General features: G+C 38.7%; 3 protein-coding genes across 5 annotated transcripts; 2 read left to right on the forward strand and 1 right to left on the reverse strand.

The window, feature by feature from the left end:
- The first annotated feature begins 9712 nt into the window (after positions 1-9712).
- LOC147508066 (uncharacterized) lies at positions 9713-10285 on the forward strand. The gene has a single exon (XM_086596754.1). The coding sequence runs from the start codon at positions 9713-9715 to the stop codon at positions 10283-10285; it is 573 nt and encodes a 190-aa protein (XP_086452880.1).
- An 11799-nt stretch (positions 10286-22084) lies between these two features.
- On the forward strand, positions 22085-41809 carry LOC147508067 (coumarin 8-geranyltransferase 1b, chloroplastic-like). Of its 3 annotated transcripts, none has more exons than XM_086599100.1 (12): positions 22085-22214; positions 28601-28896; positions 29236-29319; positions 29405-29479; positions 34289-34372; positions 34535-34621; positions 34823-34924; positions 35302-35397; positions 38004-38075; positions 38231-38326; positions 38440-38544; positions 41532-41809. In XM_086599100.1, the coding sequence occupies exons 1-12, from the start codon at positions 22151-22153 to the stop codon at positions 41571-41573; spliced, it is 1203 nt and encodes a 400-aa protein (XP_086455226.1). In that variant the 5' UTR covers positions 22085-22150; the 3' UTR covers positions 41574-41809. The 3 variants fall into 3 exon arrangements, with proteins under 3 accessions (XP_086455226.1, XP_086455228.1, XP_086455227.1); XM_086599102.1 differs by having other exon boundaries at positions 41542-41809; XM_086599101.1 differs by having other exon boundaries at positions 38231-38308.
- Positions 41810-50963: 9154 nt separating this feature from the next.
- LOC147508068 (uncharacterized) lies at positions 50964-52451 on the reverse strand. The gene has a single exon (XM_086596755.1). The coding sequence runs from the start codon at positions 52449-52451 to the stop codon at positions 50964-50966; it is 1488 nt and encodes a 495-aa protein (XP_086452881.1).
- Positions 52452-72089: the final 19638 nt, after the last annotated feature.

The raw sequence follows: 72089 nt of genomic DNA on the forward strand, positions 1-72089 counted from the left end.
TGTGTTTTGCCGATCGTCTCTCTGACCAACCAACCGGTAGAAATGGAAGTGGATTGGTAGGAATGTCATAGGGAAGGAGAAAGTCAGCGATATCGGTCCGAATCGCCTTCCGCGTTTTATGGATACTCGGGGAGCGTATGAGTTCTATATTTTGGAGTTTTTGCGTAACATGATTATGGGAGTTGGAAAAAGTATTGCACCTCTCCCTGTTTTGATAACGAAGATCATGATAACCTTGAGAGCGACTCCGAGGTCTGATAGGATTTGCCTAAAGGAGCACCGAAATCATCATATTTATACAGAGTGTATCCAGAGAGTTTGGAGGTTGCCTGAAGAGAGGGTAGTCGAGGAGACTGACTCGGAGGATAAGGATGACACGGCATGTTTTGATGTCGATGCCTTGGAGAGGTGTAGGTCGGATGCAGAACGCATGGCTGTGATTCACCGTGGCATGTGTTCTCTCAATACTATTTGTGAAGACCTCCGAACTCGGCAGGCTACCATGCATCATAACTTCGAGACTCGTGCCCGGTGCGAGGATGAGAGATGGGAATAGACGAGGGCCGAGATGGAAGCTCAGCGCCAGTTCCGAGACGACATGCTTGCACACTTCCCGCCCCAGGGGGTTCTTCAGAGGAGGAGCAGTCTGTGAGGCACGAGCATCATTACCGCAAGACGGATGGCTCTGGCCCATCGGAAGCCCAAGGGCCGTCTGCTTCTCGAGCGCATTCCACTACTAGCAGCGAGTGGTTTAGGGATCTAATGAGTTGATTTGTTTTATTGTATTTGTTTTTATTTAGTACGGATGTAAAAAGATTAGTTCAGTAATTAAATTTGAATTTGGTTGTCGTATGTTATTTGAATTCAATTTTAATATAAGTTGGTTAATTTCAAATTATGCGTTGTTTTTATCATTAATCCCACCTTCCCGAATTGTTTGGGGGTGGTATTATTTAGCCTAGCATAATTCGTTATATGATCATCTATTTTAAGAAGTTGTTTTGGAGTGAGGGTTGAGAATATTGCCGATATGGGCATCGCTATAAATAGATATGGTGTTAGGATGAAATCTCGATAAATTAGGCAGTATCTAACCTAAATTCAACCTAAAAGATATTAGGTTTGTTTTGGAATAGAGAATATGGGTTGTTTCTGTTTTCGGTTTTGGAAATTTTATTATTTCCGGCAATTACTTTAAAACTTTTTGGTAACTTCCCGATTCATTTTAGCAACTTAAATCCTATAAAAACTGCATTCATTCAACACTCACAACCCCAACTACATCTCACATTCATCTCTCACCTTTCATTCCCACTTTACCTTATTTTTCCTTCAAGCTTACGCCTTAACAGCTCCCCAAAGCGCTGCGCTTGATGGAAGCGCCACCATCCCTTCAAGACTTGCCGAGAAAACTCTACCCTGAACCGCGACTGCGCCCTCTCCAGCCCAAACCCGAAGCCCACTGCGCCCAAAACACTGGAATTCCAGTTTTTCATCCCCGAGCGCTCCGCCCATCCCAAGCTAAAGTGAAGCACCACTGCCTCAAGTGCCTGAATTGAAATTCAATGGCCGCTCGCGCTTCAGCATCCTGAGCATATCTTGAGCTTTTGCGCCACGACCCATGTGGGCACCAAAAATTCCAATTTTAGAGGATTGTTCGGGATCCTTCGCGGCTATTCCAACAAGTTTATTGGGGATGACTTTCCTCAGTATCATACCGGAATAGTCTTTTGAAGACTTATTCCAAAGTGACACCTATGGTGCGTGGTTTTACCCTGAAGTGATCATTCTAGCAGGATGGGAGCCACTATTAGTAAGTCCTGATGAACTTTATTCTCCCGCACTTACATTTTATTTTTATGATAATTGTAAGTTCTTTGATAGACCAGATGGAGAACAAGTGTTCTCCATCACCATCGGGGATGAACCAATGGAAATTTCCAGGTTCTTGATAGACTTTGTGCTTGGACTTGCTATGCCGACCGAAATACAAGACTCATGGGCCTATTTGGTAGATAATATGTACATATATAACTATGATGATTTGCATGAGCATTACGGGGCAAGAATCTTTAGGATAGAGGACCAAGGTGATTATAACGTCGCCCTTGGTAGCCTGTCTATGAACGTGGGCACTGTTATATTTTGGATTATGCTAAACATTAGAGGGGAATGGCGTTATTCTTCTGTGAATGATGAAACTTGTGATATTTTCCTTGCTTTGGCTGGGGGGACTTACACTCTATGATATTCTCCATACCTTAATGTCTAGTTTAGCCCGAGCCCATGCCAAGAGGCATGAGTACCTTCTTATGCCTGTTTTAATTTGTCGTATAATGCTATGTTTCTTTCCTGTTTTTTGTGCCCATTTCACGGATTGGGTTGGGGTCGACATTGTGAGACCTACCAATTGTATTATACGATCGTTCCGTGCAATGACTTGGCAAGGGTGGAGGATACAACCTCATCAGGTTGCGCCTTACACCCCATCCGACCAAGTGGCGCTTGACAAGTTAGCTATAGTAGACGATAAGTGGTGTGAAGCTTGAAAAGTTATCATGGCATGGCAGGATGCGAATGAACCTCATTTCTTTATTAAGGATGAAGAGGGAAATGAGGAGGACAATGTTTAAACGGAAGCGCAGGTAAGTGTTAATTTCAGTTAGTGTCTGCTTATGTCCCAAGCAATCTATTTCTTATTAACCCCATAACGGGTGGAACTCTTATAGAGTTACGTCAGTTTTCTTTTCTATATTAGTATGTTATAACCTTATTTTGCAGATGTTCTGGAATTTCACGCGTTACAATGGTATTTTCCTACCCTCTTTATTTAAAATACTTTGAGGACAAAACATGCTTCTTGTTTGGGGGGGCATAGAAACACGTGTAATTAAGGCATCTATTAGGTTATAGATATGTATAATATGCACTTGTTTTCTAGCTAAACAAATTCAAAAAATTTAAAAATATAAATAAAAAGTATGTTATACACTTAGGAACATTGGTATTGTTTTCTTTCTCTATGCTCTCAATAATCTAGAAATCTCACGTAGCTTTTGCATTAGAATAGTTTTTAGAAACTTAGGCTAATATGTAGGTAATAATCCTTGCATCCATCTATAAATATGTTACATGAGTATCCATGATTGTTGGCGATAAAGTTTGAAATCTAGGCTAGAGTACTTATTCTACAAATCTGTGAGAATATAGCCTAAAGCCTTATATGAGTGAACATTTGAGAAATGACACAAGGGAGAAGTAAAATCCGGATAGAGAAATCACACGTCCACTTGCTTGATTACTATACCATATCTTAAGCGAGAATTTAGGCCCTCTTTGGATCGATATAGCCAGAAATTCAAACCTATGAATTATTTTCAGCTAGTCGCCCCTCTGAGCCTTTCTTTAGCCTTTTATAAACCACAAATCCTTACCCTGTTACAAAACAAAACAAAATAAAAAATCAACCTGCCCAATTCTTTGAATAAGTTTGAGAATAGAAATGAAGAATAGAAAAGAGAATAACCTTTGAAATCAAGAATTCATTAGTCGCTTCAGAAGAGAAAAGTAAGTTTCCATCCAAATAAAAAATAATAATAATAATAATAATAATAATAATAATAATAAATAAAGAGTTAGAACTCCAAAAATAGAATCAAGGAGTCAAAAGCCAAAGAAAAAGAAAAATATATATATGGCTAAGGATGAAAACAAAGTGTATAAGCAAAAGTAAAGAATAAGGTTTTCTCTAGTTACATAATATGAAGACTCTATTATCTCAGACTTGTTCTCTTTGAATATTCATTTCCTTCCTTCTTAAACCATCTCCTAATCCCCGCAACACCTAATAAAGACCTCTAGCTCAATTAGGAATAGGTTAGTGTGATAGTAAGTGGCTGATGTGTTTGATCGACTCCGGCTTCCTTGTGTGTCATTGAGTTTGTAAGGTAAAGTGTGCCCACTGCACACTGGAGTAGCGAAAATTGAGCGGAAAAATTAGAGTGGTTTTTGTCTTGACATTTATGTGAGGACCTACTTAAGGACGCTATTGCGATTTTTTAGAAACGGACCTGCTAGTTCATCTCATAGTATTACTCATTATATATATGTTTATTTGTAGATGATAGATTATTATGCATATATTAGCTTAGGTTTCGACTTGATTATTCTGGATTCATTTGCTAAGTGAGATGTATAGATAATTGAGACATAGATAAGGAAACAATAGTTTTATCTCTGAGTCATTGTAGTATAGATGAAGTTTGTGATCGAGTACCTTCACTGGAAAACTCTCACGAGGCTATAACTTGTCCACTAGGAAATTCCTATGGGTTTAAGGCCTTGTTGCATATGGTCAATGCAATCACACTCGGCGAAACGAGATTAGTTAGAACTCCATTTTTGGTCACTTATGCTAATTTCTCATATTTGCTTGAGGACAAGCAAAATGCTGTTTGGGGGTGGTTTGATAAGAGCCCAAAAATGTAGTTTTAACCCCTTAATAATACTACTTTTAGACCAATTATGCGAGTAATAAATAAGAGTTAATGCTAATTACGTGTTTTTATGTATTTCAGGCATGGAACTCAATTATGTGTAGAAATGTGCCACTTTGGCGATATAAAGGAGCAAAGGGTTGGTTGCTAAGAAGTTCTGTGATAAAGGCCAAGATTCAAGAAGACAAGGCCTTTATGAAGTCCGGTCAAAAGCTGAAAAGTCAACACGGGCAGAAATAGTGCACAAGTCCGCAGAACTTCCGAAGACCATATCTTTGGACTCAGGCCTCGGATTTGGGCCTACCTTACGTCAAAACGACCAACTCGGAAAGAGCTTTCCAATGGTCTAAGCCTTGACCTAATCAGAGGATCAGAAGTGGACAAAAAGTCTGCTGAAGTCAAAGCCAACTGAAACGGGCTCTGTGGACTGAAGAAAGTGGGCTTTAGGCTCAATTTTCCGGCCCAAAATATGGCTCCTCAGCCCATGCACGAAATTGTGGATCTGGTCTCCTGCTTTACATAAAACAAGACTTAGCTCTTAAGAAAAATATAGTTAGATAGCTTAGAATAGAAAGTAACAATTAAAATAGCTTGTAGATATAGTTTTTGGAATTTCAATTAGTTTCATACATTGTTTTAGATTAGTTATTGGAATGATTGTTCTTCATTGATTAGATAAATAAAATAGTAGTTCTTGATCATTTCGATTTTTGTCATTTAAATTTGTAGATCTAATTTCAATTCTTGTTGTTATTCAATTCTTAGTAATTAATTAGATTTGAAGTATTGTTAGTTAAAATTAGTAAAGTTCAAATCTTTATATTATGTCTAGCTTTAATTCAATGGGAAATGATAGTTTGATGAATCAAGGTTAAACCTCCATTAGAGGGGTTTGATGAAGCCTTGATGAAAACTTGATTGTGTAGTATAGAATCGTTGTAAGAATCTATTCTACTCTAAAAGGTCGTTGATTCGCCATGAGAATGGGTGGACGACCTCACATGCTAGTTATGAATTGGTAGAAATGCCATGTATAATTAGAGATTAGAACAATTTTATGCTAGTTTATTAAGTTGGATTCAAGGTGGAATCAAATTCCCCTAATTCTTTATCTAGATTCAACTCTTAGCATTTTGTCATTTCGTTATTTGTAGCTTGTTATTTGAATTCACATCGTAGTATAAATTCCACCATTACTCTCATTAGACTTTGGATAGACTCATCAATTGTAGAAAACTTGAATGCTAAAGGACTAGGAGTGGAACGAATCTTCTATTCCAACTCTATGTCAATAGATTCGAGAGTAGAAAACAAATATCTTTGATAAATCTAGTAACAGAATAGTTTATAGTTTTAATTGCGTCTAGAGTTTCATCGCTTTATTTGTGAGTAAGACTATCTTTTTAGGGTTATCAAAAATATACACACCATTTTCTCAAGCCCACGAAGCTGGTCACAAACAAGCCACCATGGAAGCACAATTACAAGCATTAGCAAATCAGATGAAGACGCTACAGGAGTCGTTCGTAGCACTTCAACAAGAAAACCAGACGATGTGCGAAAACACCACCTCCAACGCCAACAACGGCCCTCCAGACACAGTGGATAACAACACCGTTACATCTCACCAACACCACCAACCAAAGGCTGGAAGACTTCACGCAAAGATTGGAGAAGGCGAACGACAAGGATAGCGCACTCCAGATCGCCCAGAAAATACTCTAGACGTACAAGGCGTCACCATTCACAACAGAAATCAGTCACAAGCAGCCGCCTTCAGAGTTTTTCCAACCAACGTTCCCATTGTACGACGGTAGCTCGTGTCCAGGTCAGCACGTAGCTCGTTTCAGCCAGACTCTCGCACTCTACAGCGCGCCAGAATACGACTACCTTAAGTGCAAACTCTTTCCAGCCAGCCTAAAGGACAGAGCCATAGATTGGTTCTACACACTCCCCCGATTCCATCGGAACTTTGACAAAGGGGGCAAACATTCATGGCAGAATTAAATCCACAACAGGAATAAGCAGACCGACCTAGACTCGCTGTTCCAGCTAAGACAAGCGCATGGCGAGACAATTCGTGCGTTCCTAGGACGTTTTAAGAAGGACCTCCTATCGCTGGAAGCAGGACTCAAGGACAGTTTTGCAACTTCTGCGTTCACAAACGCTTTCTTAGACGATTCCGACCTAGCAAGGTCCCTCATGCGCAACAAGCTAGAGACCCTAGACGACCTGTATCATAGAGTCGACAAGTATATCAAATGCGAAGAATGGATGGCCCAGCGCAAAGGAAAAGAAGCCCTCGCAATAAGCGATAGGCGAGGATCCAAGGAAAGCCACCAATATTCAGGCAACAACAACAACAACAACAACAACAACAACAACAACGACAACAAGAGATCCAGCTCCAGCAAGCTTTCGTACACAAAGTGGGAATTCTCCAACTTTTCCAGGACGCCGAGTCAGATCCTGAAGAAGATATATACAGCACCATACTTCAAGCCCAACATCAACAAGGTGATCACCATACCAGAACGTCCATACTGCCATTACCACAAGCTCCACCACCATGACACCAATGATTGTTGGAGCCTCAAACACTACCTCCAAGACTTAGTGGAGGAAGGCATATTGAAAGAGTTTCTGCCATAAAGCAACCTAAGGCACAAGTTGGATGCCAAACGCCACAGAAGTAGGAGCCGCAGCAATGAACGACCTGCCAACAACAGAAGCCGGAGCAAAACAGCCCGACGATCTAAATCTCCAGGTCGGTCGAGGCATCAACTGAGAGACAAAGACCGACCCACGATGAGGAGAAAGTAATCAACATGATTACAGACACATCAAACGATGAAACCTCTGGTCAGGAGAAGCACAGAAGAGTAGGAGTGTTTCAAGAAATCTACCACCTCTCACACAAAGCCGAGGTGATTAATCCCACCAACCGTTAAATGACAACATCAATTTCATTCACCAAAGAGGATATAGACAAGGTGTGCTTACCCCACAATAATTCCCTGGTAGTGCACGTCAAAATCAACGGGTGGACGGTCAAAAGAATCCTCATCGATCTAGGTAGCTCGTGCGACATACTTTTCTATCAAACTTACAAAGACATGCACCTGCCAGACTCAGTAATGATAGAATCAAATGCACCATTCTATGGGTTCAACGGAGATCGCACAGATGCCATTGGAGATGTCATCCTGCCAGTCTCCATTAGAGAAAAGGAAGACATGGTCAAAACCTCAACCCGATTCAGCGTGATCGATGTCAAGTCGTCCTACATTGCCATTCTAGGATGCCGATGGATTCACAAGATCCAAGCAATTCCATCAACCCTCCACCAAGCCGAGGCATCATGGAGCTCAGAAGCAACAAACTAGAAGCTCACCAGTGCAATCACGTCAGCATAACGACCTCACCCAAGCCTCAGGTCGTCAAAGACAAAGACATCCCAAAGAAGCAAGATCCTCAATCGTCCAACCCTATAGCAACTATAGCAGAAAAGCTCAAAGGGAAACAAGCTCAAATAGAACTAGGAGAAAAAGTCAATATGGGCTCAGATGATGACCCAAAGTTTGTTTATGTAGGGGCAGATTTAGACCCCAAGTTCAAGGAGCAACTTGTCAAATTTTTATCTCTCAATAAAGATGTTTTTGCTTGGTCGTATATCGATATGCCAGGAATCGACCCTCAGGTCGCTTGCCACAAGTTAAATGTAGATCCAACTGTCAAGCCTATCAAACAGTGACCTAGAAACTAACACTCAAATTTCAAAAAGCCATCAATGAAGAGATAGAAAAGCTCAAAAATGTTGGATTCATCATAGAAGTCGAGTACCCGACCTAGCTAGCCAACATTGTGGCCGTTCCAAAGAAGAATGGTCAGGTACGATTTTGCATAGACTTCACCAACGTCAACAAGCACTGCCCAAGGATAGCTTCCCCCTACCAAGGATCGACATACTGGTAGATCAAATGTGCGGCCACGAGCTGTTATCATTTATGGACGCATACAGTGGATACAACCAAATACCGCTCGCAGGAGAAGACCAAGAAAAGACATCCTTCGTAACCAAGCAAGGAACGTTCTGTTTCAACGTCCTACCATTCAGCTTGAAGAACGCCGGTGCGACCTACCAAAGACTAGTCACCAAAATGTTCAAAGACTTACTAGGAGACACTATGGAGGTCTACATAGACGACATGGTGGTCAAAAGCGAAAAGGCGGGCGATCACATCTCCCACCTACAAGACGCCTTTGAACGACTTTGCCAAAACAAGATGAAGCTAAACCCAGCAAAATGCGTATTCGGAGTAGTCTCGAGAAAATTCTTAGGTAACCTCGTGTCACAAAGGCGCATCGAAGCAAATCCAGAACAAATACGAGCTCTCCTTTAAATGTCAGCACCAACCACAAAGCAACAAATTTACAAGTTATCAGGCATGGTTTCAGCACTCAACAGATTCATCTCATGAGCATCTGACAAATGCAGACCATTCCTGCAAATACTCAAAAAAGGTGCAACATTCACATGGACAGACGAGTGCCACAAAGCCTTCATCGACCTGAAAGCTTACTTATTAGCGCCGCCCGTCCTGTCTAAACCAGAGGAAGGAGAAACACTGGGGCTTTACCTTGCTACAACCGACTTTGAAATCAGCTCAGTTCTTTTTCGTGAACACGAAGGAGTAGAAAAGCCAGTCTACTTCACCAGCAAGACGTTGGCAGATTCAGAAAAGCACTATTCTCTGATGGAAAAAGCAATGCTCTTTTTACTCTACTCAACTCGGAAGTTCCGACCTTACTTCTAGTCTCACAGTATTAAGGTAATCACCAACATACCCCTCAAGCAAGTACTGAGTTCCAACAACAAAACCGCTCAAATGGCCAAGTAGGCTGAAGAACTCGGAGAGCACCACATAGAGTTCGTTCCCAGAACGTCTCGCAAAGGGCAGGTCGTTGTTGATTTCCTTGCAGACTTCCCCGTCGAAGACATCAACTAGGAACCCGAGCCCATCACTTCACTCCATCAACCAGCCACCCCTGACACATGGCACCTCTATGTAGATGGAGCGTGCAACAACAGCGGCAGTGGACTGGGGGCTGTGTTAACATCACCAGAAGGCACCCAGCTACAAAAATCAATCAAGATCGATTTCGTAACGTCCAACAACAAAGCGGAATACGAAGCATTGATCAGAGGCCTCCGCATGGCACAACAGCTACAAGTCCCAAAGCTTAAAGATTACAGCGACTCCAAGCTAATCATCAAGCAGATCACCAAAGAATATGTCACGAATGGAGCAAACCTGGCAAAATACTCTCAGGTCGTCAATGACCTCATCAAATCGTTCAAAACGTTCTCATTGGAGCACATTCCCAGGGAAGATAACAGAAATGCAGACAGTCTAGCTTTCTTAGCCACAAAAACACAAGAGGTTTGCCCCAGCACAGTCTATATTGACATCCTGGAAAGGCCCGCATACCAGAAAGAAAGTGTCAATAGCCTCACCGACTTTCAGCCCTCATCCGAAGAAGAAATTACTCAATCTTGGATAGGCCCATTCTTGAAATACATTTTACAGGGTGAGCTGCCGGCTGAGGCAAAGAATACTTGTGCAATACAATTTCGAGCCCCAAGATGCACAGCAATCAATAGACAATTATTCTGCAAATTCACAGGAGGGCCCCACCTAAGGTGCATAACTCCACGCGAAGGCCAACTCATTTTCGATGAATCCACAAAGGTGAATGAGGTAACCATGCAGAAGCAAGATCCCTAGCACATAAAGCAATAGCCCAAGGGTATTATTGGCTAGGCATGCATATCGAGGCAAAAAGGTACGTTCTTAAATGTCTCTAATGTCAAATATTTGGCCACAACCACCTAAGTCCAGCAAGGGAGTTGATAAATATTGCAAGACTATGGCCTTTCCACATGTGGGAGCTAGACATCATGGGACCATTCATCCCACAAAAGAAAATAGGGCTCAAATACGTCCTGGTAGCCACAGATTACTTCACCAAGTGGGTTGAAGCAATCCCACTAGTCCAAGTCAAGGAGGTCAATGTCATCAACTTCATATGGACCAATATCATCACAAGATTTGGTCTACCCTACACCCTTGTCATGGACAACGGAACCCAATTTGCTGGAACACAAGTCAAGGCCTTTCTACAAAAATGGTGCATCACTCAAGCATTTTCTACACCTAGATATGCACAAAGCAATGGCTAAGCAAAGGCCACAAACAAGGCCATCAAAGAAAACCTACAAAAGAAGTTAGAGAGCAAGAAAAGCCAATGGCCAGAGCAGCTCAAGAACATTCTATAGGCATACAGAACAACAGCCAGAGCCAGTACAAATGAGTCTCCTTTCACACTTTGCTTCGAAACAGAAGCAGTAATACCATCAAAACTCACACTCACAACCACACGTTATGACATTGTCGAGTCAAGAGACAATGACAGCATCTTGGCAAAAGAAGTTGATCTCCTAGAGGAACGAAGAGAAACAGCTGCAATATCCCTAGCTCGGTACCACCAAACAATCCAATGATCTTACAATAAGAAGGTCATCCCAAGATCTTTTCAAGCTGGGGACCTAGTCCTCAAAAAGACATTTGCTCCAGCCAAACTCGACCCAACATGGGAAGGTCCCTACATTATTAACAAAGTCGTTGGAAAAGGCGCATACTGGATCAAAACTCAACTCGGTGATATGCTTCCCCGACTTTGGAATACATCTCTCCTAAAGCGATTTTATCAATAAGTCTTTCTCCATATACATAATTCGATATGAATAAAATTTCATTAACATTTTGTGTACATATATCATTTTGTGCACCATACATCTTGCACTACGCAACCCGACTTAGGACATCACAATGTCAGGTCATACATCAAAGGCGGAGTCTACAACGACTCAACTACAACTATGCAGTGGTTAATCATCAATCAATTCAAATAAGGTCCCCCAAAAGGACCCTAAATTAACTTAATACCAACGCCAGGGTTAAGTATGATTCAATTGTAATTGCCACTCAAATGCCAATTATCAGACAAATACAATCCAGGGGACCCCCAAAAGGACCCCAAGTCAACTTACGACCTCGAAATGGTTTAAGTTAGACCCAACTACAATGGTCATTCAAAGGCTAATTATAAGAGCTTCCCCCAAAAAGAACGACTCGCATACACCTAAACATGGCAAAGCCTAGGTGTCAACTACGCAAATCTACCAGGTCGTACACAAAAGCACTACGACCTGATATAGTCAGACGACCTGATACAATCAGACAACCTACCTAAGTTCAGCAGTTCATCAATACTTCAGCTATACAACACAGGTCGTCAAACAACAATCAAAAGAACGAAAGCAATCATTGGCAGGCAAACATCAAAACACAATCTCAGCAAGTAAGTAATTTAACTATTCCTACTTAAATACAATTTTGGTTAGATACAAGAGGCCCCCAGGTCATCCTGAGAAAACGACCTCAGTACCCCCATCAGAAATCAAAAGTTATCAGTATCAGTATCAGTATCAACAACATCAAGAAAGAGAACATTGTTCAAACATTTCATCCATCATCAAAACAACTGACAAGCACAAGAAATCAATTAACACAAGAAAGATTCTCCACATTCAAAGGCTCCAATGGTCCACCCTCTTCTCCAACTGGGCCACTAACTAGATCACATCTTGCATTTACAACTTTTGGGGAGACCTCTTCAGTTCGCAGAATGGCTGGAGCAGCACCTAGATCGATTGGTAGGTCAGATCGTCTACTAACATCTGCACCAGTATCTTCAACAGACACTGTTGCAGCCCCACTATAAGACCCTATTTTATTTTTACATTATTTTCGTAACAATATTTAGTATATTTCTGTATTTGATTTTTTTTTTTTCTAGTCAACGTGCTAGTATGTGGGTTTGACTTTTAATAGAAAGAGAAAGGAGGGAATACCAAATAGTAATTTCAAATAATGTTACTATAGGAAACTAGTATTTGAATTTTGAATGTTGGGTATAGATTATTCTTAATATTTGAAAGTTTTACATAAAAAGGAAACATGATATTAACATAAGGAACTTAATAGATATAGTACTTTTAATAGAAAATAAGATTTCCATAGTTAAGAATAAGGATATTTAGTAAAATTGGAAGTTAAGCATAATAGATGGTGTCTCCGGAGAAAGTAGGTTTTTCTCAAGAAAACTCAAACATCACACATAAAGCAAAAATGAAGAAGAACGACGGATTGTGCGAGCTAGCTGGGATTGGTTCTCGCGTACTTTTATTCGATATTTCTTTTTCACGATAACATAGAGGTGAGTAGTTTAGTTTTTATTTTTCTCGTCTATACACAGAGATAACTTTACTGTAGTACCATGTTTCCATTCATTTTCATTTTCTGCTCATTTCTCTTCAGCATTTATTCCTCTCCTTAGTGTTTAAAACTTGTTAAAATGTAGGACTGTCGAAACTCTGAGGTGGTTGTAAATGGAGGCGCGAGCTGATAAGTGCTCAAAAAGTGCTATTTAACCCTCGATTATGCCTTTTGTTTAGCCATCTTAGTGGACTAATAGTGTTTATAAGTTGTGTTTTAAGATTCTACAGGTGAAAAAGAGAGTTTTGTAGAATATTAGAGAAAATGGGGTAAAACGAAGCAATTCGGAGCATTAAGGATCACATGGGAGGCCCGTGGACAATCATGGAGAAGGCCAAGGAATTAGAGCTGTTAAAGATGCGACTTGGACCTATTTTAAAGTCTATTTGGAAGCCCAAGGCTAAAGGATTCGTTGTTTAGACCAAAGCCCGCAAAAGAGGATAGAAGGATAGAGCAGAAGAGAGAAAATCGGCTTATGCGTCTGGGACGCATGTATCGAGCGTCCAGACGCATTGATTGCATCTGGGACGCATAAATCGAGCGTCCAGACGCATTGATTAAGTCTGGGATGCATGAATAATGCGTCCAGACGCATAAATCGACACTGTAGCCAATTCCTTCCACCGGTTTGAAGGCGAAGTCGGACTCTGGAAGAAGTCTATTTGTATTAGGAAATAAATGACGGTTTGGAATGCTTCTAGAGCTCATTGTAACCCCTATAAATAGAGGACCTAAGTGCCTCATGTAATTTGCCAATTCACTTAATATGTCTCCAGAACTTGAGGCAAAGAGAGATTAATAATAAAATATCGGTTTTAACTAGCTGAGTCTTAATAAATTAGTCTTTCTAGTCTTATGTTCTTCGACTCTTCTTCTTCTCATTCTTTGTGTTCTTCCTTCTTTATGGAAGGCTAATCTTCTCCTTCAAGGGAGGAGATGAAGCCGGTGCTTAAGGTTTAATGATTCTTCTGGTTTATGGTGTTCTTCAATCAGGTTAGTTCTTTATGTTTTTAGTTATTAGTTCCATTGCCCACACCAGGGGATGGAAGTATAGATTAAGGTTTTTATTTATTACAATTGAATATCATGCTAGTTTAGGGTTTTATTTATTGCAATTGAATATAATGCTAGAATAGAGTTTTATTTATTGTAATTGAATATTATACTATTATTCTCTACTTTTCTTCTAATTGTGTAGTGTTTTAGAGTAAGGGAAGTATTCCTTGTGTTTGCCTTAGATGGTGATTCATTGAATAGCTGCCCAAGCTCACATAAAAGGAAAGAAGATACTAGTAACATGAACATAGGAACAACCTTGAGTAGAGTTAATTGTTAACGATGTTTCATCCAAGAGGGCATCGGCACTCGCTCGATTGCCCGATGGTAGTCTACTTGGAGAACAACATAAAGCAAAAAGTCATTGAATCAAAAGCATTGGTGGATTTGAATCTCTTGAATCTATCTCTCTCATATTCTCTCCCTATTTCCAATTCTTAGCTTTAGTATAAGTTTAGTTAGTTTAGTTTAGTTTAGCATTAGAATCTACAATATCTATAATCATAGTTTTTAATCCCTCAAACCCCTTTCCAAATTCCACGTCCTTCATATAAACATACACTTAAAAGTGGAACGATACCCTACTCATCCTTTACTTATTGAGGGATAATTAGGTTTTGATACGCTTCTTTTTGTTCAACGACCATCATACATCTACATCATCCATACACATCTACACACACAAAAGGAGCGCGTGTCACGAGCCCCAAACCTCCTCCCCTGTAAATGTTTGAACTGTGATACTGTGGTGGTGTGGATATTGTATTTTGAACTGTTTTTTTTTTTTTGTATTGCGGATTGGTTGTTTGATGAATGGTGGTAGTGGGGAGTTTGAGTGTGGTTGAAAGCTTCAAGGAAACGTTAATGGCGGTCAGATCCATGATTAGAGAGGTGTTTTCAAAACTGAGAATTTGGGGTTTCTTGGTGAAGTAAAGTTGTGGGGTTTTTCACCCACACAAATTTCGGTTGGTTATTTTTGGGTGGTGTGTGAAGGCTTGGGGTGGCTAGAAACTAGCTGCTGGTGCTGGGAAGGAGATGACCGTGAGAGAGATCTAGTGCTCCCGGTCGGTGGTTAAAGAATATTAGATCTGTAGGTAATTAGTTGGGCTTAGGCCTAATTTATCTTTCGCTTTGGGCCAGTTTAAAATGTTTATATGGACTGGTCCATAGAATTTTAAGTGGATCGCATGAGATCTGTTTAGTTTAGATAATTTCAAGTTGGGCCAAATCAGTTTATGGGCCGGGTTAAGGCTTAAGTTATTGAACCGGGTCAGTTTAGCCCAGTCGATTAGGACCAGGGTTTGAACTCTTTTTAAATATGGGTTTGGGTGAGGACCGGTTGGGATGACCACCGACTAGGACTGTTGACTGTTAGGTTTGCCTGTTGACCCGTTGACTGTTGACCTTTTTCCCAAAATGTTATAGATTGAATTTTATGGACCAATCTGATGATAGGATGTTGGTGACACTTGTATAAACTTGTTTGTCAGTATCTAATATAGATTTGATGTTGATCTTATGTGAATATTGACACGTGAAGATAGGGAAATTTTAAGATGCACAGATGCATACATTTGAATAAATTACGTAACGAAAATCCTATAACCTAGCTACCACAACTCATGTAATTAACCCCTGTGTAGGGCGTGTGTAATTTGATTGGCCCTTCTGGCGTTTCAGTGAATCTGAATGGCCCTTCTGGCGTAGCTGAATAGTAGCTTAATTATCTCGTTAAGAAACTTTAGAGCGAGGCCGCATTATTTTATACCGAATAGTGGCATTACTCACATAATGGCTTCGTGAGGGGTTACCCGAAGATCGCGATATCCCGCTTAGGGTAATTACGCACGGAGTGGTCCAGTATGTGAGGGGAGGCATGTGGATGTATATGTTCGGCGTTGGGTAGAGATTGTGGTAGCCAGGAAAACTAGGTAAAACATAGAGATGGCGTGTTATTAAGGACACTTGATAAATGTTACTGATATGACACTTACCTCCGGTGTGGTTATTGATTTAAGACTTTCAAGTTAAGTTTCGTTTTATGCTATGATTATTACAAATTGATTTGCACGAGAGTGGGTTAAACTAATTATTCTTGCAGAGAGAACCCACTCTGCGATAGAGCATGCATAAAGGTAAGTACTAGGATACCATACATTTTATTTACTCTTAGTTAGAAGCTAAGGTGCCTTTATGAAGGAACTGACTACCTTAAGCTAAGGCGCCTCGTTGGAGGAACTACCTGCCATATAAAGAACGAAATATTATGTATATCTAAATGGTTTTTCTAAGGCTATTCATACCAGCATTATTTATAATGCTGACCCGATTTGCATGTTTGCTAATCGGGTATGTTCTTATATGAATATAGTCATTCAGCCTGGACAGGGTTAGCTGATGTTCGAGAAGGTGGCGTGCTGCTCGTGGTTGATGTTAGCATTTATTTTTAATAAGATATCGGTTCATTTTTCCTCAGAGATGTAGTGGAATTTGTTGGGGACATATGTTTTAATTTATTTTCTGAATTCTTAAGTGAAGAAGTTTGTAATTTAATTTTGATTGCAAATTTTCATAATGATGAGTTATTGTTAACAATATTTTATTATTTAGATTTTTCCACATGTGTTATTATTTTCTTAGGGGTTATGAAATAGATTGGGTTTTGAGGTTGTTGTCACATCTCGGATATCGAGGAGTTGGATATTATTTATATTATCTGAATTATCGAAATTCGGGGTGTGACACCCACGTTCAACTGACATCTTCAGGAGCTCATACTTACGATATAGCTCCAGATAATCATCTACTAGAACGTAAGTATCACCACCCTCCACCAAATCAACCAGGTTGTTATACTCAGTCTCAGCTCGTTTAGCAACGGCCCGCGCCTTCTTGCACTCGGCGACCCACTGCTGAACCTCCAGCTTTGCAGAGTCAAGAAATGGTTGCAACATAGCCACTTTCCCACCCAGCTCTTGCACCTGAGTCCTCAGCCCGGCGACCTCAGCCCTCTCCACCTGTTGCTCGGCCACCAGCTTGCCATAAGCCTCCTTGCTGGCATCCAACTCCTTCTTGTATAGATCGGAGATAGATGTCATCTCTTTCAACTTACTATACATGGCCAGAACCTGACAAATATCAAATTAAGATTAGATCGGATCAATATTGACAAAGCCCAAAGACAACAAGCTCAAAACGGAAGAACACTCACATATCACAGCGACCGATCTATCTCCTTCAGGTTCACCTCCAAACTCTTACCATCTAGCTTACGCCTATCTCCATCAAGAATAATGCTCTCCAACAGCCTTCCAGCAACCAATGTGGACTTGAAACTGCAGTCCCTATTCTTCACAAACTTCCTCAGCCTACTACAAGGGTCCTCATACATGACGAGCCTACTCAGAACGTCATCTCCACTCTTGTCGCTTGGGGCCGCACTCCCTGACCCCTTGCACTGCTGAGCAGTAGGCTCATCATCACTGACCTTCTTCTTACCATGGGCCTCAGCTACCCCAGCGTCAACAGCTAAATCAATCAGGTTCATCTTCTTCAAAGGTACCCGACCTGAAGAAGTACGACCTTCCACAGTACTAGGTCGTTCCTTAGACTCAGTTTGGGACCTCTTAGCCCCCTCCGACTCAACCATTTCTGAGCGCCTCTTCAGAATAGGCCTCTGGAACAAAGTGGGAGCATCACCCTCTCCACCAGCAGCAACACCACCAGTACTTCCAGCACCCGCATCTCCAGAGGAGAAGCAGTTGGATGCAAAACGATATGCATCACCAGAAGAGAAGCGGTTGGATGCAGAGCATCCTCCATCCCCCAGCTCAGAACATTGGGATGTCAAACGATTCACATCACCCTCCTCAGAGTGTCTGGATGCAGAACGGCTTTCAGCAGCTCCGCTAGCCATCCTAGCTGCTCTAGAACGGCTATCACTAGCCCCTCCAGCCCTTTTCCCTCCAGAAATAGGTGCTTTCTCTTGGCTCTCCCTCTCCATAACAGAATCTGAGCTAGAATCAGAAAGAGCAACCACAGCCTTGCGAGCCCTCGCCTTTTGCTCCAGCTTATTACGGTTGATCTTCTCTCCTCCACGCCTCTTAAAATAATGAGCTACCTCCCCCAACAAAGCTCGTTTCTCCTCTAAACTTAAACAAGCAAACATTTCAATAACACCGGCCTTAGTACGAAAATGAATAGAAATCTCTGCAAAAACAAAACAAATAAATCAGAACGTCCAAATTATAATATACCATACACACATTACGACCTAAAACCAACGACCTACCAGCCAACTGTACAACACGATTTTCAATCTCTAAACGAGGAGGACAATATCTACCCACAACCAACAATGGCCTACGCCCCCAATCCTCCTTACTCACCCCCACGATAACAGGAGATTTCCCCTTACCGACCTGAAAACTAAAATTCAGAGCACCCGATCTCCTCACAACAAAATGCTCCAACACATCTGATAAACAGATGTTATAGCCCCTGTCATTTAACAAATCCAACACATGGAAAATCCTCTAACTATTCCCTACGAACTAACAAGGAGCTTTTCCCAAAAAATTCAAAACTTCCACAATAAGAAGGGAAAAAGGCAACCTCATCCTAGCCTTCAACTGTCCATAACAAATAACTACTCCTCCACCCCAAAGAACGTAGTCATTACCATACAAATTCCTCTCCTCACGCAGGTCATACATGGCCAGGTCGGCCTCCACCCAACCAAACCCCTCCTTCAGAGAAGCATAACAATCTTCCGACCTGGGCCTCCTCGCATCCTCAGCCCTCATCTCCAACGATGAAGCCTCAGCACTGCTACAAATCCTATCATCAACCTCTTCACCACTCAAGCTATTACTGGTAGCAGACATTACGAGTTCTAGAATAAACAAAAGATCAAAGTTTGCTAGATCAAAAGACGCACCTAATACCGAAGATGAGAAAAGTTTTTTTTCTTTCTTTTCTTTTTTCTTTCGCTCTGTTTTTTTTTTCCCCTTCTTTTCCTAGATGGAGAAATGAGAAAGAGAAACCCTTAGCAAGTCAAAACCCTTCAGCTGCCAAAACCTCGAGAGACTACAAAAATGTTTCGTGTTCCCAAATGCCTAAATCATTACTCGCCCACAAATCGCCGTAATTTTGGGCCCACGAATCCAGCCCAACAGTTCTCGCACATTTTCTGAAACCTAATTTCAAAACAAACAGCTGTGAGACACATTAATTCAAACTTTACTTTTTAACTGTTATTTTTCCATGCAACAACTGTCCAAAGAACAAATAAAAAATAAAGGGGGCTATGTAAGTACCCTCCGTTCCACACTATAGTGCACGTGTCCACATACCAGGTCGCCTACCTTCAACTCGTCCCACACAATCAGATCGTACCCCACGGCCCAATACCCAGGTCGTCCAACAGCATCAGTTATAGCCATTTATGGAAGCAAACCAACTAGCGCAATCTTGGAGCTCAATCAACACCATAATCATGGAGACATTAACTTTGTAATAGTCGAGTAATAGTGAATCATCAAGATAGCACACAAGATGGATCTACACTTCATAACGGTCTAGAGTAGATATAGAAGGTCAGCTCAAACATCTATAAATAGAGAGAGAGAGATGAACTACGTAAGGCTTGATTCAAGTTGACCCTAAGAAACTTGATACGTAGGCAACTCTTATACCAAAAAGAGTGCAGTCATTCCCTACCACACGAATCATCAGGTCATTGTCCAGTAAATACAACATCTACAAACACCATTTTATAAGATGATTTAATTGGGCACTCATCAAATTGCATTGGGCAACCCCAAAAAAAAAAGAATTATTATAAGTTTGTTATATTACAAGTTTGTCATGAAAGCCCAAGCCCAACAACCAATTCAATCGGTCTCGCCATGTTGAAACCCTCGAGTCGTTTGAGTGTACACTCAAATGGTCTCGCCATGTCGTTTCAGTATACACTTAAGCGGTCTGCGCGTGTCATTTGAGACAAAACTCTCAAATTTTTAGCTAGACAATATGGCGGGGTCGTTTGGACAGTCTCCAGGACGACATGGCTATGTCGTTTGGGGATTCTCTTAGGCGACATAACTGAGTTGTTTGGACTAAAAAAATTGAAAAGTTCATTTTGTTTTTTTTTTTGTCACTTTCATATCTTGTAGTCTTCTATTTTATTTATTTATTTATTTATTTTTTGTCCTAGAATCATTATATGGACATACTATTACGTGCTCCTTAGTTGGAAACTCTCCTTTATCGAGATAAAGAACACAATTCATTTCTTTTTATTAGTACAAATTTTTTTTATCAGTACAAATTCATCATGGAACAACTTCATTAATTTAAATCCAAATTGGTCTTGCCCAGCTTCGTATGCCCCCAAAATCAAATCTGCACCTCCTTCATCCAAGTTGGATACAATCTACATTTTGAACTTATCCAGACCCTTCAATGCTTCAACGAAGAATGGAATGGAATAGAACATACTAATGTGGTGAGTAAAATCGTTTCTTTCTGATATATAAAGGGTTTTTTCCGATTAAGGCAACAAGACAGTGAAAAAAAAAATGGATTTTTTTCCTTCAAAACTCGCAAGAGAGATGATACCGGTTAGAACAGTTGCAAAAATTAGTAACTATACGTTGAGGTGAGAGTAGGGCAGGGAATCGGGTCGGGTTTGACCCGAACCCGACCCGACCCGAATCCGAATAGTTCGGGTTCGGGTTGATTTTTGTATCCGTTTATTTATTCGGTTCGGGTTCGGGTTGGTGCAGATCCGATTCAATTGGATTCGGATATATTTTTTGGGCTTTTTTTGAATTTTTAGTGTTATCCGATCGGGTTAGTCGGATATAATCGGGTTCGGGTCGGGTTCGGATATTAAATTTCGAATATAATCGGGTTCGGATTCGGTTTCGGATATTATAAAACTATTCGGATTCGGATATAGCCATATCCGACCCGAACCCGACCCGATCCCTGCCCTAGGTGAGAGGGGTGTATTGGGCTATGGCTATTGGGGTTCGTGTTGGGCTTCAGCTGGAGGCTGTAAAATCGAATTCGGTGGTTGCACAATAATACAGGACCCTTTAAGAACGACGTCAAACACTGCATCACCTAGAGCTTGATGCAGTCTGCTAGCACTTTAAGATACGAGCAGGTGTTAAACACCTCGAAACAGTCAAAGTCAAGGGTCGTGACGTCGGATATATATTTATTTTAAAGTCAGCAGTACGTCTCGACACAAGACATCCAATAGAATTTTCTCCAGCAATGCTTTAACGGTGAATTATATTTGTTTGCTAACCGTGCATCACATGCAAAGTTAACGTCGTATTATATCATTGATTCATTGACCAAATATATTGACAAAAGAACAAAACAAAAACAATATATTTTTACTATATAGAAAAATGTGGGGTTGAGGAATAGTATTTTGGTGTACTCCCAAGAGCAGTTTTGTTATTTTGCATTTTTTGTGTATGTGTTTTTTTTTACTTTTGTAGGAGTAAAATTGTACTTTCAATTTTTGTTAAATTATTTTTTTTTAAAATAAGCCTTACATATTTGCAAAAAGTGGATGGTATAAAAGTAATTATGTGATTTCAAAGTTTTAAAAAAATAAAACTGGTGGCATAACAGTAAATATTTGAATTTTAAATTCTTAAAAATAAAAATGGTAGGACCTGACGTTCGAAAAACGTGCTTTTAGCTAGTATATAAAAAAGAGGGAGATTTATTGCAACTAGTCAATGAAATAACCAAGATAGCAACGAGACATTTCAGGTTTCATGTGCAAGATTATTAATTAAAATTATTAAAGTATGAAAGCTTCAAGATCATGAATAGAGATCGATGTTTCTATAATAATGATAATGCACGAACAATTATAATATTAATGATGAGTGTCATGCAATATAGTTTTTCTTGTTTTATAAATGTAGAACATGGGCAGCATTCCTCACTCAATTCAATAAGGTATATATAAGTGTCATACGTTATGAACAACGTGAGCAGCATTCCTCACTCAAAATGATATTTATATATATTTATGTCAGCACATTAATTAAAATGAAACTCAAACACATATACTTCGTTAAATACTTCTCATTGTTAGGAAAATCTAATAGTGCTAAGCAACAATAGAGAGAAGAGACAGAGGAAAAAGAAGACAAAGAAATCATGCTTTCCAGCCTCGCTTGTTCATCATCTCTTACTTCCACAATGTGTTCTACTCAAAAACAAGGTATATAAAATTCAATTTTTGTTCTTCTCTTTAGACTACTCATGAGTGGTAGTTTTTTTTTCCTGCAAATTTAGAATTGAAATTAAGCTGCCATTTGTTTATTTTAAGCCTCTAGATGGTGAATGTAGCCACTCTCTGAACGTTGAATAATGCTGCTTTTATTTTTCTGATCTCTCTTTTCCAAACTTTCAATACGGTAAATTCATTTTATTTTCCTTTTTTGAAAGTTAAACTATGGTTAGGCCAACCCTCATGTTTTTTGTTTTTGTTTTTCTGTTTTTTTAAATAATAAAATTCCAAGGGTACAATCTGCCAATTTTCTCCTTTTTAATTACAAGTTTATTCAATTCTTTGCATGTACAAAGAACACCACATTCTCGTCAAGAGAACTACAAAATGAAGCTAAGTGATCAACTACTCTATTAGCTAGTTTCCATATGAACCTAGGCAAATGATAATTGCAAAAATTCAGTATTTCTAGACCGTTATATTTATTTTTTAAAAATGACAATAATTTTTATCTAGGTTAGAGGTTTCCAAATAAAATGAAATTTTGTGGAGATAATTTTTATGGTGAGCACATCAAATCCACAAAAAATAAGGTTTGAATTTATTTTCTAAGTGAAGTTTTATGTACGTACTTATTTTCTAAGTAAAATAAGTGCATATTTCTAAGAGTGGTTTTCATACCATGGTTTATACCATCCCCCACAACTTCACCCACAAAACAAACTAGAACTTAATTTTTTGTGGATATGTCCAACAAACTATGAATATCACTTCCACAAAATTTCAACTCATTTGATGGTGTTTAACAATGCTAAAAGATGATTGCAAAATCGAAGAATCTGGGTTGTTAAAAATAATTCAAAGTTGTCAACAATTTTTAATTAGATTAAAGGTTTCCAAATGAGCCGAATTTTGGTGGAGTAGCTGAATATATGAGGAGGGATCAATATTCCATGGTTTTCATACAATGTCTATACTATGCCCCACAACTTCACCTACAAGATAAACTATAACCTAGTTTTTTGTGGATATGTCCAACTAACTATGAAGATCGCCTTTACAAAATTTCAGCACATTTGATGGTGTTTAACAATGCTAAAAAATGATTACAAAATCGAAGTTTCTGGACCGAGGGATCCGTTTACCATAGTTTATATACCATGCCCCTTTACAAGACAAGTTAAGAGCTAATATTTTGTAGATACGATCTACGTACTAATCATAGATATTGATCCCTATATATATACAATGTGGGGGTGGAGATAGATCCATATACAACAGTTTATACAATGGCCTATATCTCACTCTACAAATTTCCTTACGACTTGATTTTTTGTGGATGTCATCTTTCCATCATGGATGACAACCCTGCAAAAAATGGGATCATTTGAAAATTTCTAAAGATGTCAAAAGAAGGTTGTAACATTTTAAATCCTGACCGTTAAAACAATTACCATTTGAAAGGGGTAGAGATTTCAAAATGAACTCAAATTTTGTGGATATGAACTTTATGGTGATAATACCATACCCATAAAGTATTAGCTCTTAGTTCAATTTAGAAAAGAGTGTTAGATAAAATGTTGTACAAAAAGTGTTATATATGGATCCCTCCCCAATATACTTAACACTCTTTTGACTAGACTAGACACTTTCGATTGAGCTGATTTTTTGTCGAGATACTATTCATGGTAGGGAGGTAATATCTACTAAAAATCTATTAGAAAAATGAATTTGCACAAATCCATTAAAATATGAATGAGCAGTTTGTCTCCTAAGTTACCCCACTTGAGATGAAATGGGTTTTTCTTGAAACAGTACGTACAGTGAGAAAAACCTTTTCAAAAGGATGCACTTGTTCGAAACAGTGCATTATGCCGAAAATGTGCGACCTTTCAAAATGTGCACTGGTTCGAAACAGTGCATAATGCCGAAAAGGTGTGATCTTTCGAAATAGGCACTAGTTCGAAACAGTGCTTTATGTAGAAATGGTGTGTCCTTTCGAAACATATGACTTTTCAAAGAGTTGCTTACTTTTTCCCAAGAGTCATTGTGTTGTTTCGGAAAGGCATCACTCACCTATAAATAGTGACTGAATTTGGAGAGAAAGACAAACCAGATCACACAGAGTTCTGATATTTCTCTTCTCACTCTGTTCTTAGTCAAATACTATGTTGTGTTTGATGAGTCTACAGAATTGAAATGCTAGCTTTCTATAGAAGAAAATCCGTTTTATCTTGGGAGACAATTTCTCATCAACCTTCAAGCACCGTGAGGGGTAAAATCTGTCTTAATGACATAGTGATCATCATTAGGCTCGGATTTAATAATTGGTAAATTAAGTTCATTCGTTGAACTAAAAGGTTTGTTTGTTTGTTGAAATTAAAGGTTTGTTCATAATATATTTGTTATATCAATTTGATTTCTTATTTACTTAACAATAAGTATATTTTGGAATAAGTTTCCTACAAACTTAAGACAGATCTCTTGCCTTGAATTAATTTTGGTTATACTTATTGTAAATGGACTAACAATCTTGAAGTGGGTTTTGTTAACGTGTCGTTGAGAAGCGATGGTCAAAAGATTGATATATGGCAAAAACGTTTTCTTGCCATAGTTCCTCACTATGATGGTTCCATGCACTGGGACAGGTATGTATTTCAAGTTAATTACACACTCAGAAATTATATATTTTGGTAGTTCTTTAGTAGTGAACGCTAAGGTGACCTTCGAAATTCCTTCAATCCGGTTGAAAAGATGTGAAAAAAGGAAATGGTTCACGTACTGATTGAATGGAAAGTCGATTTGTGTCGATGAAGTGCTTGAAGCACACTAGTTTGTATCAAATTTAATGGGCATCCATCCAATAACTTAAATAACCACCATGGTATTTGTAATAGTCTTGGTGCCATATGGTTTGGGTTTAAACAAAGATGGTTCATTGAACATGGATTGAATTAAAGTGAACTTGACAAAAAGGTGCGACTGTTTGAAAAGGCAAACACTTGGAAAGCGAAACCAAGATATTTCGAACAAGACACCGGCCTGTTGGTAATATAAGGTTCAAAATTTAGAGTTTTTGTGACTCTTTGTGAACATAACCAATAACCAACAGAAGTACTAAATGGTTGACTATTTAGTCTTGTGAATGTCAACATACTTGTAAGCAAATTGAGGTCTTAGAAGTGTTTAGATACTATATGAATGATATGTGACATTTTTTAACAAGACGTCTCACTTGAAAAATATATATCTAAATGGTTTCCAATTTTGAATTGATTAATTCGAGAAGATACATAATTTTGCTTTCCAAGAAAGAGATATGCTATTGGTTTTCCAATTAATTGACTTTGTCATGAGAAATTGGAAAATGTAGGGGATTATGTATCTTCTTGAATTAATCAATTCAAAATTGGAAATTTGTTGAAGCATTACTCAAAAGACATCAAATGTGGTGTTTTACTCTATGAGAGATGCATAAATTTCAAGAAAATTCTCAAAGCAAACGTGCATAGCAATGTCCACTATTGAATCAAAATTCATAGCATTAGACAAGGCCGGAGAAGAAGTATAGTGGCTTCAAAATTTCTTAGAGGATATTCCAAACTGGGCTAAACCTATGCCAGCAGTGTGTATACACTGTGACAGGCAATCTGCTATTGGTAGAGCACATAGTATCATGTATAACAGGAAATCTCGACACATACGTCGTAGACATAACACCGTTAGACAATTGCTTTCAAATGGAGTTATCTCAATCGACTATGTAAGGTCAAAAGATAACATTGCGGATCCGCTTACAAAAGGTTTAACAAGAGAGCAAGTGGAAAGATTATCAAGGGGAATGGGCTTAAAGCCTTTGAGATAATCAACCAAGAGTCCTCATAATGGAAAAACCAACCTAGTTGACTGGAGATCCTAAGATCTAGGTTCAATGGGCCAACTGAATTATGTTTGTGACTCAGTTAGCACTGGAGAGTAATATTATACCCATTCCTATATAAGACAGTGCATATCTGCCACAAGAACCAGGATAAGTCAAGCTTTTAATGATTTACTATATCTTGGAAAGTTACGTTATCCAAGTGGAGTATTGTAGGATACTTTTTATAGAAATCACCTATGTTAGTGCGAAGTAGGGTCACTTCTATGAGAATTTTAAGGTAAATGTCTCAAAAGCACTATCTGAAACCAAGAAGTGTTCAAGGCCAAAATGAACACAAACGTGAGAACCAACAGTATTTGAGAAGGTACTGCGTGAAGATGATTGTCTAGGTTTATACAAACGGCTGACAGTTCAAGGACATTAATTTAAGTCTACTGATCATCCAATTAAATCCGATCGTCTTTCATTATGGCAAGTTCAAGGCCTCCCATGCTACTTGACTTGATGTGGTATCTTTTCATTTGTAAAAGAACAGAAATTCGATGTTTATGATAGAAGAAGCCAAATTTTCATTCATGTGGGGGATTGTTAGAAAAATGAATTTGCACAAATCCATTAAAATATGAATGAGTAGTTTGTCTCCCAAGTTACCCCACTTGAGATGAAATGGGTTTTTCTTGAAATAGTACATAAAGTGAGAAAAACCTTTTCAAAAGGATGCACTTGTTTGAAACAATGCATTATGTCGAAAAGGTGTGACATTTCGAAATGTGTACTGGTTCGAAACAGTGCATCATGCCGAAAAGGTGTGATCTTTCGAAATAGGCACTGGTTCGAAACAGTGATTTATGCCGAAATGGTGTGTCCTTTCGAAACATGTGACTTTTCAAAGAGTTGCTTATTTTTTTCCAAAAGTCATTGTGTTGTTTCGAAAAGACACCACTCACCTATAAATAGTTGATGAATTTGGAGAGAAAGACAGCCCAGATCACACAGAGTTCTGATATTTCTCTTCTCACTCTGTTCTTAGTCAAATACTATGTTGTGTTCGATGAGTCTACAGAATTGAAGTGCTAACTTTCTATAGAAAGAAATCCGTTTTATCTTGAGAGACAGTTTCCCATCAACCTTCAAGCACCGTGAGGGGGAAAATCTGTCTTAATAACATAGTGATCATCACTAGGTTCAGATTTAATAATTGGTAAATTAAATTCATTCGTTAAACTAAAAGGTTTGTTTGTTTGTTGAAATTAAAGGTTTGTTCATGATATATTTGTTATATCAATTTGATTTCTTGTTTACTTAACAATAAGTATATTTTTGGAATAAGTAAGTTTCCTACAAAATCAGCCCTTAGAGCAATGTGCAAGTCCACTTTTGGATTGCGTATATAAATTTCGTATGTCATTTTTGTATGTCGACGTAGCCAGCCAATATATACAACCCGGCTCCTAAACGGACCTTAAAATAAGTACTAAATCTAAAACAACTTACAAATTCACCTACAAAATGAATTAAATCCCAATTTTTTGTGGATATGATATACTGACCATAAATATCATCTCTACAAAATTTCAGCTCGTTTGATATTCTCTAACCTAGATAAAAATTGTTGTCCACTTTTGAAAAAATATATAACGCTCCAGAAATATCGAGTTTTTGCAATCATCTTTTGCCGATGTTAAAAATTGTCAAACGAATTGAATTATTGTAGAGATGATCTTTATGGTCAGTAGATCATATCCACAAAATATTAAGATTTAATTCATTTTGTAGGTAAACTTGAATTGCTCGTTTAAAACTACACTAGTACACTGGCACTTGCAGTCGCACGTGGTGAACAAAAGCAGAGATACCATGTACGCCTAATCCCATGACGACACGATTTTTCTAAAGCCTAGTGGCAATCTCGCAATTGTTTGTAAAATTGTGGGCAATGTGCTAATTCAAGAGAGAGCTGTCAGAATTTCACTGTACAAATTGACAATTTTACCCCTCCCTTACCTATGTTATTATTACATAATGTCATTTTGACCATGATCCTAATAATTAAAACCGTATAGGGGTATAATTGGATTTGTTCACCGAACCATTCTCTTTAAAATATTAAGATTTGTAAAGAGTAGAGATGTTGAAATGATATGGAATTTTGTAGATATGATCTATATAGTGGTGAGATTGCTACGAAGTATCTGGCGTGTCATTCAACTAGTTTGTAAATGGGCATTGTATTAAATGTTGTGAAAAAAAGGTATTGTATACTGATTTTCATCCCCCATATATAGATCTTGGACAATATGTATTAATTCATTCGGATCACTTGTGCCCAATATAATAAAATAGAGTAAGGCACTATCTAATACTTTTTTTTGATAAATAACACTACCTACTACTCACTACAAGAATTCGTTGCATAATTTATAAAACATGGTCTTAGCCTCAAAGTCTAGCTTACTGTTTTTCTCTAAATATTGTATCTTTGCATTTCTAATAGGCAGGCTGTCTATACAAGGAAGTAGAGTTCCAATAAAGAGTCTGTATCATATCGTTTACCAACGGAACACTGAGAAGCTTTTCAAGTGTCCTAAGCAAAGATTCTTGGCAAAAACCAGTGATCGTGAAAACATTGTGGAGCCACTACTCAACCAAGCTAGACAACCAAATAGACCTATACAAGATGTCCAATACGCATCTCATTCCGAGGCTGATTTCACGTCGAAAAATGATAGTCTTTCTCAACGACTAAATGAATTGCATAAGTTTGCACGCCCCGAGACTCTCAATGCCACTGTGAGTTTTACATACTAAAAACACTTCTAAGAAACTTCATGGCCATCAGGGTAGTAGCGCAGTTGGCCTGACGCTTGACGAAAACTTGATGAGATGCAGGTTTGAGTCCCCTCACCTGGAATGCTACCGAAAGTGACTAATTAAGAGTTGGGACCACTACGCTACTCCCTGGCTTACCTTGAGAAATGCTTGGTGGGCAGGCAGATCGACACTGTGGTGACTAGAACCACTGGAAGAGCGGTGACACACCACATCAGCGGCCAAAAAAAAAGAATCATCACGATTGATAAATATAAAATAAAAATTAAATTTAAGTAACTTCTTCAATTCTCTAATCAGATTGTTGCAGTTATATCGGTGTGTGTTCTTCCAGTTGAAACATTGACCGATCTCACTCCCAAATTTTTCATGGAAGTATTGAAGGTAAATGAGAAACAATGTCTATAAGTTTGTTTTTTTATTTATTTTTTTGAAAGTGGATTTTTCTGTCATTTAATTGTTATTTCAGGTAATGATACCGACGGTTTTGATGAACACTTACGTTATGGGACTGAATCAGGTGAATGATGTCGAATCTGATAAGGTATACCTCTTATGATTACGGGTCGTTTTTGCTACGGATAATTGTACTAATAAATGGCAAATGTGAAAAGGTTACAAGAAAATAAAGAATGGTTCAAGATATGGCTTAGTTAGTATGCAGTATGGCATGCATTACATCAATTCAAAAAAACAAATAGTAGGTTAATTCTTTATGCTCAATGCTTTTAAGGAAGGTAGGTCTGTTGCTGTAACGCCCCGACTCAATGTAACTAACCTACATGTCAACTATGTAATTACTAGTACAGAATCAGGAAGTCCAATATGTACTGTATAGACTATATATCTACTGTGGCCATACGTGAGATGCCATATACATACACTGATACACCTAAATGCTTACGCATGTATAACCACCATCACGTAGAAATGAATTACAGCAAAAGTAATTATATACATAACAGCACAGCACAGACCATAAAATTTAGCAACCTAAATACCAAGTCGCACCATAAAAAAGTGAACTGATACAGTTAAGTTAGGCACTAGTTTTGTTTTTTTTTTGATAAACTTGGGCACTAGATGCTAACACGAACTAATTAGCTAATAAATGACAATTATTTTCGAACCAAAAATCTTACTTGGCATCCAAAACAACAATATATCGAATATTTAAGTGTAGACATAGGTTGCCAACAAAACACCATGCCTTAGAGTTAAAATTAGTACACACTATTTAAGCTAGTTGAATTTTTTTGAAAAAAGGTATTAGATAATGATATACTTGCCTTCGCAGAAATGAATCTATTGGTATTTGATTCAACGGCCAATCTTTGGTTGGCTGTTGTTTGAATTAGGGCCGGAAATATTGAAAATATTGGTGATATATCTCGGAATTTAGGGTACACGATATAGAAATATTCTGATATATCGGATGGATATATTAACATAATTTTGGACTGATATATATCGGATTTTTCGAGATATCAATATATATCAACCGATATATATATCATTGACTTTGTTGACTTTGACCGATCTTTGTCCTATTTTTTTATTAATATTTCAGATATGTATCAGTATATATCAACAATATAAATGATATTTTTCTATATATCAACATACACAAAATAATTTTGACTAGTCAACAAAAAGATATATATATATATGATATTTCCAATATTTCTAAAATATATCGGTTTTTGGGTACAGTAAATATTATCTGACTCGGAAATTTTAAGCCTTGGTTTGAATCCCCAAGTTGATATTCACTTACTAAAATAAAATTAAACAAGAAACAATTATAGATTTTAGAAAAGACAAATAATATTGCAGATTTGTAGGACATAATCGATTGATGGAGAAAGAATTCTCTTAAAACGTATCTTCACCAAGCTTGGGTTCGCCACTTGATTAAGCACTGTCGGAGGAATTGGGCAGCCGTATTGGCACCCCTTTGTAAAAGTATACCTTAAATAATGGTTATTCTATTTGTGTCTTAGTGGATAATTAGTTGAAGACTTGCAAAAATAAATTTTCGTGAAAATCAAAATCGACGAAAAGTTGTAAATTAGTTGCCACAGAAAATATGTATATATTTTTTACAAATACCTTTCGCTACCGAAAAGGAAATTTTTTTAGTACGTCACAATAACATCTTTCCCCAAAAATTGAAAATGCAAGAAAAGTTTTTACCGTGAAAAGTTGATTTTCACGAAAATCTACTGCAGAATAAATTAAGTTGGCATTCATATTCATGAAAATCTATTACTGAGTAATGTAGGAGTACATCTACTCAATTAATTAATGGAGGGGTGCCAATATCAAAGTATTCATGAAAAGGGTGCCAATCTCACAAGTTAGGGCACTAATACCGCCGCCCATCTATATTTATATTTTAATATTAAAGTTCACACCGAAAGTATTTTTCAAGCTCTATTAAGATTCTACATCATTTCTTATTGAAACGGGAATTCTTCCTCTTATTGAAAAGAAAAATTCTACCAATTCTAAACTAAAACGGGAGTCTTTATCCTACTAAAATGAGAATCACAATTAAAACAAAATAGGAATTATTTTCTTACTAAACCTACACTTCTAAATTAAGTCAACTATTAAAATGGGATCTCTTGCGCAATTAAAAACGGAGTTTTAAAGCTCAATTGAAATGATTTGTTAAGAAATTAAAACGGGGTTTCAACTAAAACATAAATATATTTTTTTTTTCACGAAATTTGTAGTTTTCAAAAGAGTCGGTGCGTATGTACAGGATTAATTTATAGTATTATATAATCTCTAGGAAAAAAAACGTGTAGTTTCTACTTGAGTACGGATGTATTACTTTGGTCCATCGGGTCACCTTGAACCCAACAATTTGGGCCGTTACCATGGACTCCATATTTAATAGGACTTTTCCCGATAAACCAAATCAAAGCCCATTCATAATCCATGACCCAAAATAATCCCAAATTTAGGTTTTACACCTGTCCCACCAAGAAGTTCTTTTAATCTCCAAAGTTTCTTTTCTTCATGTTGTTGATAATTTGATATATGCAACCATTCAACACTTCCTTTTCCTTTGTACCTGTTCTATAGTGCTCTAGTCTTCCAATGCATATGCTTTGGCTTTTTGGTTGGCACCCGTAATAACTTCAACTCAAAAAAAAATTCAGTGAAAATTAAACTTAATTAGAAAAAAAAAAGAGTCCGGCTACACAGTAACCGGTTACTGGGATCAAATCCCAGCAACCATTATAAGTTGCCATTGGATTGTCTCGGTTACGGATCTCGGCACACACACACAAATCTTGACGCACACACACGGATCTCGGATCTAAATCAACGGTGACTTGTAACGGTTGCTGGGATTTGATCCCAGTAACCAGTTACTGAAAAGTCGAATCCAAAAAAAAAATTGTGTAGACATCATGCATATTAGGGTGTGTTTGATTTGTGGGAATAATTCCAATCGAAACCTTTATTTTAATATGCTATTTTGGAGCTTTCCGTAACTCTAGTACCCACTCGGCACATGCAAACTTGCATTATGACAATTTTTTTTTTTTTTTTTTTGTTGAAAGCTAAATTCATTATTTACTTATAAGTCTATATTTACAAAAGCCCCAAGCATCAAAAGCTAGGACTGAAGCAACAAAAATAGGTGAATGATGCAACCATACAGAAGAGAATGGTGGTAAAAAACTTAAGTCATCTAAAGACCATGAAGTGTTTTCTGCATCTGGGTGTTCCCTCCACGTATCTGATGATGCCAAACTAGTAGCATGAGAAGCAAAGCAGTCAACACATGAATTCCCCTCCCTGTAGCACCATTGAATTCTGAACTCCTCAAAATTTTGTAACAACGAAAAGATTTCCCTCTTTATTTTCTCCAACATCCAATTTGTATCAACTGTTATAGCCGTCATGTATTTGTACAACAATTGAGAATCAGTTTCCAATTCGATCTTGCGGATGCGAAGTCTTACAGCCAATTGGACACCATATAACATAGCCAAAAACTCAACCAAATTGTTGGAGGTGTGAAGTATTGGGATCACAGCACCCATGATAAACTGCCCATTAGCCATTCGTAAAACACATCCAGCACCTCCGAATCCTAGATTCACAAGGGCCGCTCCATCTGTGTTGAGTTTTGCCCATCCTTAAATAGGTGGATGCCACTTAATATATATATTGATGAGCTCTTTTTGTTCTCTTTCATCTAGGATGTCCTTAAGAATTTGCAGCTGTCCATCTAGGATGTCCTTAAGAATTTGCAGCATTATGACAATTTCATATTGTACATATTTAGACATTTTGACAGTACTATTTTTTTCTTGAAAATATTTGATAAGAAAAAAAAGAGGGGGGGGGGGGATTAACGTTAAGAAATACTTATCTATTTTCTTTTCTTTTTCCATTTTGTGGAATGAGATTTAAAGAAATAAAGGAAATGAAATATCTTAAATTTACCTAAATTTTTTTTTGCTTAATAACCCTATAATTGTTTAAATATTTTCATTTATAGAATCAAGTTTTTGGCCAACACCCTTTCTAAAGAAGGTGTTAGACTTCAAGACCAACATTCTCGTTTATGAGAAGGTAAACCAGATTATGTAAAACGGTGGGAAGTCCCTTATGGTACTTTCTATAGATTTACTTGAGAGTTTGTAGTGAGTATATGAGCGTTGAAACTTAGGGAAGGCATCATTGATCATTTCCGAAACCCCTGTAATTTTTCAATCTTTAATTAAATTCTAACTTACCTAGCAAAAAAAAAAGAGTTTTGGCATTGATAAAAGGTCATATGATATTATTTTTGCCTTTCGGCTTAAAAACAATTTCTTTGTTTGGGTTCTGAAAGAATAAATCATTACTTTCCTTGGGCCAGGTCTTTTAAGCCTTCTTTGGCATGATATAGGGCATATTAGTATCTAAATCGCAATTACTATTCATTAACGTATAGATTCTTTTACAGTAAAACCTCGTTAAATTGATACAATATAAATTAATTATCGTAGTTACATAATAGATTTTGCCCGTCTCGACTCCTAATGTACTAAATTAATTATTTCGCTAAATTCGTCAGATAATAGATTTTAAAATATTACCTATATATCGATTTGAATATGTCGTCCCACTTATTACATGAACTAATAATAAGTATATATTGTACCCCTCCAAAAACAATGTACTACTGCCCCGGCCTTCACATACCCTCGCCCCCTCAAACTTTGATTCCTGATTCTGTCCCTGCCGACTAATCAACGTACCCTTACTGTAGCATCGGACATTCTTCATATATTTGTCTTTTAACGTTTCTTTACTTTTTGCCGTACTTGTACTTGCTAAGGTAAACAAGCCTGACCTTCCACTCGCTTCTGGAGCAATTTCTATGAAAGTTGGGAAAATGATTGTGGCCGTCTGTGCCTTCCTGGTGACTTTCTAATCACAGAAATACTTCCATATTGCAAGTTTGCAACTGAATATGTAGAACATCTACAATGAGTAGGATCCCTTCAGAAGGGATTTAATTTGCTCTTGAATAAGAGCTGCTTTAGAAATGGAGTGCTGAAATTTTAAGTGTTCTATTTTACAGTGCCTTGCTATGGGATACTTTTATACCCCACCACTGCGATACGCTCTCCTCATTTTCTTTTTGCTTGGAACTGCATATTCGGTTGATGTAAGTATCTGACGTTCGTAACAGTTTTTTCCACTTGACAATTAGAAACAATTTGGCACGAGACTGGAGCGCCCCTAGGATTATTTATATATATATTTCAAATTTGCCAGGTTCACATTCTGATGTGGGCTTAAAAAGTAGCATATTAAGTTAAACATGAGGAGGTCTAAGTTTTCGTCTAATGGATGATTTTCAATGTAGCTTCCCTTTTTCTATTGGAAAAAGAACCCATTTCTTGCTAGTGGGTGCATTGTGGCTGTGAGGGCTCTGGTTATCCCAGTCGCTTTCTTTGTACACATTCAGGTATGAGATGTAATTTAATCTGTTCTAAAACAGGTTTTGTATAATCAATATCTTATTAAATCAGTTCATCCCGTATGAATTATGAAATGTGCTCGAGATCTCTATAACCGGGTACAAAGATCATCTCTGTAACTGTGTTATCTCACCGTTGATTTGAATTCGAGATGTGTGTGTGTGCCTCGATACCTGTGTGTGTGCTTTGAGATGTGTGTGTGTGCGTCGAGATACGAGATGTGTGTGTGTGGTACAGAAATTAATCTTTGTACCCGGTTATAGAGGAACCGGACTCTTATGAAATTATCCCTATGACTGGTATTTTATTATTATTATTATTATTATTTTTTCTGATGTCAATGTTATTGGTTAATAAATTGCAGAAATATGCATTTGGAAGGCCTTTAGTATTTACAAGGTCTCTGGTGTTTGGAGTATCTGTCATGTTCGTCTTTTCGGCTTTAATGGCTTTGCTAAAGGTAAAGTGTCTCAAACAAATAAAGGCAAAAGCCATAAATAAATACCCCAACACTAGTTAAAGAGCATCTTCAATGATACCCTTCATTGAAGATGGTGTCATAAAGTTAAAAGATGGTGTTAGTTGAAGTCTTGAAAATTATTCACACCAATCCACACACTCTATATTATTGTTTTTATAATAAAACTTATCTTATAAACTCATTGGACACACATGCTAAAATATTTTGACCACTCATCTCAACTTGCCAACACCGCACATCTTTCTTCCATATTTGACCCCTAAAATGGAGTGTAGTGATACAAAAGTAATAAAATTGGTTATTTACACATATGGCAAATTGGGGCAGCTTGGGCAGTTAGTATGGAGTGACACTTGATAAAACAAATCAAACTCTATATTTGATCTCCAAAATAGAGTGTGGTGAGTTGTGCACTTGATATAGAACATGGATTGGTGTCGAAAATTTGAGTTGCCCACTCAACAGATAGGACTACTGAGTAGCATTGAAAATGCTTTATGCTGACTAAATATGAAGTTTTATCACATGTCGTTATCAATGTAAGTTTTAGTGGGACATAGAACTGATAGAAGACAGTAAACTGATTGATTTGGCACTTGGCATAAATTGGTTGAAATAGGTATGATTTAATAATTGTGATGTCTGACAAATCTTACTAGATTAGAAAAATATGGGGTAGGAGGAATAGTGTTTTGGTGTCACATTTGTGTCCGTCACAGGGACAAAATGGTAATTATTTGATTTTCAAAGACTTAAAAAAACCAAAATTGATGGCATAACGGTAAATATTTGAATGTTTAAGTCTTAAAGATAAAAACAGTGGGCCAAAAATAATAGTGTCCACACATTATTATTATTTTTTTTGTCATTTTTGGTTTTTTTTTTATCTCTTTTGTAGACTCTATTAGAATAAAATAATTAAAAAATATAAAAAGAGAGAGAGAGAGACTATTTTTTTTTCTTTGTCCAGCTGTGGGCCTTACGTATTCTAAATATATTTTTTGCTCACGTGCGTAGCACGTGCTGTTTGCTAGTAAAATTAAGACTGTCAGGGCCCTTGGCGTATGCTTTTGAACTCCAATCCGGCTACATAGTAACCAGGTACTGGGATGGGATCCCAATAACCATTTTGAATCTTAGCCGCGTGTCAAAATAGCGAACCCAAACCCATAGTACAAAATATCGCGATATATCAGGATATATATCGAGATTTCAGCAAAAGATAAGAAAATATTGTGATATGTTTAGAGATATTTACAGTTGTAAATATCGGTGATATTTTGACGATATTATCGATATTTTAGGATATATTGTGATATTTGTAGATATTTAGTGATATTTTGTATATATAACAATTTTATTTAATATTTACCATTATATTTATATATGTGCATATATTTGTGTTCCTTATTTTTTGATTCTTTAGACATGATAAATTTACAACTTTTCTTGATAGTAGGAAGGATTGAATATTGTGTTAAGAATGGAGGCTACTGAAAATCATATAGGAGTTCTTGAATCAAGATTTTCCAACACTCCATAAATGTTAAAGGGAATTTTAGTGGGAGGGAGTAAGTTTGGATTTCGAAGTGTATTTGGGTTTTTTCTCCTATAAAATGGGAAACTTATTAAAGAAGAAAAACAATTTTCGAAGGAAACGGATGTAGGTTTGGGTTCACTACTTTGGCACAGCTAGATTCGAAACGGTTATCGAGATCCCATCCCAGTATCGATTATTGTGTAGCCGGACTCTTAATTTGAACTCTCTAAACTAGGAGTGCAACTTTTTTCAGAAAACCCAATTTTTTTTGAATTCCGATCTGATTTTTTTTTTTAATTTGGCAATGATATTTGTGTTCCGATATATGAAATTATGATATCCGATTTTTCTGAAAAATAATTGGATCGGAATTGGATGTGTTTTCAAAATCCAATCTTGATCCGATTTCTGATTAATTTCTGAATTTTTAACAATATAACCGTCTATTTCATATAGTTACTAAATTAAAACTACATATAGTTTACAAACCAAATAAAAAACCTAAAGAAATATAACATTGTCTCTCTCTTTCTCACAACTTCAGGAATCAATATTGTTATTCTAGTACATATCTCTCTTTCTCCCATCTTTCTATTTACTGAATTAATGCATTAATATGAAAAAATTGCTGAATGAACATGTTAAAAGGTCTAAATTGTTTAATGAATTAATACATTTCAAAATGATCAACTAGATAAAAAATAGTTATCCTATAAAAGAGAATCCGATTATACAATTCACATTTCCAATTTATTTATGAATTTTGCCGATTTTGAATTTCTGAAAATTTTATTATTTTCGAACTTTTCGAATTAAGAAAAGAAATTGTCATCCGAAAAAGAATTGGATCGGATTTGGAAAGGATATTGCCAAAAAAAATTGGAATTTTTTTGGAAAACCCTTTATCCGATCCGATTATTACCTTTTATCTTTATCGAAAAAAAGTATCTCTTCACCAAAAAAAATTACCTTTTATTCTTTCGTGGCATGCTGCATTTAGGGCGTATGGTAAGTTTTGACTTCTAGATATATTGCCACTGAACAGGATGTACCAGATGTGGAGGGGGACTTAAAATCTGGCTATCACTCCATATCTGTGAAAATAGGTGCAGAAAAAGTAAGTAAAATATCTATATACTCCACCATCAATTTTTTTTTTTACAAGGTTGAAAGGCATCGCGCATATGTTCAATGCCTTGCAATATGTATTCAAGGATATTCTCTAATGGAAATTGAATTATCTGCCTCGATTATCTGTATTGCTTGGAGCAGGTATTTAGGTTGTGCATTAATGTGTTGTTGATGACCTATGGTATTTCTGCGGTGCTGGGAGCTTTTTCAACAGGCACAGTAAGCAAGTTTGTCACTGTATGTGATGCATCTCTCTAGCGTGTATATACGTGTCTAAAATACATATCTACTTTCTGCATTTATATGTATGCATCTTTGTCACTTGTTAATTTTATGTTTTTTCGTTGCAGGTTTTATGCCACTGTACGTTTGCTTATATGCTTTGGCTCCGTGCTCGATCTGTTGATTTTACGAATAAAGCATCTGTAACGTCTATGTTCAAGTTTCTCAGTCATGTAAGTTAGTCTTCTGGCCATATTTGCTTACTTACTGAAGAAAGCAAAAGTAAACAAAATGTTCTTCGCTGGATATGCTAATTGAGAAATGTACTAGAAATAAGGGGATTGATTGCTTCTTCCCGGCCCACCCACACGTCCAAATCAAATTGGGTTGAGCCAATCTTGTGGCAACTAGCAAGCGATTCAAAACGACCACCACTACCCTCTGTAAAAAGAACAAAAAAACAAAAAACAAAACAAGTCTGACTCCCTAAATATCCTAATTTCCGGTCTATAGTTTGGGGGTTCCTATAGTTTGTGATTTCGAAAAATATCATAATTTAGTTTTTGTAAAACATGAAACGGTATTAAAATCAATAAATATACGGTAGAAAAATGTAATGTCCGAATTTTAGATAGAACTAGAAAGTAGACCCGTGCATACGCACCGACTCTTTTAAAAACTTGTTCAACAATCATAACTATACATATAGAAATTTTCTAACAAATCGTGATTCATATTTTCGTCGCTAACCCGTTTTAATTTCTCAACAAATTGTTTTAATTAAGCTTTAAAAACCAGTTTTTTAATTAGAGGAAGGATTCTGTTTTAATTTAGAAGTGTGATTCCCGTTTTTAATAGGAGAAAGATTCACGTTTTAATTAGAAATGCTAGATTTTCCTTTTTTAATAGGAGATGAATTCCCATTATAATAGGAGAATGATTCTATTTTTTTAATTGGAGGGAATCGACTTTTTTAATTTAGAAGTGTGATCCCCATTTTTAATAGGAGAAGGATTCCCGTTATAATAGATTTTTCTTTTTCAATAGGAGAGGAAGCCTATTATAATAGGAGAATGATTCCCGTTTTTTAATTAAATGGATCTCGTTATAATTTAGAAGTGTGATTTTCGTTTTAATTAGAAGTGTTAGATTTTTCTTTTTCAATAGGAGTGGAATTCCCATTATAATAAGATAATGATTTCCGTTTTAATTAGAAATGCTATAATTTTTCTTTTTAATAGGAGAAGATCGAATTCCCGTTTTAATTGGAGTTGATAACGTGAAATTTTAAGAGAGCTAGAAAAATATCCATTGTGGAAGCTTTAATATATATATATATATATATATATATATATATATATATATATATATATATATATATATATATATATGTCGAATTACTTTTTTTTTAACTGTTGAAATTCCTGACAATTCTAAAATCACGAACCTTGCTTATATATTCAAAAGTAACACTATGCTGGGCCATAACATCGAAGAGTTTTTTTTTTTGATTGACAAGCCTGTTTTAAATAAGATCAGTAACTCTTTAATCGATGCTAGCGGGGTTCGAGCCCCAGAGCTTTGGTATCATCACCCAAAGGTTTTATAGACTTTGCTAGTTGGCAACTCTATCTTGTTGAGTCAAACTCAATCCAGAATTGATGTCAACTTCTTTGAACTATAATTTCCACTCTTTCCACTAATTGCCCTTGCATTCAATTATGGATGAAGGTGTTTCCACTCCAATACTTCTACTAAAAGTCAACGAGACTTCATTAGTCGAGTATCAGAATACCCTAATATGCATGTTGGTCTTGGGTTCCCTAAACAAGATAAGTATGTATTAAGATTGATTGTGTTGCCATCAGGATCGAGGGTGACATTTATGCTATACTCTTTGAGTTTTAGGGCTCTTCTTGAACTTGTTTTAATCTGCCATGTGCATCAGACTACATTTAGGGTGGAATTTGAGCTTATCGAGTCGAGCTCCACTACGTTAAAGGTTGGCTCATTTATTAAATAAGCTTTAGTATAGGCTTAAGCTTGGCTCATACATTACATGAATGAGCCCGAGCTGACTTTAAATAAGTCGAGCCCAAGTAACTCAACTATTTTACACTGTAATTTAATGATGGTATCTGAGCTTATATATCAAGTCGAGCTTCACCTTGCTTGTTTATTAAGCGAGCTATAATATATGCTCAAGCTTGGCTCATTTATAAATAAACGAGCTTGAGCCAACCTTAAAAGAGAGCCAAGCCTGTGTTGTTCTGCTCAAATTCCACCCCTAACTACATTTGTAAGGACTAGTGTGTACATTAGCACTCAACTCTGAGCCTCCGACAATCTTTTTTTGTAGAAAACAATGTTGATGTGGCATCTTCAAACACTACACTATTTATACTATTCTATAAAGTCGTCATGCCACCTATTAAAATAGTTACGATACACACATATATCATGTAAGGGTGTCGATGGGTACCCGTTTAATCGGAACTGAAATCGGAACCATAGAAAAAATCATAGTTCCCATTCCTATTTTTAGGAACCGTTTAAAAATGGGTACTAAAAAAGTCGGACCATATAGAACCGGAGACGAATGGTTTTTTAAACAAAAAAATCGGACCAGAATCGGAACCAAACGTTATTATACTTTTAACATAAAAAATATCGAAATAAAGAATATAAAAACTCAACGTTTATTTATATATTACTAAATTTTATTTATTAGTATAATATATAGTTTTCATTGTATTTAATGTTATAAATAATATAAAAATATAGCTTACAACTTTAAATATATGGTTTTATTTAACTTAGTATTGAATGATATAATGATTTATATCAATATTTAAAAAGTGACTCATTCGTGTGGTATTTTTGTGTTTTTAGTACACATTTTTTAATAAAACCAATAAAAAAATGTGTGTAAATAGTGAATATCTTAAGAATCAAAATGAAGAACCAGAACTGGGACTACCCGCTAAGAACTGATGGATATGGATATAGTTCTACAATTTTAAGAATCGTAAAGAACTGGAATTGTAAAATTAAATAGTTCCTGATTCTTACAGTACTAAGAACCAGACCATAACCGGACCATTGACACCCACCCTTAATATCATGAGATCTATAGCAATTGAATAGATGATAAAAAAGAAAAAAATCATTGACTTGAATGTATGCTGATAGTTCACTAATTGTTGTTATTTATGCATAGCTTTTCTCAGCTGAGTACCTTATAATCCCATTTGTTCGTTGAGAAGAGCTGTGGAGTAATGATATTCAACTTGAGAGACGGCAACTCAATACTACAATAAAATAAAATCTCGAGGTTGATTTTGAGGGTGTGCATTTGAAATTCCTTTGTTAACCCTTAACGTGTTGTCTGAGTGTTGAAGAAAATTAAATGTTGAAGCTTAGAATTGGAAAAATGTAATTGTTATTATCTGATTGTGTTTGCAATATATATTAACTTCGGAATCTTTGTAATCTTTATTACTGTCTTAGATGGTCATTAATTTACTTTACGTAGTTTTAGAAAAAAGTTGTAGATTAATTTGGTATTAATTCAGAATTCAAGAAACCCTAAAGATAATTGCACCATAAGGAGATGTGGCAAATCATGTTAAAAAAAATGCATTGCCACGTAATGATAAAATTCTGGGAGGTTTTGAAAACTGAACCGGTAATCGAACTGATTTTTTGTTGAAATGGTTCAACCAGGTAACTAATGCTTATTTAGGAATTTTTTTAATACTTACAATAATAAAATGAATAAATACACATTTCAATTCAATATTAAGTGGTATTATAAATCAAAATGAATTTTTTGTACAAGAAAGTATAATAGCATGTTGGTTTGGAGTTTGGACTATATTGTTTAGGTGTTAGGTTCAACTCCTCACATTATGGCCATGACACCAAAACAAAGAAACTCTCCACATTATAAATTTTTTTTAAAAAAAATTATAATAAGAGTGGTCCAGTTTTTTTTTTTTTTGTTTAATTTAGAACTCAACTGGTTCAACCACGGTTTAGCTTAGATCGAGGATCCAATAAAAAACTCTAGTTTTCACCAACCCAAACCGAAAATTACCATTTCCGATTGGACCCGGTTCAACCACCAGTTTGGTCTGATTTTCTAAACACTGATCCTTAATCTTCTAATTCAACTTGGACATCTTTTTAGAAACCTTCTATATTGTGAGCGAAAATTCTAAAATCACTAATATTGCCTTTTCGTCAGTTACGGACACAACTCTTGTAATGATAGAACATCTACAATTGGAAAGATATTTTCAAACGAGTCATTTTGACATCTTGCGAGCCTCCCGAAGGGCTTCTGAGAATTGGAAACAGTTGCCGGGCTCCTATGCCTGAATTTGGAGGGTTGTTCAGCAGTATCCGATGTAGGAGTGAAGGATGTCGTTGGGAAATGCAAGAGATTGAGGTTAACTTAAAAGCCTGTGTCGGTGTTAGTGTTGGTGTCGTCTCTTGGATGGTGTTTTCAAGGCCAACATTGAGGAAGATAATTCCACCTCATGGTTTTGTCGCCACTGAGACAGAAAGGGATCTGTTCATGCTGCATGGTTTATAACGGCTAAGTTTTTCTGGAAGTGTTTGTTTCGAAATTGGTAATACCGTTTTGGTTTCTTTCTTAGAGAAGCAATTGGATTAGAGTGACTGAAGCTGTTGTGCTTCAGCTAGGTGTTCTGAGATGTTTTGCATCAAGTATTTCTTTATCGGTTTCGCATAAGCTGCTGGAACCTGTATAAAATTATTATTTATCTTTTTTGAGTATATAATATAATATAAGTATATAAGTGTAATATAATATAAGTGTAATCAGATAAAATTGGAATAATTGCAGTGGTCATATTGCAACAGTAATTAGAACGACGAATTAAACAGGTTACATACCCTAACAACATTTAGACATAGGTGCAATATACCAAATTCCTTCTTATACTTCAGTTCTATGTGGTCCATGGGTCATTAACTTGTGATGTGTATGAATCTAAAATCTCACAACTGCTACAGTTCTCTTCTTCTCTCTTTTTTTCCTCTTCTCCCTCTATTTTTTCCGCCCCCTTTTTTCTCTCATGCGGCCTCCCCTTTTCTCTGCCCATCTTTTTTTCTTTATACCCCTTCCCCCTTCTTTCTGGATCGTCCACCTGTCTTCCCATCTGACGGCTCTCTCTTGTGCCGTACCTGTGCCACGTCCGCGATCTAGGATTCTGCGGCTATGTTCCCATACTCCCCGGTTTATATCGCTATGCTGCTCAATGCCCCGCTGACCCGGTCTCTTTCATGGCTATGTTCCCATACCCTCAAGCTATCGTATTATGCTGCCTTCCCCACGATGTCCGCTGACCTGGCATCCTTTTTCTGATTGAGCCCCCCCAAATGCCCCTTCTCGACTCCGCGGTCCTCGTGCATCCTTTTTCTGATTGAGCCCCCACAAATGCCCCTTCTCGACTCCGCGGTCCTCGTTATGGACCCGGGGTCGAGAACCCTCTTCACCTCGTTCTCTGTGCAATTTAATATCCACTTCTTGGATTGCGTGTGATGTTGATTGCAATCATTATCTGCGCCGTTTTTAGGCCGCCTCTGTGACCTTGTGTTGCCACGCCGCCTCTTTTTTTCGGCTTCTTCGTCTGTCCCGCCCCGGTTTCCCAACTTTATGCAATTACGTTTTTACCCCCCGTCCCTTCGATTTTCCCAACTCTTTGAAAGTACCCTTTTACCCCTCCTCTATATAACCTCTTCTCCTTCTCCTTCCTTTCCCATTTCACCTTCTACATTTCTCTTTAGCTCATTCTACTGTTTTGCCCCTTTTCTCTCCTCCGGCCAACTTCCAGTTTGCGGGTACGTCCTCTCTTCCTTCGGTGAACCTCTTCCCTTTCGAGCATTCTCTTTGGGCTACTCACTTCCCTCCTAGCCTCCCTTGGTAAGTTTTCTATGCCTAAATCTCTTTAGTTTTCACTTTTATTTGAAAGTATTCAACTTCTCGCGCCGGTTCATCCCTTCACTCGATGTCGGGTTCTGACTCCGGTGGCTCTTCGTCTTCCTAGTCCGGTGGGGTAGCGTCTCCGCCCCCTCCGGTCCCTACGGCGGTCCCCTCTACTTCTAGCCGCCCAGTCTCATTATTGCCGCCCCTTCCCGGTGCCGAAAACCTAATTTGACCGCAATTAGGGCTGCTTACGGCATTCCGACTGACATAGTTTTAGAACACGTGCCATCTATCACTAACTGCCCCCACTTGATCTCCCGACGTCCGGGGTACCTTGTAGTCACGGTGGGTCAAATTGTCACCGGTTTGCGGCTACCTCTTACTTTATTGGACGTCGAGGTATGTAATCATTTCAACATTCCCCCTTGCCAAGGCATAGGGATTTTTTGGAGAATTATGTATGCTGCGAACTCATACAATAAGACCGGAGACCCTAAGATCACGAGCCGCGACATCTTTTCTCAATATTATATCAAGAAAAGTACCAAAGATATGATGTCGGTGCTGGGTACCAGTCTTTTTGTGTGCGCCCTCGCAAGAAGACCTTCCTACTTCACGTCACCACCTCAGATAAAGTGTGGCATCACTACCCATTGTATGTATCGGGCCAATTTCTGTCCGCGGACCTTCCTTCTGATTTATCTCTTAACCACCTTGCCTTCATTCCCCGTGGTGCGTATCTCTGTTCTTTCCTTCTCTCTTGATATCTTATCCCTGTTATCCCTGACCGTGGTTTCTCTTTATTTTGCAGGTTGGCGGTCAGATTCCAAGTCTCAAATCTACTCTGGCATTTCGAGTCCTATCTTTCAAAGGCTTCGAGACCTCGGCCACGACCAAGCCGCCCGCCTGGGTATCCACCCTACTACTGTGACCCCACTGTTACCAGTCCCCGACCTACACAACATAGGTGATTTTTCAGCTCCTTTTTACCGCCCTCCCCCTCCCAAAGAAAGCAAACCCCGAGCATCCCCTCCTCCAAAGAAAAGGTCCCACTCCTACACATCTCGCTGCCAATACCCTAGAACCTCCACCTCTTTCCCCGTCTCCCGTGGATCTCAAGACCCTCCTACCTCCTCCGTTCCAGAAGGCGTCCCTTCATTCCGATCTATCTCCGACTAGGACAATCAATACGCCTCTCCTACTGAAGACATGGATGTTCGTATACAAAAGCTGTTTGACAGTGATACTGATGATGAAGATGTGAGAGAGGTTCCATCCACTGAGGTCCGGGCACCCGTTGAATAGCCACCTTCCAAGAGGCTGCGGATCTCAACCTCCGAAGAGCCCGCCCTTGCCGCACACCAAGCCACTACATCGGAAGAACCATACCTAACTCTTCACCCCAAAGACACGTCGGTGGCAAGGAGTCGGCTTACTTCCTGCCCCAAAGATCCGCCTTTTGTAATCTAGAGGACTTCTGTCCCATCTTCAAGGTGCGCAATCGTAGAGTAAATACGGCGGACTCCGCTCTGGACAATGCCGTTGTTGCCTCTTCCCTGTTTTACAACGCTCACTTGCCCAAAGACATAGCATATGCAGATGGAGGCTCGTTCGACCAGCACCGTACTTCGTTGTACAACAACTGGGAAAGGGTACATCTCTCTCTCTCTCTCTCTCTCTATCTTTTTTATTTTTTATTTTTTTTTGGTCTCAAGTGATCCTGGACATCTCTTTTATGATCGGTGGTCCGTTCGCAAAAAAATAAGGTGATGACAACTTGGGCGAGGGCTAAACGGCCCCGGCGAGAGGCGGCTTATACTGGCCTCCAATCATATCTGGTAGTTGCCAATTTGGCCAAAATCAAGGCCCAGGATGAGCTCCAGTCCGCGAAGAGATCTCATCAATGGTACATGGACTAGGTCAATGATCGTCTGAGCCAGCAACGGGAGTCTCTCCTCCATCACCATCAGCTCGACTTGGACGCATTCGTCCAACAACATCAAGATGCTATGTAAGCACTCAAGCAGAAGCACCAGGAGGACTCTGCCGCTTTGTCGCAACAGATACTGGCTGACATGAACACACTCCGCCACCGCTTCAAACTCCTGGCCGACAAGAGGGTGGCCAAGAAACTCCAAGAAGAGCTGGAGAGGCTCACTCGAGAAGGCCGCCTTCTCCCTGAAAGGCCTGCTACTCTTGTGATCGATTCCCCCGAAGCCACCGGGGAAGCTTCGTCGGCTCAAGAGGTCCTTACTAAACATCTGTCGACTGTGGCGCCCTCTACCCTTGAGACAACCGCGGCATTACCCGAGGAAACTACAAAAGGTATCACCGTTGCCGCTACCTAACAAGTTGCTGATGTGTTGCCCGCCAATGATTCTGCTTCTGAAATGATTTAGTGATCTTTGTTTTGTAATCTGATATTTTACTTTCCTGGACCTGTTGTTTGCCATACTTCTTCTACCGCCATTATTTCCTTTAATATGATATTTGATTTTGTATGCTATGTTGTTGCCTCTTTATCTTTTGATTCTAACTATCCGCTTGAATGACAACCTCTCTCTTTATGCAAATCTCTACTTCTTTCCCTCCACTACCTTGCCCCCTGTTTCTTTATCTGGCTCTCAAGCCCGCCGGAACAACTCCTCTTGTTCCAAGCTCTCTTCTTTTCTAGCGTCAGTGAAGGACTCATCCCCTTCGCTGTATCTCCCTCTGAGAAGTGCTGAAGTCAGTTGGGACCACTCTCCTTGCCCCATGTATCTCTTGCTTCTCTGATCCGCGGAGGGCTCACCCCACTCCGCAGGCTCGATCAGGCTCTCAAGCCTATTGGAGCCACTCTTTGCCCCACCTGTCTCTTACATCTCTGATCCGTGGATGGGTCATCCCACTCCGCGGGCTCGATCAGGCTCTCAAGCATGCTGGAGCACCTCCGCTTGCTCCAGGCTTACTCCATCTCTAGTATCAGCGAAGGGCTCATCCCCTCCGCTGCCTCTCCCTTTGAGAAGCATTGAACCGAATGGGGCCATTTTCTTTGCCCTGCGTGTCTCTTGCATCTCTGATTCGCGGAGGGCTCATCCCACTCCACGGGCTCGATCAGACTCTCAAGCTTGCTGGCACAACTCCGCTTGCTCCAGGCTCACTCCATCTCTAACATCAGCGAAGGGCCCATCCCCTACAATGTCTCTCTCCACTAGGCGTTGAAGTCTATCGGGGTCACTCTCATTGCCCCATGTGTCACTTGCATCGCTGATCCACTGTTTATATTCTTCTTTAAACACTACATATAGCAAACACATTTCCATTCACAAAAGTGCTGTGGTTTTATACATTTACATACAGCTCTAGTCCGCTATTCTGGACCTTCCTTACATTGCATGGGACTTTATTACATTTAGTTGTAATTTTTTTTTAACATTATTATATTCCAAGACTTTTCTATCAGTTTACCCTTCATGGTCTGCAGCTTATAGGTACTAGAACCTCCCACTTCCACCACATGTACGGTCCTTCCCAATTAGGTCCCAACTTCCCATCCTTATCTTCTTTTGTACTCGGAGTCACCTGGCGTAGCACCAATTCTCCTATCTTGAAAGGCCGTGGTCTGACCCTCTTGTTGTATTGTCTCTGCGGCTCTCTGTGATACTTCTCGGTCGAATCTTGGTGAGTCTCGCTTTCTCTTACGCGGTTCAAGTCCCCCGCCAATATATCGCCCGGTTCGACCCTCCTCCACAACTTTGGTTCTCATAGTAGCCGCCACCATTTCTGAAGGAATTACAGCCTCGACGCCGTATGCTAAGGCGAAAGGGGTCTCTTTGGTGCTTGTCTGCGGTGTAGTTAGGTAAGCCCAGAGCACATGGTTTAACTCGTCGGCCCACACACTCTTATTATCTTCCAATTTCCTTTTTAGATTGTTCATTATCGTTTTGTTAGAAGATTCCGCCTATCCGTTGCCCTCAGGGTTGTAGGGGGCAGAGAATCATTGTTTCACCTTGTACGCCTGTGGAAACGCCGCCACTTTAGCTCCCGTGAACTGTGTCCCATTGTCTGCAATGATGGTATACGGCAACCCAAACCGACATATGATGTTCTCCCATAGAAACTTAATCACTTGCGTTTCCTTGACTTGCATCAAAGGTATGGCTTATATCCATTTAGTAAAATAGTCCGTGGCTGCCAGCATATATCTCCTTTTGCCACTAGCCATGGGCAATGGTCCCATAATATCCATAGTCCACATTGCAAAAGGCCACGGACTCGAGACATTATGTAGTGGTTCTGCGGGTGCGAATATCAGCTGTGAGAATCTTTGACACTTGTCACATTTCTTAGCGAAGTCCACTGCGTCCTTCTTCATATGGGGCCAAAAGTAGCCTTGTGTCAAGAGTCGGTGCGCAGTAGTCCTTCCTGCGGAATGGCTTCCAAAATCCCCTTCGTGCAATTCTGCCAGTACCTCAGATGCTAACCGCGGCCCTAGACATTTTAACAAGGGCCCACTGAAGTTCTTTCGATATAACTCACCTTCCACTAGAGCATATTTCTGGGACGTCTGTTCCAATCTTCTTTTTTCTTTCTTGTTCGCCACCTCCTTTCCCTCCAAGAAATATCTAATGGGATCCATCCATCCCCCTTCTTCTTCAGTAACTTGACACACCTCTACCACCTTTTCCGTGCTCGGCTTATCCAATCTCCCTACCAGTATCGTTCTTTCCTCTGACCCAGGCATGGCTACCGCAATGTACGCTAGTGCGTCCGCGTGTCTATTCTCACCGTGACCCAGATGTACAAATTGGAGCTTCACAAACTTGCTGGATCTCTCGTGCACCTCCTTTAAATACTTAGCCATTCGCGGGCATCGAGCAGCGAACCCTCCATTAGCTTGACACACCACGAGATTTGAGTCTGAATACACAGTCAGTTCCTTTACCCCCAGATCCTCAGCCATTCTCAATCCTGCTATCACTGCCTTATACTCCGCTTCATTACTAGATGCCGCGAAACCTAACTTCATGGTTTGTTCTATTCTGTTGTTATCAGGTGTAACCAACACAACCCCTATGCCACTGCATGGGTCCGTGGCAGTCCCATTTGCGAATACCCTCCATCCATTCCTCTTGTCCCAAGGTCCAGTAAGTCGGGCTCCACATCCCTCTCCGGTTCCATAACCATCTCTTCTCCCCAAGTGGGATCCTCGATGGGGAACTCAGCTAGAAACTCTGCCACCGCCTACGCCTTCTCCGTGGTCCTTACCTGGTATTGTATCTCATACGCACTAAACATCACTACCCACTTCAACATTCTCCCTGACTTTTCTGTCCTTAATGCCTATTTGAGAGGTAGGTTTGTCACCACCACCACGAAGTAAGGCTTCAGCTTTAGAGCCGAGAAGATTAATGCCAGGGCATACCTCTCGATTCTACTATACCGCGTCTCTGCGTCCAGTAATATTTTGCTTTGGAAATACACCGGTTTCTCCACTCTTTCTACTAGACGGACCAGTACTGAACTTACTGCATACTCGGTGGCCTCCAAATACAAGTACAACTTCTCCCCCTCTTCTGGCTGAGACAATAAATGAGCCTTTCCCAAATACCCCTTCAACTCTTGAAATGCCTCCTCGCATTCCGCAGTCCAAGAGAAATCCGGAGTACTTCTTAACAATCGATACAATGGCCTGCATTTATCAGATGATTTGGAAATGAACCTGTTCAACGCCGCCACCCTTCCAGCTAGCCGTTGTACCTCCTTAACATTTTACGGTGAATGCATCTCTATCAAAGCTCTTATCTGCTCAGGATTGGCCTTTATTCCCTGATGAGTCACGATGTAGCCCAAGAACTTTCCCGTGGTCACTCCGAAGGTGCATTTCTCTGGATTCAACTTCAAATTGTACTTTCGTAGTATCCCGAATGTCTCCCGTAAGCCCTTTAAATGATCCTCCTCGGACATACTTTTTTCCACCATGCCATCTAGGTATATCTCAATCCCCTTCCGAATCTTGCTTTCAAACATTTTCTCTCCCAATCTTTGGAAAGTGGCTCCAGCATTCTTCAGCCCAAATGACATCCTTGTATAGCAGTACGTTCCACCTTCTACCACAAATGCTGTTTTCTCCTGATCTGGCCCATACATCGCGACCTGGTTATACCCCATAGACGCGTCCATGAAAAAGAATATTTTGTACCCTGCTGTCCTATCCACCAACTCATCTACTTGTGGCATGGGATAACTATCCCTCGGACACTCTGTATTCACATCCGTGAAATCAACGCACATACGAACTTTGCCGTTCTTTTTCGGTACCGCGACCACATTGGATAGCCACTCGGTGAATTTCGTTTCCCGTATTATTTCAGCTCCCTTCAACTGCGCCACCTCTTCGCGAATGCCCTCCGCGTACTTTGGTCTAATGCTCATCATCCTCTGCCTCACTGGCTTGGCATCTTCCTTCATGTGTAACCTATGACATGCGAATTCTGGGTCTAATCCCGTAACATCCTAAATGGTCCATGCAAATATATCTTTATTTTCTGACAATAATTGTATCAATGTACTCTTCCAATCCTCCGGCAGACTGGATCCTATCGATATGAACCTTTCTTCCTCCCCGTCCCTAATATTCACCACTTCAATTTCATTTAGCGTCTTCGGACCCTCTGTTGGTTCCAACTTTCTCTTCGCGGAGGCACACTGTAATTGCTATGCTTGCCTCTTCCTAGGGTGGGAACTTTCTTCTTCTGTTCCATGGACCAATCGTTTCATTGTACCCCTATGACTGTTCTTGGACGTCACCTGATCTCCGCGGACTTCATATGTGCCCATCGGAGTAGGGAACCGTATCACTTGATAGTACGTAGATGGGACGACCTTCATCTCATGGATCCACTGCCTCCCTAAGATCGCGTTATACTGTGATGCAGAATCTACCACCATGAACTGTGCGAATACTATCATAGGACCCGTGGTTACCGGCAACAAGAGTTCTCCCATAGGCTCTGTCATACTTCCATTGAATCCGTATAAATTAGTTCGCAGAGGCCTCAACTGCTTAGGATCCATTCCCATTTCTTCTGAAGCTCCTTTGAACAACAAATCCACCGTGCTGCCACAATCGATTAACACTCTCTTCACCAGGTAATTGCCCATCGCCACTATGATGACCAACGCATCCTCATAGGGAGAGTCTACTGCCCGCAAATCCGCCTTGCTGAAGACGATCCTGCCTTTGTCCTCTGCTGACCCTACCTTTGGTCGTGGCATATTAGTCCCATCATGGATCTTCTGGATGCTCGCGGTCCTCCTCACCCTATCTCTATGGGCATTATGACTTAGCACCTCCCCACTGAAAATCATATGAATAGTTACCAATATTTGATCCTGTCGCGGTAAACGCTCCTCATTCTGCGCACCTCTCACAAACTCCCTCATTTTACCCCTTTCCACCAATCTCTGAACCATCCACTTTAGCGTGTAATAGTCATCAGTCTCATGGTTTTGCATCTGGTGGTATGTGCAGAAAGGTTTATCCGGTAGCTCTATTGGTGTGTTCTGTGGCCCTTCATAGTACCCTTGAAGGTTTTTAATCAACGACAATATTTCTCTCAACGGTCTATTCAGCGGTGTCACCTCTATCTCTTGGTATGACTTCCTTTCTTTATTCTCCCTTCGAACCCTTTCCCGGACTCTTTCCGCCCTCGGGGGGTAGCCGCGGTACCCGCCACTTTCCCTTTCATACGTCCCTTCCCTTTGGTGTTCCCTATCTTTCTCCAATGATAAAATAGCTTTCCCTGACCTCTTAGACTCCTTTTGTAAAGTGTCCTCATATCGGATGTATTTCTCTACCCGCAGATATAGCTCATGCAAGGTTGCAATCTCGTTCTTCGCGACCGACTGGTGCACTCCTGTTCCTGGCCACAACCCTCGCTCAAACGCAATCACCGCGGTTCTCTCATCCAGATTCTCAACCTTCAACGTCTCAGCCTTGAACCGACATAAATATTCCCTCACTGACTCCGCCGACCTTTGTCTCACATTGAACAAGGCCGCGATGTCCACCGCACGCTTCTTCTGGTGTATGAAATGATCTATAAATGCTTGTTCCAACTCTTGGAAATTTCTTATGCTCCCTGTTGGTAACCGATAATGCCAGTCCGACGCCCCTCCTTTTAAACTGGCCGGGAACATCATGCATCTCAGCCCATCATACTGCGACTCTTGCCATAGCGGCATCTGCTGCCGGAAATATGGATGTGATCCGCGGGGTCCCCTTTACCGTCGTACCTCTCGAATCTAGGCTGATTAAAGTGCTTTGGGACCTCCGACGCCCAGATGAAGTCCGCTAAAGGGTTGCGGTTTAGCCCAGCCACCACCTGACTAGCGGCTCCTCCACGACTCTTCGCCTTCTGTTGTTTCGCTTCCCTATCCTTGTCTATCATCTCTTGCACCTGTTCGATTGTCAAGCCGGTCACTGGGTTTTCAACGAGGTCCGACCCATCCTCCTCTTCTTCAGAGCTATCACTTGCCTCTCTGCCTACGCCTTCCTCTTCTCTTTCCCTCTCTCTTCTCAACCCGTCGTTTTCTTCTCTTAACTTCCCGATCTTTTCTCTCATGAGTCGCGTCTCTTCTGTTTTCGGCTCCTCTCTCATGTCTCCTTCTTCATCAATCATCGCCTCTGGTGTTGGTTCCTGCACCGCCACTCTCTTCGGTCTGCCTACCCGTTTCTTAGGTGCCATTTCTACTTTGCTTTTGTTCGTTTTCCCCACAGACGACGCCAAATGTATGAACCTAAAATCTCACAACTACTACAGTTCTCTTCTTATATTTTTCTTCCTCTTCTCCTTCTACTTTTTCCTCCCCCTTTTTTCTCTCATGCGGCCTCCCCTTTTCTTTGCCCATCTTCTTTTCTTTATACCCCTCCCCCCTTCTTTTTGGATCGTCCACCTGTCCTCCCATCTGACGGCTCTCTCTTGTGCCGTACCTGTGCCACGTCCGCGATCTAGGGTTCCACGGCTATGTTCCCATACTCTCCGGTTTATATCGCTATGATGCATCCCATTCAATGCCCCGCTGACCTGGTCTCTTTCATGGCTATGTTCCCATGCAGGCTATCGTATTACGCTGCCTTCCCCACGATGTCCTCTGACCTGGCATCCTTTTCCTGATTGAGCCCCCACATGATGCCTCAAAGGTCTTAACGTTGCAGATGGCTTAACCTATGTAGAGAAAAATCTCCATTAGGAAAAATTTAGAAGGTCTTTGTATGTGCTACCATTTGGATACATATGGAAAGAAAGAATCAATATATAGAAGATTTGAAACTGCATGCATGTGTATTTTGAAGATATTAATGTCATTTTCTAGAAAGTACGTCCTTGAGCATGTACTAATGTACTTAGCTAAGTATTCGTGAACCTAGGACGTAGAAGGGTCATTGATCATTTATGTAGAGTCAAAGTAAGAAGTGATCTAGAAGTATCAGTAGTTAAGGTTATATATTGTGTCATGGTGTGTACGTGGTGTGTGGTTAAGGAAGTCCGTAAACAAAGCTCTTAATAAGCAAGCAGAGCATATTATCAGTGAAACGTAAGTTTCTGAGTTAGTAGTTCTGTGTATAGTTCCTACGTACTACACTTCTGTCCCTAACAGTGTATATGGAAGCCAGAGATGTTAGTAAGATGGTGATGTCTGACATGAGCTAGAACTTATATGGACGGGAAAGTAGATGATATAGCAGAATATTCTGTAGCAGTTAGAGTAAGTGTCAAGTAGACTACAAATTTGAGGTATTGCATTTAGTTTGTGAAATCCGACCAGGTGTTTTTTGTTGGCCTTGAAGCTGGCTCTTCGAGGTAGACAAAGCTGAGTATTCTTGTTACAGTTTCGTGAGTGAAGATAGTGAGAAAAGACAAACTTGAGCTCGGTTTGTGGTCAATATGGGCTGATTTTTTTTTTTGCTTAATTAAGATGATAATTGTATTAAGATAAAATAAAAAGTTACGAAGAATATATCTGCAGGTGCGAACTAGCAAAGTCGGTAAACCTTTATGTGATAATATGATAATATTAGAGGTTTGGGGCTCGAGCCCGCTCCCGCCAACATCAAAGAGTTAATTACTGATTTCATTTAAAACATAAACAAAAAATATGTCGCATTCAGCTTTACAAGATTTTACCAGTTCAAGAATTTGTAGTATGTTTGAGATGAAAAAAATGTCGAAAAAGAGATGTTGTTGGGATGATCGATCTACCAACCGATATCAAGCTCGAATTACTTTCATTAGTTTGCAAACGTTTTCTTCTCATCACAAACCATGTCCATTTCACACTATCAATCACTGAACCAACGATTCTATTTCACAAATCACTTTCTAAACTTTTTCAAAGATTTCCCAATCTTAAACGAATCAATTTAGTTGATATAGACCAAGTTATTCAAGAGATCGTTTGAGTGAACTCATAGTTCTAAATAAAACTCTTACAATCCTAATTTAGTTTCATTGTCATGGAAAGTTAATTATGTTTTGGTAACATGACATCACCATGAGATATATCACTACTAAAAAAAGGGTTTTTATCTCAGTTCTAAAATTAGCCTTATCTCGGTTATGCTGATAAGAGAGATAATATGCCCTATAAATGAGATAATTGTTGGAGTTATCTCTCACATGAGGAGGAAAAAGAGTTCAGTTTACTTGGAAAAGCCTGAGCGCACACGCGCTCATATTAGTCTTGCTCAAGGCGCGCTCGCGCCCATGCCGTGGACAACTTATAGTGTTTTGAGGGCGCGCACGCTCGACATTGGCCTTGCCAAGAGCGCGCCAGCGCCCATGCCTACCGAATTCTATTTTTTTGCAGAACTGCGAATTTGCAATATAAGGTTTGGGTTTTTGGGAAAACCTAAGACACAAAAAGACACAGAAAAAGAGAGAAAACCCAATCTTGAAAGCAATCAAGATTGAGAGATAACCTTTACAGAGAAACAAGCCTGTAAAGAGATATAAGTGATCTAGTAAGGTGAGAGACTGAAAGGAGTGATTGTAATATTCCTTCCCACTTTATAAAATGATTAGCTCTTGTGGAAGTAGGCACCATTGGCCGAACCACGGTATATCTTTGTGTTGTGGTATGGTTTTACTTATTTACATTATTATCTGTTGTTAATAGTTGTTTAAAGAGTTGGGCATGTTAGTTTGGTTGTAGGGAAAATTTAGATCTTTGTCTGGAGTTGTTATTGATCCTAGTACGAGTTATCTGTATAGTGGGGATCGATTGGTATCGGTGTTAAACCCCAACAAGTGGTATCAGACCTTGGTTAGATTAACTTAGGGTGTTATCCAAATCTTGGTCGGAAGGTGTTTGCTTGACAAAACTCCTGAGAGAAGATTTGAGTTTAAATAACTTGTAAAGATGAACAATTTCATGAACACTTGCATGACGAGTCTGAATAGAAAGAACTACACCATTTGGAAAGCCAAGATGGAAAACTTGCTCTATTGCAAGAACTTGACACAACCCATTGAGAATGGAGGAGAAAAACTGGAATCGGTTGCTGCGGCTGAGTGGAGCAAGCTTGACAGAAAAGCAATTGGGTACATTCGATAGTGGATTGACGACAGTGTCTTTCACCATGTATCCCAAGAGACTACATCTTTTAGCTTGTGGAAGAAACTTGAAGACCTTTATGGGAGAAAGTCGGCCGGAAACAAAGTGCTCCTCGTTAAGAAGTTTGCCAACACGAAGTACCAAGAAAGATCTTCAATGTCTAGGCATATTAATGAAGCACAGAATACCATCAATCAGTTGCATCTGATGAAGATTGATATGAGAGATGATAAGGTAAAAATGAATAGTTTTACTAATAAATAAAGCGATGTCACTCTAAACGAAAGTAAAACTAAAACTGATTTGTTACTAGATTTATCAAAGTTTTCTACTCTCAATCAAATTAAGATATAGTGGAGTAGGAAGTTCGTTCCACTCCTAGTTCTTTAGCATGCGATGGGTTCGTGTCAACTAATAAATCATAAGTCTAGTGAGAGATTTACGAGGTGAATTCAATTAACAAGTTACGAATAACGAAATGATAGAATGCTAAGGGTTTGAATCTAGATAAAGAATTAAAGGGAATTGAATCCACCTTAACTCGACTTAATCCTACTAACAAAAACTCGTCGTGATCCAAATCGAATGCTTCGTATATCAAAATAGTAATTCTAATCCATAATTATACATGACATTTTTACCAATTCATAACTAGCATGTGAGCGATTAAACCCATTCTCATGGTGAATTAATCGTTTCTAGAGTGGAATAACTATCACGACGATTTTTAAGTTTAACAAAGATCAAGCTTCATCAAGGCTTCTTCAACCCCTCTAATGGAGGTTTAGCCTTGATTCATACAACTATCATTTCCCATTGAATTAAAACTAGACATCATATAAAAATTCTATTTTTTATGCAATTTGTCTAAAAACAATAATTGAAATCTTAGGTAATAAGCGGGAAATGAATAACAAGTAATAAAGGAATTTAGATCTAAACAATTGTAAATGACAAAATCGAAATGAACAAGAATCTACTATTTTATTTATCTAATCGATGAAGAACAATGATTTAAGAGTTTAATCTAAAACAAGAATTGAATTGAAACTAAACTTAATTAAAAACAATTAAAACTAGATCTAGAATTATCTATAGTTTAGGTCTAATTAGCTACCATGTAACAAAGAGCTAAGCTTTTGTTTTATATGCTTTAGATCAAAAATTGTGCATGGGCTTGGAGCCATGTTTTGGGCGGAAAATCGGACTGAAACCCAATCTTTTAGTCCTAAAAAGGGCTCTTCAGCTGGATTTGGCTTCAATAGACTTTTCGTCTACTTCTACTCCTCTGATTGGGTCAAGACTTGAACCATTAGAAAGCTCTTCCCGAGCCGGTCGTTTTGACATAAGGTAGACCCAATTCCGAGGTCTGAGTCTAAAGATATGGCCTTCGGAAGTTCTGCTGACTTTGTGTGCTGTTTCTGCCCGCGTTGACTTTGACTTCTTAGCTTTTACCAGGCTTTAGAAAGGCTTTGTCTCCTTGAATCTTGGCCTTTATCACAGAACTTCTTAGTAACCAATCCTTGCTCCTTTATCTCGCCAAAGTAGCACATTTCTGCACATAATCAGTGTTAACTCTTATTTATTACTCACATAATTGGTCTAAAAGTATGATTATTAAGGGGTTAAAACTACAGTTTTGGGCTCTTATCAAACTACCCCCAAACAGCATTTTGCTTGTCCTCGAGCAAATATGAGAAATTAGAATAAGTGACCAAAAATGGAGTTCTAACTAATATCGTTTATTTGAGTCGCGATTGCATTGACCATATCTATGCAAGGCGCCTTAAACCACTAGGAATTCCCTAGTGGACGAAGTTATATACCTCGTGAGAGTTTTCGATGAAGGTACTCACAAACTTCATATATACTACAATCGACTAAGAAATAAAACTATTGTTTCCTTATTCATGCTCTAAATTAACTATACATTTCACTAGCAATGAATATAAAATAATCAAGTCGAAACCCTAAGCTAATATATGCATAATAATCAATCATCTACAATAAACATATATCTGATGAGTAATACTATGAAAATGCAATAGCGAGTCCGTTTCTAAAACTTCGAATAGCGACCTTAAGTAGGTTGTCACATAAAAAAGTCAAGATATAAACACTCGATTTTCCCGGCTCAAGTTTCGCTACTCAGGTGTCGGATGGGGCTTTACCTTACAATCTCAACGACAAACAAGGAAGCTCGAGTCGATCAAACACATCTGCCACTTACTATCACACTAACCTATTCCCAATTGAGCTAGAGGTCTTTATTAGGTGTTGCGGGGATTAGGAGATGTTTTAAGAAGAAAGGAAATGGATATTCAAAAAGGACAAGTCTGAGATAATAGAGTCTTCATATTATGTAACTAGAGAAAACCTTGTTATTTACTTTTGCTTCTACACTTTGTTTCCATCCTTAGTCATATTTTTCTTTTTATTTTCTTTGGCTTTTGACTCCCTTTTATTCTATTTTCGGAGTTTTTATTTATTTTTCTTTTTCTTTTTCTTTTCCTTGGATGGAAACTTCTTTTCTTTTCCTGAAGCAACTAACTAATTTTTGTTTACACAGGTTTTTCTCTTCTTCTTTCTTCACTCATTCTATTCCCAGACTTATTCTAGATTGGGTAAGTTGAATTTTTTTTATTTTGTTTTGTTTTTGTAACAGGGTAAATGATTTGCGGTTTATGGAAGGTTAAGGAAAGGCTCAGAGGGGCGACTAGCAGAAAATAATTTCATAAGGGTTGAATTTCTGGCTATATCGATCCAAAGAGGGCCTAAATTCTCGCTTAGGATATGGTATAGTGATCAAGCAAGTGGGCGTGTGATTTCTATCCGATTTTACTTCTCCTTGTGTCATTTCTCAAATGTTTCACTTTCATATAAAGGCTTTAGGCTATATTCTCACAGATTTGTAGAATAAGTACTCTAGCCTAGATTTTGAAAACTTACCGCTAACAATCATAGATACTCATGTAATATATTTATAGATAGATGCAAAGATTATTACATACATATTAACCTATGTTTCTAAAAATTATTCTAATGCAAAAGCTACGTGAGATTTCTAGATTATTAAGAGCATAGAGAAAGAAAACAATACCAATATTCCTAAGTGTATAGCATAAACTTATTTATTTATATTTTTGAATTTTTAAAATTTTAACTAGAAAACAAGTGCATATTATACATATCTATATCCTAACAGATGCCTTAATTACACGTGTTTCTATGCCCCCCCCCCCCCAAACAAAATGCATGCTTTGTCCTCAAATTATTTTAAATAACGAGGGTAGGAAAATACCATGGAAACGCGTGAAATTCTGGAACATCTGCAAAACATGGGTAGAACATACTAATATAGGAAGGAAAACTGACGCAACTCTATAGGAGTTCCACCCGTTATGGGGTTAACATAATTAAATTGTTTAGGACATAAACAGACAATAACAAAACTAAAAACTTACCTTATCTCCCAAGCATCCTCCTCCTCATCAAAGAGATGAGGTTCCTTCGCATCCCCGCCAAGCCATTATAACTTGCCAAGCTTGCATGCATTTATCATCTACTAATGCTAACCTGTTAAGTGTTATTATATCTAATGGGATGTACAGGGGCGACCAAATGAGGTCTGCACTGCCATCCCTACCAAGTCATAATTCGAATGAGCGAACCACCCATTGGTGGGTCTCATGACTTCAACCCTTTTCCAATCTGTGAATTGGGCCGCGTATCTGAGGAAAAACAACTTCGCGATGATCGCGGCTTACCAAAACAGGGCATAAAAATACTTACGCCTCATGCTTTGGGCTCTCTTAAGACTAGCGACTAAAAACTCGGGGAATGTCATATTCGGCGTCCACCATTAAAGCGAGGAAAATGTCACCAGCGATCTTGTTTCGCGAAGTGAATTGCCATTCCCCAAAAATATTCATCATGATGAATAACATGGTGGTGTCTACATTTAGGACCCGGGCTACGAGGGCAATGCTATATCGCCCTGGTCCATTACTCGAAATACCCTCCCCATAATACTCATGGAAATATGTATAATCATAAAGGTATGCATTATCGGTTATACATCCCCATGTGTGAACGAGGATCAGGTATTGGTAATCCCGAAACTAAAGCTACCACATATTTATTGAATTCTAATTGTAGGTGTCATCCGACTCACGATGGAGAATTCTTGTTCTCCATCCTAATTACAATAGAAACTAATGTAATTAGCGTAGAAATAAGCGATAAGTTGTGTTGAATATGAATCGTCATCACTTACGGTAGATGAAGCCATCCTAACTTGCGGGATCTGTTTTGAACCAATGTCCATAGGTCTCGTTTCCAACACCGTCTTCAAAAGGCTGTTGGGTATGACTATAGGAGATGTCATCTCAACTACTCTTTGGAACAACTCCAAAAATCCGGAACAACCCCAAAAATTGGAAATTTTTACGGTGTTTCACGGTCGAGGTCTTGAGATGCTCGGGTGTTTTTAGTTTACAGTGTTTTAGACGCAGTCGCGCTCAGCTTGGCGGTGTCGCTCTGAGGTAAAATTTAAAGCGATTATCAGGGGGGCGTGTGTGCTCTCTTGGTGGAGTGCGCTCATGAAATCTTGAAGCGAAGTTTACAAAGGAAAAAGTAGGAAAAGCTTAGAGTGAAGGTGAGAGATGATGGTGGGGGTGTAGTGTGGTTATTCTATCTATATGCTATTACCGAAGTCCGATAATCATTTCAAATTACGTATGAAGTCCTAACTACCCCTCGCGGAAACTTTCCTCCGTGATTTTCTAACATTGAAACATCTCATTAATTGTTTTGGAAATCTGACATAACAAGACTTACTATGGATCCCCATTATTGTTGTTCATAATCATATGGGTCATTAACTACACTTGGAATCTAGATTGGGTACGGACTCATCGATTGTCTATAAACCTCTTCTTTTTCAGCCATTCTCATTCAAACAATTCTCACTATCCTTCCCTCAAGTAATACTACCCGATGGATCAACCAAAAAAAAATAATGCGAGAAAAGACTACCTAAAAGTTTTGGACGATGGCGGTTTTATCCTTATTTTGACACCGAAAAATAATACATGGGGATGGGCCTCTTCTATATCATTCAGCCACTTGTTATTCCCAAGAATTGGTTTTGATGTTCTACCAATTTATAGAACACGAGAATGGAAAATTCTACTTCAATGCTTATGGACGACGATTGGAATTGACTAGGGAAATTATCTCCCACATACTTCAAATACCAATGAATACCGGGGAGTTCCTTTTTCCGAGTCATCATTTGATTCTCGTCAAAAGTTTACTACGAGCTACCATATCTTATGGCGAAGTGGGAAATAGACATCACGTTGTTAACCGGCTCTTTGAAACAGAATCAACGAAGTTGTGCTCCACCGGTTGGGACAAAATGTGATCGGTACATCTCACCAATCAGAAGTCACAAAGACTCAACTTCACCTGCTTTGGATTTTGCAGACTCAAAGAGATGATTTTTGTCTAATCCAACACCTCTGGAACATGATCACCAGGAAAACAAGAAAGTCAGCACCTCTACCTCTACCCACTTTAGTCATGCAAATTATGATGTGTTGGGGTTATCCAATCATTTCTCCAGAAACACCACTTCAAAGAGCACATATTAGCGTACTCCAAACAGACTACTCCATTGCTTTTTGGACTCCTGATACTCTGACAGATGAATAGAACGACCCAAGCTCAAACCCTGACCGTTTCTTTGATGAAAATGCCATGCTAAAGTTTTTTAATCCCATGGAAGGCATTCAATTTCTTCATCACGGCATGCGGGAACTACACGCTCGTCAGAATATCATCATTACAACTTTTAAAGATTTCCAAGAACGTCAAGTAAAGCATGATGTTGAACAGGAGGAAATCTTGGAAAATCATTCTCAGTCCTTGCAGAATCACGCTCTCCTTATGGAAAATCAAACTACACTCTCTCTGCCCGACCAAGGGGACATTCGGATGCAAACTTCGACCAACAAATGGAAGAATTAAACAGATCACGGTGCACGCGATATCGTCTCCAAGATCAACATAATAATCCCTAATTTTCCAATATTACTAAGTCAATAAATAAATAATCGTGATATGTTATTACATTTTTTTCATGTATTATGAATTTTGTCTTACCTTTGTGTCTTCTTTTGTATGAAATGCTTAATAGGATTGCCATCATTTGCGTTGTGACTAATATAATTTAACATGTGCTTATAGGAAGGTCTATTCTCTTACATACTCATTTATCCATCTAGTTTGCCTTTGTCGTTACCTATTTCTTTACTTCATCCACTATGGCATCTTCATCAATTGCATCTTCATCAAACATGGTATCTCCCAAACTCATTCCTGAGCGATCCTTTCAGTCTATGATGGATTCCAATACCTATGGCCATCTTTTCTGTGACTACATTACAAACATCGGGTGGTCATCCCTAATTCTTCAACCTGACCAAACTTATTCTCTGAGTTTGGCTGCATACTTTTATGCTAATATGAAAGACACACCAGCATTCAACCATACGCATGGTTTCTACTTACACGGGTTCACAATCCTAGTTTGTGATACACCTCACATCTTTTCTGAACAACAACTTGCCCTAACTTTGGATCTTCCATACCACCTAACCTCTTTGCATCATGGCATTACATCTATCATAATTCTTACCGTTCCTTTCTAAAGGGCAAGCATTTGGCGACTCTTATGGTGATGGTCTTGAGATTAAACGAGAAGGAAATGGCCATGTGCCATGCCATGCCGCGACATCACCATTCCATTAGCAAGTATGACCATGAACATGGGGGATTTTGCGATGTTATTTGTACTCTGAACATTATGGGAGATTGGTATTTTTACCTTGCCAATGAGGCCGCGTGTCCGTATTCAGTGCACCGCTCAAGGTCATACATTATTTAACATCTTAGGTCAGGTTATCTCCAACTGAAACGAAACGAGCTCGCACTTTTCGGGATCAAGATATACTTTTATCGGTCGGTCGCCATTTTAATCATGGAACACATTTCCCACGGTTTGCGGCTACTTTTCATGATCGGAATAAGGTAGATTCTATGTGCCCGCAAATAGAATCATTCGTTCATTGAGGTTTCAGCAATGGAAGTCGCCTTTCGGTGCACCGGGCACGATTCATTTGTTACCGGAAGGATGAAAATATGAAGAAACATTTGAGGAAATCTGGAAACGAAGAATGGGCAGAAATTTGGCAGACTATTATTTTTTGGCGCGATGCTAAGGAAATGCATTTCCTTAAAGAGGACACCAGACCTTCACATCCTCCTGGATGGTAAACTTGAGCTTGCCATTGTACATATATCTAGCTAAACCTTATGTTTGGTGTGCTATTGTTTTTCATGTTTCATATGCTATTGTTTTTCATTATTTCGTGTGCTATGTTTAGTGTGCTATTGAACATTTTATTGTTCTTTCTAAATAATATATTATGTTCTCCAACCTTTCTGTTCTAGCAATATAGCCCTAATTTTGCTCACAGTTCTTAGGTACTTTCTCTCTTTAATTATTGATACTTCAAGGACTAAGCATCATTCTGTTGGGGGTGCTTTAACCCTGTAGCAAATATTAGGCAAATTGTAACCTGTATATAATTTTTATTTTCATGTTAATAATTGTACTTAGTGACAAAGTCTTGTTTCCTTTTCAATGATGAAAATTGTCTAGAAATCTCACATTAGTATCCGAATTAGGATTTGTTTTTAAGAAACTTAAGATAATACGTATGCAATAGTTTATACATCTTTTCATGAACATTCATGTACTGAGTATCATCGATTGTACATAGCAGTATGTTTCTGGAACCAACGGTTAGTTACTTAAACTATAAATCCTGTGAGAATCTAACCAAAAACCTTGACATGAGTGATTTGTGTGTGTTGACATAGAGGAGTAGTTTTTCCGATTAGAGAAAATCATGCATCTACTTACTTGATCACCACCCGAACCCTAGGCGAGAATTTAGGCCATCTTTGGATCGACATAGCTAAAAATTCTTACCTGTTACAAATTTTACCACTAGTCACTCCATTGAACTTTTCATCAAACCTTTCACTTTCACCAAAAAAAAAAAAAAAAAAAAATCCTTACTCATCTATTAAACCAAATAAAAGAACCTACCTAAGTGATGAGTATGAGAAATATGATGAAATGTGGAAAGAATAAAGAGAAAGACTTGTCCCAAATAAAAGTCAGTTACTTGCTTCAGGAAAGAAAAATAGAATCATGTTCTTAATCCATTTAAAAAAAAAAAAATCCATTAGAGGATTAAGAACAAGGTTGGAAAACTCAGTTAGAAGAAGGAAAGAAAACAAGGATTTCTCTAGTGTAAATATATGAAGACCCTATTCTCTCATGCTCGTAAATTTTGATTGTCCATTTCCATTTTCTTGTACACTATCACCTAATCCCCACAATACCTAATAAAGACATATAGCTCAATTAGGAGTAGGGTGGTGTGATAATAAGTAGTAGACGTGATTGATCGACATCGGCTCCTCTGATTGTCATTGAGATGTGAGGAAACGTGTGCCCACTACACACTGGAGTTAACAAAACCTGAGTGGAAAATTTTTGAGTGAAATTGTGTTTTGACACATACTTGTGAGAACCCATTTAGGTACACTCTCCAAAGGATTCAGAAACAACCCTGCTAGTACATTTCAATGAAAAGTTCACTGCATACATGATCATATGTAGATGTTTTAATTATTGAATACATATTAACTTGAATTTCAAAGAAATCAATCCTCGTTCCCTGCTAAGGAGATGTATGGATATCTGAGATTAATTTAGGAAACGAAGTTTCATCTTCGAAGTCATTATTATTATAAATGAAGTTTGTGAGTATCTTCTCGGAAAACTCTCACTTGAGGCTATAACTCGTCCACTAGGGAATTCCTAGTGGTTTAAGGCCTTGTTGCATATACGGTCAATGCAACCCTGACTCGCTAAACGAGAATTAGTTAGGACTACACATTTTTGGCCACTTATCTATTTTAATGTCTCTTCTTTGCTTGCAAGGACAAGCAAAAAGTGCTATTTGGGGTAGTGTGATAAACACCCAAAAGTGTATTATGAAACCCCATTGAGACATATAAATTTGGTTAATTATGTGTTTAATAATCATGAAATAAATATGTTTTCATACTTTTGCAGGTATTCGCGATAAACATGGAAATATTATTTAAACTGCAATAAAAGCCACGAGGAACGGCATATATATGAATTCTTCCAAATCCGACATTGAAGCATCAAACTTCGAAGCTCCTACCTCTTGAACCGGGACTCGAATCGACAAGTGAGTGCTTTCGGACAATCAGTATGATGAACTCTACGCATAGGTGGGAAGTTGTAAAATTGCCCAAAGACCGGACCGCCACTGGACTGCACATAGGACCCACTATGCGGGCCTGCAAGATTGGATGAGTCATCAATCATGGAGCATGTCAAAACAAAAATGACAAATTATTGGTGCAAAGTTGACACCTTGCATGTAATTAATTAGATTAGGTGTTAATAGTGAAAAAAAGGCAAGGTGTCACTTTGTTTTAATGTGGTGGATAAAAATGAAGTAAATGTGGTTTGATATTTCACATGGGAGGAAATGAGATTTCTCTCAAATGGAGAAGAAAACAAAACAAGGGGGGACACTCCATTTACTCCCTTGACTTCTTTTCCTTATCTTGTATTATTTTAGTTCCTTAGTCATTTTTATTATTTAGTTTTTAGTTTTGTAAGAAAAGCTTGTAATAGTTTTAATGGAGGAAACTTTGGTTTTCTTCTAGAAAATAAATAGAAAGCAAGTGAGTTTAGATAGTTAATCTTCTTCTTCCTTTTTCTCTCTCTCTTTTTTTGTACTTCTTACTTGTAATCCTTTATCCCAAGGATCATGAGCTAACTTCCCTTTTGGGGAGTTAATCCAACTCATGTGAGCGAAAATATTTGTTGTTGGTTTGGTAAGTTGGTTAGGAAGAACAACTAGACCAACATCCTATACCAAAATGATAGTTGGTGTAGTGTCTAGTTAGGAATCAAAATGATGAGCTTAGAGATAAGTCATTGCTTGGTTCCGCTTGCTAACATGTATGAGCTTAGAGATGAGTCATACATGTTAGGGATCAAGTTTTCTTCTATTAGGACTTGTCTATGAGTCTAGGAAGAATAAAATGAATTTATTAAAATTAACAACAAAAGTTATCTTCACATGAGGAGGATTAGCTCTCCACCTTTTCTTTAGTAAATTGTATTGTGTCTTAGTTGCATGAATTTGAATCTTAATGTTTTTCTTAATGTTTATGTAGGAAAGAAATCTAGTATTAGTATTAAATTTACTCACTAGTTCCCTAAGAGTAAAAACCAAGTTGTAGTTGTCCTAGACTTTAGGTTGGTTCGAATCCTTACTTCAACTTTATGAACAAGAAGATCGTGAGTAAGGAAATCTTTGAATTTGCATTTTTCGCCAAATTAGAGAGTAAATCTCTAACGTAGTAAAAAGGTAAATATCAGTGGTGCACATGTCCTTCAAAAACTTGGCATGCTTGGGCAAATGCTTAAGCGCATCTAGAAAAGGTAAGTTTATGGTCAAATTTTTAAAGGTTTCACGGATCTCATCGAAATGTTTGTCCCGTTTGTTCTTTGCCAAACGGGTAGGGAATGGAGCTTTTGGGTGGAATCACGCATATGGATCAGTGGCGTCTTTCCCTAGGGACGTGGATGTAGATTTGGAAGGAACAACTTCATCCACTATAGGTTGCTAGGTAGGAGTTGGAAGGACGTCACCCGCGGCTTCCGTTGATTTGACGTCTGGCATACGTATGTGATTGTCGATGGTTCAGCTAGAATGAAGAGTGGTGATGGCATTTACCTTGCCCTGCCTAGGATTACTAGATCCTGGTGCATTGTTGAGTTCAAAGGCCGTGTTTGTAGGCTTAGGGTTTAGAACTGCTTGGCCAGGGAACACGCCCTTTTGACTTTTATCCTGTGCTAACAGCTGAAGAGAATGTTGGATAGATGCTAAGATTTGATTCTGTTAATTCATGTAAATCATAAAAGTTTCAGCTATTTTATCGGCAGTGGATTGTACCAGTGGAACAATAGGAACAAGTTCACGGTTATTGTTTACGGGTTGATTTTGGTAGTCATATCCTTGATTAGCGGGAACAAGGTTGCGGTTGTTTTGGTTCCCTATATTTGCGTTGTTGGGAAAATTACTTTTCCCTTGTTGGAATTGCGGAGGATTTCCTTGATAGTAGGAATTGTAGTTCGCAGGTGGTCGTACAGGAGCGTTGTTGACACCCGGAGGAGCTTGTTGTTGGGCAGGGGGTGCCCAAGCCAAATTCGGATGTTGTCACCAAGGTGCATTAGGGATGTTAAAAGCATAAGCCTCTTCAGAAGATTGGGGAGACCACTCATAAACCAAGAGACAGTAAGAATCGATGTGCTCCGGACTTAAGCAAAGAGGACATGGAGAAGCGTTGGCAGCCATGACCTATTTGGGTTTTTGATCATTTACTTGAACCGAAAGAGAATCGACCTTTTTGGTTAGGGACTCGATCAGATTTTTTAATTCCGGATTGGGTTTAACCTTGAACATAGATGCAACTTTGGTAGGATTGTCTTTAGAAGATCTGGAAGAATCAGTGTTACCCCAATGGGTGCTTTGTGAAGCCTGTTTCTCAAGAAAAGTATATGCTTCAATAGCACCTTTGTCCATGAAACAACCGTCGTTCATGATATCTAATGTTTTCTTTTGATGGTCAGAGACACCATTAAACAATGAACGGACTAATACAGCGGTGTCGAGTTGATGATGGGGACATTCGAGAAGCAGATCAGTAAATCTGCTCCATGCTTCCAAAAAGGATTCTTGGGGGTGTTGGCGAAAGAATTGAATCTTCTTAAACATTTATGTAGTTTTCTTCTGAGTATAGAACTTTATCATGAATGCTTGTACGAGCTTGGCCTATGTGTCAAGGGATTGTGGCACTTCGCCTGCGAGCCAAGCTGAAGCTTTATCAGCTAAGGTGAAGGGAAACAACCTAAGCAAAACTTGTTCGTTAGTAACGGTCGGATGGCAGAAAATGGTGACTACTTGCTGCATCTGACAAAGGTGATTGTATGGTTTTTTATGGTCTAGACCATGGTAAACAGGTAACAAATCGAAAATATTTGGCGGAATGCCAAAATCACCTACAATCGTATCAAGTTTAATACAGGAAGCAGGTCCTTCCTGTAAGGCAATATAGAAATCCGAAAGGGGTTTCTCTACTATGGGATTTTCCTGGGCCATAATTAAGGGAGATAATGGCAACAGACATATTTGACGAGGTTGGTTTACGGAGGAGGAACTATGTCTAGGAGATAGCATAAGCAGTTGTTTATTGTATTTCCGACGACGATATATAAGTTCTAATTCCTTATTAGTACCAGACCGTAGTCTCATACAAATACAAGTTTTAATTCCAGACTCATAAGGAACAAATTATGACAGGAGGCTTTAGAATTAAGGAAAGAGGGAGGTGAAGCACGTCTTCCTGAGATGTTGCTAACTTGAGCAGGTAAGCTAGGATAACGTGTGAATATTGTAGCAGCCAGGTCACCTAAGAAAATTGAGGAAGGTTGTTCGTGCTAGCACGTTCCTTAATTAGGCAACCTCAATTTTTTCAAATTTCCTAGACACTGATGGAATAGGATGATGATTTATGATGGTGTATTATGCGGGGTATTATTAAGATGATTATGATGAAATTTTAATTATTAGGATTTTTTTATTTTTTTTAATTAATTATTATTTTTTTTAATTAATTTATTTATTTTTAGTTTACGTAATTAATATATTATGGAGACGTGATTACGGAACATGCAATTAAAAACGATAGTTGCCAAAATAGAAACTAAACATACAATTAACACATGCTAGTTTTACACAGAAAGTCTACACATGCAACTCTATATTACTTATACATGAATAGAATTATGTCCTACGCATGCAATAATCAGTAGCTATTGATACGTGCAACTATATGTGAACTAGAGGAATGTCGAGAACGAACTCATGCAAATGAATACCGCGTACGTGGATTGATGTAACATACACATACAAAAATATTCTAAGCAGGTGGTTTGAAATTACACATACATCCAAATATATTCAAATCATATTAATCGTATTAACGTGAATATGTAATGACGAACCACATTTACATGCAAAGAGTTCTCATGCCAACACACAAACATGCGAGGTAAAACAGGTTATAGCAAACAACCAAATAATATCCTCGAGAAAGTTTGAGGAGTTTAAGAATTCGAAACCTGGCGTCCCGCGATTCCTCGTATAATGATCGAATTTACTCCCGAGCTCATGAACTTACTGGATGGTGGATAAACAAGACTAGAGAGTCCAAAATAGTACTGAGAAAGAAAGTGGCATGTACCTGAAAATTGGAGTGTTGATACTCCAGGTTACTCTCGCACGTTACTAATATAGTCTCGTCTGAGACTCGTTTGTCAGTTCAGTACTTCAAGTTCCTACTGAACAACTAGACTGTGCTAATAAAAATAAACAAGATCTGGTTTGTAGATATCTGTTAGTAGAAAAAGTTGGGGCAAACAGTTACATAATACGTTAGTATCGCAAAAAAAATGGAAATAAAAAAGATGAGGGGGTAGGGGAGGGGGTTTATGTTTGATGTATTCCAGTTATTACGTTAAATGTCCAGAGTTCTTCGGCATGCAGCGGCGCCATTTGATAAAACGAGGATTTCACATTTTGGTTTTATACTTAAGTCCGAGGTCCACAGTCCGAAGTCCAAAGACCAAAGTCCAAGTCCAAAGTCCGTATAGTCGTCTGTTTAGTCAAGTTACTTTACTCACGTGGGTTTGGTAGGATAGGTCGAGTAAAAGATCGTCCAAACCTTAGGGCTCGGCAAGGTTCACAGCTAGAATTACAACTTTTGGTGAGTAGGATTTTAGGTTTTTTAGTTGGTTTAATTAAATTAATGGTAATGTAAATAATGTAAATTACTAACGGTGATTTCGATGTAAATAAACAAAGATAGAGAAACAGGGAGAAGGTTAATCATACTCATGCAAGAATTATTTTTCAATAGTTTATATTACCACATCACTACAGCTCTAATTAGGCCTCGAAGTTCATAGACAAACCCGAGACGACGTCGAGTATTGATCCCTAGCGAAATGCCCACATTTCTGAGTCGCATCGCACTAGCATAAGGAGTTGAACTAATATTTCATCTCTGGAATATCATTTCAGCTCCGAGTTCGATTCTACATCAACTGGACAAATTGGAGAGTTGTCTGACACCATAGAGTCGCGCGCGAGACATTTTAGGTCTCTCGCGAGACTGTTCTGGAGCATCAGCACTCCAAATTTGTACAATCTCAGTCATTTTGGGACCAGATGTATAATCTACACCTAATTCCTAAGCAGTGATTCTAGAATATTGAAGAGTCAATCTGGATTCTCACACGAGCAGCATAACCCTCCCCCTGAGGGGGGGGGGGGATTAGCTCATGGTCATTGGAGGAATAATTAAACTTGCTGTATATAATAAATAAGTAAATACAGGACAGGAATTAAACTTGAAAAGAAATGACTTTAATTAAGAAGATATAACTTACAGTATTGAAGTTGCTGGAAGAGAAAATGACGGAATGTAAAGTACTGGAATAAAGCTACAGACGATAACTTACGCTAACAAACTAATGAACAAATGCTAAAGCATAAAATGCTGAAGGAGAAATATTGAAGACCCCCCTTACATATATATAGGCTGGTCTCTCATGAAGCCTTTAATTGGGTTTCATCCGTTTCTCAAATTGAGACATTCAAAACTTTGAATAAGTTTTGTCTTCATGTGAATTAAATTGGTCCTTTGTCTTTTGTACCTTATGTTTTCATTTTTTTGTCTTTATGCCAATTTCAATTCAAACTTTGAACAGGTACATGTCTTCTCATATTGCAAGGTGGCACAAAATTGTGACCATCATTTGCCACCTGCCTATGCTGACTCGTCATGCTTTTTGGGCCCGCAGAGTGGGTCCACTTAGTGTGTCCAATGGTGGCGCCGATTTTGGCGTTTTTACAACTTTCTGTCTTTGCGTAGAGTTCATCGCCCTGGTCGCTCTGGCAATTCACTAGCCAACATCGGCATCTAGATTTATAAGATGTGATCTTCGAAAGTTTGCTGCTTCTTTACAGGTGGACCCATTCTGCATTGGTTTTGTTCCTTTGGAAACTTCGGCTCTAGTCAGGCTTTATTGGGCTTCACTGGGGCTGAGTGGGAAGACTTCAAATATTCCAGTATTCCTGTACTTCGATACATGTTTTATCATTATATTCATGTTAACTGCGGAAACCTACAAAAGTACGAAAATATAATTATTACATAATTATTAAACACATAATCGACCAAAATGCTATGTCTCTCGGGGTTTAATATTACAGTTTTGGGTGCTTACCAGTAATGGAAGAAGGCAAATCAGTAAAAGGCAAAAGTAGGGGTATATATTCTAAAAGTTAGGGAGAGAGAAGGCATCCATTGTTTTGGACCATTTGGTTTGTAGAATTTAGTGTTATTTTTCAATTCAAGTATTTAACTTTATTGTTCTTTATTTCTTTCTTTTATCTTGTTGTTTTTTCTTATTTCAATAAATCAATCAAACTTATCTTGTTGCTCTTTGTTTCAATCTTCATTTCAATGCTTTATTTCACTATTTTCATGTCATTTCCCTTTTAAACAACTTATGTTTTCAAGTTCTTCATTAGCTTAAAACTATACTAAGAGTCTACCTTCCTTCTTCTTCAACTCCCACATTCAAACTCCAAACAATTTAGGACGAACCTCACTTCTAATATTTTGAAGACTATACCACAATCAACAGCTTCAAATGGCACCACCATCATAGATTGAAGGAGCAAGAGTGCTTGGTTGAGAATATAAGGAGGAAGCACCATTCTTATCTTTCCATTTCTATTTTTTTTAAAATTCCATTGTTTTATTTTGTTGTTTTTCACAGGTACTGATTAACTTTTACAAATCAGGGTTCGGGATCAACAAGTTGGAGAGGAGCTGAAGCAATGGACAAAAGCCGACAGAAGTTTGTCAGAACTTTACAGGAAACTACGGGCCCACGTCGTC

The sequence above is a fragment of the Coptis chinensis genome, chromosome 3, assembly GCF_015680905.1.
Source record: "Coptis chinensis isolate HL-2020 chromosome 3, ASM1568090v1, whole genome shotgun sequence".
NCBI classification, from domain to species: domain Eukaryota; kingdom Viridiplantae; phylum Streptophyta; class Magnoliopsida; order Ranunculales; family Ranunculaceae; genus Coptis; species Coptis chinensis.

Excerpts from the sequence above, each read along its gene's own strand:
- LOC147508066 (XM_086596754.1), top strand. The coding sequence starts at position 9,713 with ATGGCACAACAGCTACAAGTCCCAAAGCTTAAAGATTACAGCGACTCC.
- LOC147508067 (XM_086599100.1), top strand. The coding sequence starts at position 22,151 with ATGCTTTCCAGCCTCGCTTGTTCATCATCTCTTACTTCCACAATGTGT. Across the intron at positions 28,897-29,235 it reads CCGAGACTCTCAATGCCACT|ATTGTTGCAGTTATATCGGT; the intron begins GTGAGTTTTACA and ends TTCTCTAATCAG. Across the intron at positions 29,320-29,404 it reads TTTTCATGGAAGTATTGAAG|GTAATGATACCGACGGTTTT; the intron begins GTAAATGAGAAA and ends TTGTTATTTCAG.
- LOC147508068 (XM_086596755.1), bottom strand. The coding sequence starts at position 52,451 with ATGATGTTCCCGGCCAGTTTAAAAGGAGGGGCGTCGGACTGGCATTAT.